The sequence below is a fragment of the Pleurodeles waltl genome, chromosome 5 (assembly GCF_031143425.1).
Source record: "Pleurodeles waltl isolate 20211129_DDA chromosome 5, aPleWal1.hap1.20221129, whole genome shotgun sequence".
NCBI classification, from domain to species: domain Eukaryota; kingdom Metazoa; phylum Chordata; class Amphibia; order Caudata; family Salamandridae; genus Pleurodeles; species Pleurodeles waltl.
Genome location: NC_090444.1, coordinates 1087943484 through 1088015572, shown reverse-complemented (window position 1 = coordinate 1088015572; position 72089 = coordinate 1087943484).

The window sequence follows — 72089 nt, the reverse complement described above, 5'->3', positions numbered from 1 at the left end:
TGTCACTTCATCCTAACACACACCAGAATTTAGATATCTAAAAATGAACTGTACAAACATTTTAAAATAAATAAACATTTAGGACAACACTAATTAAACACTTTCTTTTAGTTCTGAAGTGTGGTGAAAACTACAATTTTAATAGGATCAAACCAATAAAGACATTCAGTGATGAACAAATGACAAATATTTGCTAAAAACCAATTTTCAGACATCGTTTGTATGCTACATAGTTTTATCAGTAAATATTATGTTGTTATTTTATGTTATGTTATATTATGTTAAGGGGATTTATAAAGCGCATAGTTGCCCTAAAAACAGGGCTTCCCAGTGCTAGACCTCGATGATGGATAAGCTGTAACCAATGGTCTAACAGAATAGGACAGGCATTAGGTGCAGAGAAGCATATCTTTAGGGATTTCCAGAAGTGCAGATGATTCTCAATGTTTCTGATAGGAATAGGTAGCTAATTCCACAGAACAGGTGCCTTGACTTGAAAGGAGCAGCCTCCAGCTCTGGCTCTCCTGAAATGCAGGACAGTGGCCAAATGAAGACTGGCTGAGCGAAGAAGGCTGGATAGTTGGTACCATGATAAAAGATTGGACAAAATAGGGACCCTCTGGGAGTACAGAATCTTATGAGTAGCACACAAGTTTTTAAAGTTGATGCACTTTTCCACTGGGAGCCAATGCAGTGTGTAGTGAAGACCAGAGACAGAGCAAAATTTCGGGAGAGAAAAGAGCTCCCTGGCTGACGCATGTTTGACAAGCTGGAGTCTTCTGACTTCTTGATGCCTAGATACAAGATGTTATAATAGCCTAGCCATGACAGAATTACTGCCTGGATGAAAGTTTGTCGAGCGCTAGAGTCAATGAGGCCAAGAATGGGTTTCAGGCTTCTCAAAAACCCAAAACAGGTGCCTGTTACTATTTAGCTTGAACCTTACTAAATTAAATCTGTATGTCTGTGCAAATTTAGTGGTCATTTCAGTGGAAAAATGTTTGTCTGTAAATGTCAGTGTGTTGCCACACCATGTTTTAGTAATATATTTGTGACAGTGAGCGCCTGATTTCAACACCATCTGCGTACTACACCCTTATCACTCCCCTGCTAAATGTATGTGGCTTATTTGTGACACTTCTTTTCTTTTTGTGATGCTTGTATTTTTCAGAATCCCTACGAGTGAAGTGATGTAACATTGATGGCAGGACCCCCAGTTTGAAAATTGTTTCAGCGCCTGCAACTTAATGGTGACCAGGCCCAGTGGAGTAGGATGACTGAAGGGATGCCCACATGGTGTCCCTGGTCCTCACTATATTGGTTTGACTCTGCCTGATTAACAATATTATTAATATGGAGAGAATTATACTCCAGAAATATGGCTGCACCAGATGCCACCTTGATCTAGGCGACTTTTTCTATAGGGCATGGGGCTGCTAAGTTTCACTAGCCATATTCCAGGCAGTGTCTTGGGTAATTGGACGTCTCATGCCTCCCTTTGGCTTGCCATTTGGAGAATCTAGAAGGGATTTATTTCATGCCTCTGATTCAAAGTGTCATTGTCTTACTAAGGGTAGTGCCTGGTAGATCTATTATTAAAGCTCTGCGATATATTGTACATTTTCAATATGTGATGTGTTTTTCCTAATATGCAATGACTACAAATGACAGAAAGACTATCTTCTGTGAGTGGCTTTGATGTATAAGTAGTCAAGTCTCTCATTTCAGTTGAGACCCATATTCATTTTTACACTTTAAATCCTACTTCTCTAAATTAAAAAACTGCTGATAGATAACATCTCATAGAGCGTAGATTATTTTCTTAACATACCAATGCAAAAGAAACAAGGAATTTAGGACATGTTCCTAAATATGTATTCAAATGAGTAATTTCATACCAGGTGTAATCGCATATTTTCCCGTAAAATCAGAAACGATTTACACTTCACCCTACAGGGTGAAATTCAGAATACGTTGCTTCCGATATAGTTACGTACAAAGTGCAGTCATATTTAAGAATTCTATTTGTCATTATTTTAGTGGCACATTTCCTTAATTAAAAATGATTTTGTACGTAGTGATGTAGTGCAAAATGAAGGCGTTGATTACGACAGTTTAAAGGTCATCGGCGTTAGTCATTTGTCTGTTATCAATGTTCCTCTGCTAGCCACCAGCACATCACATCTCTCACACATCTGTTTGATCCACTTTGACAAGTCTCGCAGAGCCACATCAACACATACCTGTGAATCGATACATATTCTATAGTGTGCCACTGCGATGGTGCAGGCGTGACACAAGTATGTATTTTTAAATGCCTAAAGATGTTCATTCCCCTTTAGACCTTGGTTCATATTTTACAACAATCATTTGTCATTAACATTTTGAATCAAGTCAGAGGAGTATTTCAGTCTCAAAATTAGCTATTCTCTATTCGATGTTTTAGTCCTGCTGCCTAAGGAGTGCCTCAGATTGCAGCGAAAAGGAAGAGAAGTGAAACATCAACATAAATTTATGACATTAATCAATATTGTTTCTAATGCTAGAACACAATTCACATCTCATTCTGGCAGTTTCCTCTTCTCATCAACAATTAAAGGAGCTTCCACTCACTATTCCAAAAGCTGAAAGTATTTATAAACATGGCACATTAATTTCTGCTCTTAGACACAAAACAAAAGAAATATAAATACATCATGGCCTCTCTCGAATAATTTGATGTAAAATTAAATATTCTTCTGCATGGCTAATACCACACAAACTCTTTTTGATGTCCATAACAGACTATCAATAACTCCAACAGCGTTACCTAATATATATCCCAAACTCTCAGATGCTTGTTGATTGTGTCACGAACAATCCACAGATATAAAGCACATAGGGGCATACTTACAAGCCCCTTTCGCCACTGGTGTGTCACTTTTTGTTATACACAGGCTTCACATACTTTAGACCCATAACTCCAAGGCCATGGAAAGCCACTTTGCATGGCTTTTCCTGGCCTCATAGATATGGTGTAAGACAATGTAGTGCAAGTTGCTGTGTTGCCTTACACTGTGTCAGGGAAGTGTACCATGGGCATTGCGGTGGGTGTTCCCATGCAACACCTATGGGTTTTGATGCACTTCCAGATTTACAAGAATGTGTAAACCTGGTAATGCATAAAAACTGTTTGTCTCCCCAGGGCAGGCTCAAGAAGGAGCAATATCTTCATTTTGTGTCGCTGTTTCCTCTTTCTATGTGTGCAGCATCATGCAACACACACAGAAAGAGGAAAATGGCTTTCCATATTGTTTATGTGCAGGAAGGTGTACCCTCCTGCACAAAACAATACTTCCAACAATGTAGACACCCTTGCACCATGGTGTAGGGGTGCATTGGTGCTAGGCAGCAATTTGTGTGCCAGCATAAGGAGAAAGGACCGAAATGCACTGTATGTTCTAAATATGATGCATTTCTGCCCTTTCAAAGTGTCGTAGGGTGGCACATCAGAAAGGCTTTCGGCCCTGCCCTACTCCAATTCTAGTAGATATGCCCCTCACTTTTTACATGCCCTTTTGTTCATGATTCTTGGCTCAAAGTTTGGAATTAATTTAATTCAGTCTTTCATTCTAAAAAAACATTTTCTATCCCAAATATTTTCCTAAGACATCTATCTGATGACTAGGAGCAAATTCATGGTAATTTACAAATAGTGGATTTACTATTAACTCTAGCTTTTCAACAAATAACAAAAAGTTAGAAAACTCTGGACAAATTAACTTTTCAAGCTTGGTTGTATGCAGTTTGTTATAATCATAGATTAGACAGAGTTTATTTCAATCCTATAACGCTTACACTAAAGACACATCATATGGTCTCCAATCACTAACTTCTTAGATCAAAGGGGCTAACTTGCAAGCCCATTGTTCTGCTGTAGCATCTCTTTTTTTATGCTACTGTGGCGCAGAACAGTCCCCCATCCCGCGCCATATTTACAGACTGGTGCAATGGGACTATTGTGCCAGTTTGTAAACACTTGTGCCATATTATACCTGCACCAGGTACAATGTATGCAAGGGAGGCATTCCCCCGCTTGGAGGCCCGCAAGAATGACGCAGTGAAATCTACAATACGTTGTCTGTTTTCTTCTAAAAATGTTATTTCTAAGCATTCACATTTTGTACAATGCCATTGATATCTGAAAGTTTCTTGTTACATTGCTTCTGCACTAAAACCTGTTTAAATAAAGCCTTTCTAATAACAGTGTAGATTTCTTGTGTATGCACATCATGGATAAAAAGTTACTAGAACTCAAAAAAATAAATCAAAATGCCTAACAGTCTCTGTCAGGTTTGTTACATGCCCACTACTCCTTGTCTCAAGGTAAATGGAGGATGATGAATGAGTAATAACTTATCTGCCCCTTCCACTTAAGCAGGTATGTTGGTTTGTAACTGAGCTTGCATGAGGGCCAAGAAGGATCTACCCAGTCATGTTCACCAATCTATAAAAATTAAACAATGTGTTCACCAATTACCATACTTCTTGGGCTGTATCCTTAATGTCTCAAGTCATCGGTGCTAAGCACTTTGGCAGAAGTCACAAAAAATTATTTGGATAAGTCATTGACTTGATCTTATTGTCTAAGTCTTATACCAAGAGGCTTATGCCACAACATATATGTATTTAAAAAAATTGACAGTTAGAATAACTTTATAGTTAGGTGTTGGAGACACAAGGTAACATAAGAAACAGTGAAATACACCTGTTATTGTTAATAAGACTTATCTAAAACTTGTGCCCCGATCATGCACTGCTCATGACCTCACATATTACATCAATCATGGCATGTTAAATAGAATCATTGATGACATCACTTATGATCTCATCCCAGTCATAACCTCCAGCCATACCATTTAGCTAATTCACATCAGGACGTGTTCTCAGTGCCTACAATCCACCTAGATCCTGCACCCAACCCTCCGCATGCATCAAACCACCATTTCACATTATCATGAGCTATGCATGATACAAGTCTGACATAGGGTTTAGCCTGTTGCCAGAGTCTACACCCACCCCTCCACAACGAGGTAGCCCCCAGTATGCACAGACTTTGGATATACTCATTGGAGGTTATCTACAAGCCCAAGTGTCACCACAAGCCCTACATACAGCACAAAGTAGGGGTTAGGTGATGGGCTTGTGGCCAAGTCTTGCTCCAACCTCTGCATGGCCACCTAACACTCTACTTCCTCAGCTTTCAGCCCTTCACAACAAAAGTTGAACAAAGAATCTATCATTCAATATAGCCTTAGAACCCGCCGTAGCGGGCTCTACCGGCTATTAAAGGCCCGCTCCCACGTTCGGCTCGGGCATTTAACAAGGGAAAGGGCCTTTAATAGCCGGTAGAGCCCGCTACGGTGGGTTCTAAGGATATTAGAACATTCTGCCACTCAGGGCAGAATGTTCTATTAAAAAAAACAAATTGCTCACGGAGCCCGAGGGGATTAAAATCCCCTCGGGCTCCGTGAGGCTTTGTTCACAGCTGTTGCTGTGAACAAAGCGAACACTGGAATGTTGGCGCTGCGGGCTTTTACCAGCCAGTAAAAGCCCGGAGCACTCCATTGTCTGCAATGGAGCTTGCAACATTCCAATGTTCTAATGATGTTTAGCAGCCATCTCTCCAGAAGTGACCTACCCCTGCTGCACCCACCCTTAAGGTGAATACGAGTAAAAATACAATAACACCCATCAAATTTGTTTCACTTCTAAAATATTCAGGGGCAGATTTAAGGTGCAGCACCACTTTCCTTGCACCACTTAGTGCTCCCCTACTGACACCATGTGTGTGCCGTATTTAAAATACGACACACCATGGTGCAGGGTAGGGGGCAATAGTGTCATTTTGTTTTACACTATTGATGTACTCTGCAGGAGTAGCTCCAAACGTTTGGTACTACTCCTGCAGAGTATGTAGGTGCCCATTATAAATAATGGAAGCCCCCTTTTAATGCCTGCTCTGAGCAGGTGTTAAAAGTGCTGAAAAGAATGGCGCAAGGAAATCTCTTAGATTTAGATTTCCTTGCACCATTTTTTTTGCCCCCCTGACGGGGGAACACCCCCTTGCATAAATGATGTCTGCTGCAGTCATAATGTGGCGCACGGGTTTACAAAGTGGCGGAATGCATACATTGTGCTACTTTGTAAATATGGTGCAGGAAAAATGCCACTTTAGCGCTGCCTTAGTGTAAAAAAAAGTATGCTATGGCAGTGCTAATGTGGCGCTAGAGGCTCTTAAATCTGCCCCTCAGTTTCTTTTGCATCTTTCAAAAGTTTGCAGACAAACTGAGAGACTAACCATCAATTTAGGTTTTTGCCTTACTGCTCGTTCACAAACCCTATTGCGCACTGTCAGAATCACTGGTAAGTTCAACACTGTTGTTGTTGAAATATAATTAATGATGTTATCAGTTGTGCCATTTAACTTATGAGTGAGGTCTTAAGCCATACATGATGGTGTGCGAATTCCAATTTAAATCAAATAGGATTCTTTGTTTCTCGATACAGCAAAAACAGCTGAATGGAATCAAACCAAACTTGACATGTAAACAGAACTTTACACAGGGAAGAGCCTGTGCTTGGTTTGGTGTAAATTAATTGAGTAGTTGTATGAGAAGCAAGGGCCAGATGTACAAAGCATTTTTCAGGCCACAAACAGCCCATTGAGCCATTTGTGAACGGAAAAATGCTTTTTCTAATGTATAAAAGCCAACAAGCAATTCTATAACTTGTTACCAATCGCATTTCGCATTTGTGACTCTGTATTTGGAAGGGGTGTGTTTAGGGTGTCCCTTCCAAATACCGAATCATTATAGTCTGTATTACTGTTTTGCAACTGAATTCTAGTCGCAAAACAGTACTAATTTATCACCAGTTTAAAACTGGTTGTAACCCATTTACAAAAGGGAAGGAGTCCAAAGGGACCCCTTCCCCTTCCCCTTTGAGAATGTAAATAATAAAAATTGTTAAGAACAGGCAATGGTCCCATGGACCACTGCCTACTCTTACAAAATGAAACTGCAATATTCAATTGTTTCTTTTTAAATGCATTCCATTTTCCTTTAAGAAAAACAGGTTGCATTTTTTAAAAGAAAAAAAGTGCCTTTTTAAAAATCAATCACAGACATGGTGGTCTGTTGAGCCCAGCAGGCCACCATCCCTGCACTTCCTAGTGGATCGCAAATTGTAAACTTCCTCATTAATATGCATGTGACCCACAAGGAATCACTAAGGAAACTCAAAGGAGTGTCATACTTTAGGAATACCGATTTCCTAATTGCGATTCAGAGGAAATTGCAATTAGGAAATCAGTATTCCTAATGTTAGTACATATAGCCCTTAGAGTTTAAAAACATTTTAATATGGGTAAGAAGATGTTACATTTAAGAGATATCTGGATCACTAATTTGAGGATTCTTTGGTGATTTGCCAATGCATTTCAAAATTAAAAGCACACCCTTTGATGAAGGAGCTTTTTCTTCCATTGTGGACTGCAGATTCGTGACTCCACCTGCAGATTCATGAATCCATTGTGCTTTGATTGGTTTGTCATCACTGAAACAATCCTGTTGGTGCTGCCATTTTTCAGCACTGTGCACCAAGCACCTTGATGGTAAATAGGAAAAAAAGAATAAAACTTCAGTGTGAAGCTACCCTCATCCCCAAGCCATGTAGGGGAGTGCAAAAGTGCAAATTGGCTATAAAAAATATTTAAACAATTCCTATTATTGCAGGATTCGCAAATCCAATCATGTACTCATATATCAGAGATCCTCCCTGGATCCACAAGACCAAGGCAGGGTTCAGAGTTCACAATTCCTGTAAACAAAAAAACGTGTTCAGTGCTTCTACGCTTGACTAATTGTGAAGCATAGGCAATGGCCACAGGCAGGCTGCTGGAACCAGGGCCTAGCTGCAGTCCAGGCCCTGCTGCCAACCCCTGCTGTGCACAACTGAAGGTTTTGGGCTGCAGGGGTTGGCTGCTTATGACACAATGGGGCCTTCTGTCCAGTCCCTGCAGCATGCAGTCTTAGGTCTTGGGCAGTTCAAGTTGGCCATATGCTACATGTGGACATAGTACATGGCCGTATGTGATCAACACCCACAGTGCATGGCTGAACTCTGGGTGCAGAAGGGGCAGGACTCTTACAGAAGCATATGGGATGGTCTTTGTGGTGTGGGGACATTGTTAGATATACGCCATGCATGTTGCCCTACAACTGTTTTAAGTCTTTGGGGCAGATTTATCAAAAGTGGTGTTGTTACACTTTTCTTGCTCATCTTAGCACCCCCTAATGCCACAATGTGTGTGCTGTATTTAATATATGGAACACCATGGTAGTAGTTAGGGAACTAGCATCAGAATTTTTTATGCTAGTTTGGTGCTTTGCAGGATTGGCATCAAAAATTTCTAACAGCTGCTCTGAGCATGCGTTAAAAATCCTGGAAAAATGATGCAAAGAAATCTGCTAGATTTCTTTGTGTCATTTTTACAGTCCCCCTAACGAGGGAATTCCCCCTTTGCATACATTATGCCTGGAGCAGGCATAATGTAGCGTAAAAGGTTACAAAGTGGCACAATGCATGCATTGCACCACTTTGTAAATATGGCGGGCATTTGTGGACTTCTAATGCCACATTGGTGTAAACAAATGAAGCTAATGTGGCGTTGTAATTGCTCAAGGCCTTCCTAAATCTGGGCCTTTGTATGAGTCAGAATTATGAAATATATACCTATGTGTGAGGGGGGAGATTATGAAATGATTGTGGATTAGGGAAATAAAGTAAAAATAAAAGGGTGTTGTGTTTTATCTGGGCTTACACTGAGATTCTGTGGAACAGGCAGGCCATATAGCAGGTCAAGGAGACCATGCTCTGGTACTCTGATGAACTAAGATCTGAACAAGCTAAGTGCAAGCTAAGTGCAAATGCTTTGAACAGATATGGCTTCAAACTAAATCTTCCTCTGACAGAGAAGTATACAAAGTCTTGCTTGAATGTATGTCGGAACGACGCCTGCCGGAACAACGAGTGCCTGAAAAACGAGGTCGGAACAACAACCTCGTTGTTACCACTAATGCCTTTACCACGAATGCCTTAACAACGATTTTTTATTGTAAAGGCATTCCTGGTAAAGGCATTAGTGATAGGCATCCATTGTTCCTGCATGCGTCCACCCGGCCCTAAACCTTAAACCCCGACCCCTCACCCCGTCCCCTACCATAAAATACCCGACCCCCCACCCCGGCCCTAAAGCTTAAGCCCGACCCCCCACCCCGCCACACAACCTAAAACACCCCGGCCCCAAAACCTAAAACAATCCCCGACCCCCCCACCCCATCCCCAAACCAAAAAATACCCCGACCCCCCACCCCGCCCCAAAATCTAAAACACCCCGATCCCAAACCCTCGCCCCCAAACCTGAAAATACCCGACCGCCGACCCCGCCCCAAAATCTAAAACACCCAACCCCCCACTCCTGCCCCAAAACCTAAAACACCCCGACCCCCCACCCGCCCCAAAACCTAAAACACCCCATCCTCCCACCCCGCCCCATACCAAAAAATACCCCAACCCCCACCCTGACCCAAAATCTAAAACAACCTGACCCCCCACCCCTGCCCCAAACCAAAAAATACCCCGACCCCCCACCCCTTCCCCACTTACCTGAGTCGTCGCCTCGTTGTCCGCGTCGTCCTCCTCAGCCGACTCCCTTATTTGTGCCTTAACCACGCATGTGCGTTGTTCAGCACATGTGTGGTTACGGCACAAAACAACAAAGTCGTGGTTAAGGAAAGCGTTGTTCCGCTTTCGTTAACCAGGACTTCGTTGTTTAGGAGTCGGTGTTGAGGGCATTTCCCGTCTTGCTTTGCAACTATCACAAATTGATTAGAGCATCCCGCAAACATCACATAACAAATGAAATCAAACAGGCAGGAAATTCTGTGAAAAAGCATTTTAAAGCTCTGAATGAATTCACAAAACCTCAAGGGTGTTTTTGCACGCTAATTATGTGATTAATTAGCAGACATTTTCCAAGGAATGATTAACACTGTCTACACAAATGATCCCACCAACTATGGGCACCTGGAGGAGGAGGAAATTGATTTCAATTCCTCCCCCCCAAACGTCTCCCCCCCAGAGAAGTTCGAGCCATGCTACCTTGAGCAGGTACAGCAGATGCTGGGTTGCACCAAATCAGGCTCTTCACTGGACTTCTGCCTGGCCAGCATTACAGCCTGTTTGTCCAACTCCCTTGCACTGTCCATTATGGATCTCTACAACCTCTCTTTGCACTCAGCTAAAATTTTGGTTGACTGGAAGTCTGTTTTGCTGTCTCCATTTCTTAATATACCAAACTCCAATCGGAACTCTTTTCCAACTACTGACCTAGTTTGTTGATTCCTTTGCTAGGAAAGAATCTAAAAAGCCATGTAAATAAATAACTAGCTGCCTTTTTTTGAAGAACATAGGATACTGGACCCCTCTCAATCTGGTTTCAGAGAAATGCACAGCACAGAGACCTCACTTGTGGCAGTCATGGATAACCATCAGACTGCCCTTGGATGCTGGTTCACCTGTTATGCTAGTAGTGCTCGATCTGTCAGCCGCTTTCAATACGGTCTCCCATGCAATTCTACTCTGTAGATTCTTTGATGAAGGTATTTATGGTAGTGCATTACACTGGCTCAGGGACTTTCTTGACAGTAGATCAGACTGTTCCTCTAGGCTCCTTTAAATCACATACAATGCAAATAAACATAGGAGTGCAACAAGGTTCTTCCCTGAGCCCAACACTATTTAATACCTACGTAACTCCTCTTGTGCAAACTGTGAAATCATATGGGTTCAAAATCTTGTTGTATGCAGATGATAGCCAACTTGTTATTTCTTTTGATCAGTACACGGAAAAGGCCCAATTCTGTTTTCCAACCTTATGAGAAAAATTGCTGACTGGATGGTAAGCAATTGTCTTCAATTGAACATCAATAAAACTGAGATTTTGTTGTCTGGAAAGGCTCAGGAGTTTTAATATGCAGACTGGTAGCCCGCTAAATTAGGGTCGGCTTCATCCCCAAAACAGGCAGTAAAGAACTTTGGCATAAATTTGGACTAAACACTATTCATGAAAGATCAGGTCCAATCCACGTGTGGCTCTTGTTTCACCATACTGGGCCTTGTAAGTTAAATCTTTCCTTGGGTCCCGTCTGCCTCAAGGAAAGCCCTAGTCCAGCCATTGATTATGGTTTGACTCAACTATGGGATTGCGCTACTGGTTGCAGTTAGTGACACTCTATTTTATAATCTCCAGGTTGTGCAGATGGCTCAGCTGCTCTGAAACCTCCCTCCACGATCCTCTCCTGGTCCCATCTTGAAATCTTTGCCCTGGCTACCTGTTAGGAAGCGTGCTAAGTTTTAGCTTTGTTGTCTTACTCACAAGACTTTAAACTCCGTGGCACCAGTGAACCTGCACAACAGACTCCACCATTATCACCCCCCAAACAGTTAAGATCCTTCAACAAAGCTTTATTAACGATCCCTTGTGTCAGCACTTAAAGGAACACAAGTAAATCCTTTTCATCTATGGCTCCTTCCCATTGAAATACATTTCTCCTGCAAATCTATTTCTGTACAGATCTAGACAAGTTTAAAAGTCTCTTAAAGACGTGGTTGTTTTGAATGCTCTGCACAGACTCAGAATAATGAAGCATCGAGATACACCTTCGAGTGCAATTCGCGGCTCTATAACAAGTGGTAAAAGCATAACTTAGCATGACATTTGCCACCAGTACCCCAAATAACTTCTTTTCACCTACCTCCTTTTGCTCTGCAAGTATTGCTTATTGTCCCCCACCATGCATTACCTCCACCTCTGAGGGTTTTGTCAGAGTCTGTTAATTCTTGTTATATGGCCTTGTTCTCAATTCCACTTAGGGTGTATGAGGCAGGCCATGTAGCTCCCTGTAATGATGAACAACACATTTTACTGCTAAGTCTGTTTCCTCTTCAGTGAAGTCCTGTTTCTCCTAAATGTTGCTATCTGCAGTCTGGAGACTCAGGGGCATATTTATGAGAACTGACGCAATGGTGCAGTGCGGCACAGTTGTGTCAGAAAGAGCTGCAGTGTGTTGCAGCATTTCCTTGCCCCATGGATATTCCATAATTTTTTCACAGTGCACCATGGTGCAAGATCCGAAGATGCATCAACAATTCCAATGCATCAGTGTGAAGGATGACACAAAGTGTTGTAATGCAACTATTACCTATGTGACGCAAAGATGACTTGTGTGTCGTAAAGCACCTTTACATGCAGAAAATCAGCTCTGTGTCACACAGGAGTGTGTTGCATGGCAGGAAGCTTAAAAAATGCCTTTCAAGGATCAGAACTTCTGAACATCAAAAATAGCAAAACATTTACAGGGCACCATCTACCCACCAGGAAAGCAACAAACCCAACCCCAGCCAAGATGATGAGACAGCAGGCCAGGGGAAGAGGAAGTGCAATTTTAGTGAGGAGGAGAACTAAATACAAATCAGTGAGGTGACAAGAATAAACACCTTCTCTTTGTGACTTCCAAATTGCCATTAGAGAAGAAGGATGCCATTTGGCAACATATACTGTACAAGACAACAGGGTTAGGTGAAACAAAAAGGACAGTACTGGAGTGCAAGACGAAATGGCACGAATACAAGTGCAAGACCAAAGGAACACTGGCCAGGAATCTTAAGGCAGCCATAAGGACCAGAGGAGGACTTGATTTCCAGAAGGAGTTGGACCCATTGGAGGAGCATGTGGTATCACCCATTTCAACCGAGCCAGTGGCGGGTGTAGAAGGACAGGACAATGCTACAGTTGAGGACCAGGAAGAACTACAGGGTAAGTGACAACAAGGGACCATGGGGCATATTAATGAGATTTGAAATGCCACACAATGCAGCAATTCACCTTGCTGCAGTGCATTACTCCAGATTCATTAAGTCACTCAGGACCACCCAAAGTGGCCTTCTGCAGCTTCATAAATCTTTTTTTGGACCTGCGTTGCTCTTGCACCACATTGTGTGGTGCATGAGTGACGCAACTCCGATCATAAATAGCCCCTATATGTTTGATATTGTCATGCAGGGCAGTATAGCAATGAGCTTTTCTGTACTGCTCTGTGTGGTGTGCAAAGGAAAGGGCAGGAATGTCTCACATGTTAACTTATCCATCACATAAGTGTTATTTCATTTCCCATTCACAGTTTATTAAGTCCAGCCCAGGCAGGTTTCTATTGTCCATGTGTGATGTGTTACCCCAGTCCAGATTGTCCTTTGAATCCTGGGGCTTGTAGTGCAATCAATACCATTATTAACCAAGTCTACAAGTCCCACAATACAAAAGGAAAAAAAGGACTGGAGCAGCACATCATGCACTGACCTTGGAAATTTATCAGATATTTCTGTCCCTTCTCAGTTCCCCTTGCACCATGATGCAAGGGTGCTTGTCTTGGGGCTATTGAGCCCAAAGTGTAATGTAATGTAATATAAAGCAAGGTGGCTTGGCAGAGGTTTAACTTGTCACCTGAGAGGGTGTACAGGTGCTGAGTATGTGCATGTCCTGCAGGTAGGATCACTTGAATTAGCCAAGTGTACAGTCACTAGCGCAAATCAATTTTGCATCCAGCAGTACTGATGTGTTGGGTGAGGTTTTTACTGGTGTTGCCTTCCATGTAAGATTCTACCCTGACTCCTGTCTTCTCACAAGGATGCTTAGGGTAGGGGAGACTGCAAGTGATGCAGAGCAAAGGGTTATGATTGTTTGGTAGAAACATAGATGGAGTATGAGCCAGATGAGTCCCTGGTAGTGTACTGCCTTGTAGGTGTTTCTGAACATCTTGAAATGCAATGTGTCTGACTGGGGAGGAATCGTATTTTGATGAGGTGAGGTGTGATGTGTGTGCCCCAAGGTAGGCTGAGTAATAGTCTGGCAGTAGTGTGCTGGTTTGTTTGCCCCTCGTGTAGCAGTGGTTTAGACATGCTGTGGTAAAGGGTACAGTCTTCAGGTGATGAGGCCCTGGCAGATGGTCTCACAGGTGCCAGGAGGAGCCATATGAACAAATGTCTGACCATGCTGAGAATCTGCAAGGAGGCACCGATTATACTGGGATTATGAAGTCACTTGGTGAGATAGGTGTCCAGGATGAAGAACAGGTTTCTGGGATGATTGGAGTTTGAGGGTTTTGGCCTAGTCATGTGGGCAACCAGGGTGAGTTCATGTTGCAGAATATCAGCACCATCATCTTCGGAGGTTGAGTATGAGGCGAGTCATTTGTTTTGCTTTCTTGCAGACTAAGAAGAAATACACTAATATTAAAAATAATTTCTGGTATTCAACCCTCTCAGTCCGAGAAACACATTTATCAAAGCACTCTGCAAGGTTTAAAAACAAAGGTCAATAGTTTACAACCCGGGTGCACATTCGAAGAAAATCACCGCATTGAAATAAAAGTGTACTGCTTTACCTTAAACTGAGAGGAAACTTAAATAAAAGGAATTCCAACAATGCAAAGCTCTTAGTCTGAGTAATACATTTATTAGAGTACTGTTTAAGGTTCGAAAGGAGGAGTTATGTTGGTCAAATGCAGCAACACAAATACACTGAATGATAATGTTCATAAAAGCAAACACTTAAAATACACTACTTTAATAATGGATTATATATCTGCATATACAATGATTATGGCCCTCATTATGAACATGGTGGTCCGTTCCGCTCCGCCGGCGGTGGCGGTAGAAACCGCCAACCAAGGAGCAGTCCGGACCACCAAATAATGATCCAAACGAAACACAGGCATCCCGCGAACCACCAGGAGAGGAGTGCCGCCGACGACGGCAGAGTCCGCCCACAGGCATCAGAAAGGCCCAAGCTGCCCATCAAATTATGAACCACCTTTTCGCCACCAGTTCCGGGGCGAGACCCACCGCCACACAAAGCCAGGTGGAAATGAACCAAATATAAGGAACCATGCACCGGAGTCTCACAGAACGCGCTGCGGCAGCCATGGATAGAGAGCTGCAGATCATATACCTACACGACCAAGACAGCCGACGAAGACGACGACCGTAAGTACCGCAACCTACGACACAAGGGAGGAAAGAGCACAGTTACATACCCACCCACTCCACCCTTCTTGCAACGCCCCCCAACCCTTCAAAGCAGCACAAGTCATACACCCCACAGCAAGAGGTACTTACCCGACACAAGGCTAATCCAACTTGACCATAGTACATACAAATGCCCCACACCCATAAAAAATGACCAAGGTTAACGGCGTGCAGCCCAAACACAGGCCACACAGAAACTTTAATAGGAAGCTCACTGAGCCAAACAGTGCAAACAGGGCCAATGGCCAGTCCGTAGAATCACAATTGTCATGGGCCACAATGGACCTCCCCTGACTCCCACAAGTGCTGGGTACTCTACATAAAGGGGCACATTATGGGCATCCAGGCACCTCACGGAAGGCGGGCAGGGGGTGGTGGGGATTTTCGATGGGGGTGGGCCTCTGACTTTCTTGTGGAGGGTGGAGGGGGGGTGGGCTTCTCCTTTGAAGGGTGTGGGGGCTGTTTGGCTCGGGTGGAGCTGAATGGCCTAGGCTCTGTCCGGGCCTTCCTCTTATCTGGGGAAGGGACACGGGAATGTGAAGGGTGGAAAGGGGTGGGCTGTGATGTGGAAGGAGCAGAAAGGGCAAGGAGGTAGGCATGTTTGGGGGCAAAACGGGGTGGGCAGTAGGTTGGAAGAGGTCAGCACTGGAGAGGAAAGGTTTTTTGGGAGCAATTGGGGTGGGCGTGGATGAGGGCTTGGGAGTGGATGAAGAGGGAGTGGATGTATGGGGTGTAGGGGTGCGTGTAGTGGGTGCAGGTGACTGCTCAGTATGCCGTGGTGTGGTGGTTGTCTGATGGGTGGGGGTTTTGGTGCTTTTGTGTGTCTTGGGAGGTGGGGGGATGGACACAGTGGGAGAAGACAGACAGCTAGTGTGGATGTATGTTGTGTGGGTGTCTGCAAGTCTGGTGAGTGTGATGCATGTGTCAACTCCAGTAGAGGTGGTAAGTGCAGGTGTGGTGTATGGGGTGCATGTATTGTGGTGAGTACAGGAAGAGGAGCAGTAACAGTGAGTGAAGGTGCAGTGCATGAGGGTGTGGATGTAGAGGGGACAGACAGGGAGGCAGAAGAAGTGGGCACACTGGGGTAAGTGGAAGTTGTTGTGTGTGCGGGTGTCTGTTGGCTGTGTGAATGCTTGTGGTGGGGGGTGTGGTGCTTGTGTTTTGAAGTGTGCTTCTTGTGTGTTGATGTGCCTGTCAGCATGTCTGAATGTGTGCTTTGGATGGGTGAAGGGAGTGGGGTGCTGGAAGGGGTAGAGGAGGTTGGAAGGGGGACGAAATGGCCAGGGAAACTGGCTGCCGTCCAAGAAGAGGCCAGAGCCTGAAAATCTCCCTGTAGGGCAGACACAGCACCATGAATGCCATCCAGATAGGCATTGGTCTGCTGCACCTCTGATGCTAGCCCCTGGATGGCATTGACGATGGTTGTCTGCCCTACAGAGATGGTTCTCAGGAGGTCAATAGCCTCCTCTGTGAGGGCAGCAGGGCTGACTGGGGCAGGGGAGGAGGTGCCTGGGGCAAAGGAGACGCCCACCTTTCTGGGTGGGCGGGCATGGGCAACTCGGTGGGGAGCAGAAGTAAGGGCGGTGATGGAATGGGGGTGGAGGAAGATGTAGCGGTAGTGGTATGTGCACTAGGGTCCACTACCGCCGGAGGAACTGCCATCGGAGGAGGTCTCAGATGGTGGTAGCCTCCCCCGTGGAGATCCCCTCGCCCTCCCACCCACTGGTCCCCTGGTAATCCGTTGTGTGTGCCTCGGAGGATCCGTAGGCTGCTGCCTCTCCACGTGCCAGTGCCTCAGCTCCCTCGCCTGATGCTGTACCAAACCAACACAAAAGAACAGGGATGGGGAGAAAAAACAGGAGAGACACTGAATGCAGGTACATAATGGTCAGACATTGTCAGAGTCAACAGATCCACCACTGAACAGCTCCAAGACTCTGATAGATAAATCACAGAGACTGAGAGAGTTCAAGAGGGGAAGAGGGGATTAGGAAGGGAACAGTTGGGAAGGAGACCTGTAGTAAGAAAAAGGTTAGAACACACAATAAGAAAATTATATCTCCTGAAATCAATACTAGACTATGATTCTAAGCCTAGTCATTCTGAAAACATGAACAATCTAAGAGTTAGGTTTAAAATGACTAAGTTTCAAGATGGCCGGATACCTGTAGGGGAATCAAGATGAATTAAATGAAAACTTTCTTATTCAAGTACTTTCCTTTACATGAGAATCAGAAAAACCAGTCATATAAATCCTGTTTTGAGAATGTATACTAGGTCCATACAATATTGAATCTAGTAACTCTGGCCTTCTGTGTACTCTTAAAATGTTTCAACACAAATTGCGCATATTGCACATATTGCAGATATATATATATATATATATATATATATATAGTAAACACCATAAAGGGATTGTGCACCATGAATAACACAATAAGGATTCAGGAAACAAATCACATAACTTGTCAACTCGAATATTACATCATAAATATCTTAGAATAGTGGCATACAATAAACAACATGAATTAAACTCGAGGAGAGAATCGTGCGTCTTGCCGATTCGAGTGTCACCATGTAAAATACCAAGAAATGGTAACACGCAATGAATATCAAAGTCAAATCATCATGAATCGAATTGCGTGTCTTGTCGATTCGTAAACCACGAAGTAAATGTCAAGAAATAACAGCTCACAATAAATAACAAGATCAAAGTACAATGAAACGAATCACACTTCTTTTGCCGATTCTTAAGCCACCATGTAAATGTCAAGAAATGGTAGCGCGCAATAAACAACAAAGTTAAATCCTCATGAAACGAGTTGCGCGTCTTGCCAATTCATAAAACATCATGTAAATGTCAAGAAATAGTAGCGCGCAATGGACAACAATGTTTAAACACCATAAAATGAATCGCACATCTTGCCGATTCTTAAGCCACCATGCCTATGTCAAGAAATGGTAGCACGCAATGAATAACAAAATCAAACCTTTATGAAACAAATCGCGCGTCTTCCCTATTTGTAAACTACCATATAAATGTCAATGTCAAGAAATTGTAGCGCGCAAGTAATCTGTTACTCATTTAAGAATTAAACCAAGAATATGAAAATTCTCAATAACGGTGTTGGGATAGTCCAACCACCGTCTTACCGCCTGGAACAATGATCACCAATGAAGGATGAAGGGCAGAAGACTGGAAGATCCAAATAGGCGGCCGGGACAGGAGCTCAGGAAGAAGCTGCTGCTCTGCACCAGGACCTCTGAATAGTGAGCACTGGGAGTTGGGCTGGCTCTCTTTTATAGAGTCTTGGCCCAGCCCAGAACCACGCCCAGGCATGTTGCAGGGAAAGTCTCTGGAAGGCCCTGGAAAGGGACCACACCCTAACACACTCTGAAAACCTGCAGCAATACATTGCAAAGGAACAGTATTTGTAAGCATAATAAAAATAAGTTTTCAGGATTGAACTCTGCAATGCAGAAGGTTAAACCACAACATGTCAGCACAATGCATAAATTACGTTGTTTTGAGAGTGCTGGGTTTTTGCATTTTTGTCGCCAATAGAGCGCGTACTGCTCTGGTGTTGACAGACATACACCCACCCAGAAAACACACCCAACAGGCAGCACCCCTCACTATGCCCATGGCCATGCCCCTGACTACTGACCAGAATACTGCTCTACACCCATCCCCTGAAATACCTTAGGAGCAGAAGTAGGTGAAATCTGATATGGACACCCCTACACCCTTTGGGGAACATACAGTAGATGGACACCATTCAAATTTCCTGCCTCTAAGCAGCATGAGTCCTATTGCACACCCAGGTATCCTTCCAGACTGAAGTATGGTGAGTGAGTACTCACCCTCTTGTGACTGCTGTGCAGCCTTCAAACGCGTTAGTGCATGGGTTAGTGCATAGGGCTGCTCCCTGTGTGTTGTGTCCGCCATCGGTAGTGGTGTTGCAGCCATTGACCATGTGTCTCTTCTGTCTTTCCCCCCTTCTTGTTTTGTCACCCTGTCCTTGTGTGCATTAGCATAATCTGGCGGAGGAGCAGTGGCACCGGAGCAGGAGGGGGCTGCAACCCACATGGCCCAGGAGGGTGAATTTACGGAGTCTGAAGGCACCAGTGGGACGGAGAGCGAGCTCCACGACGGGGACAGGAGCAGACACCAGCGACTCCTCCTCTGATGGGAGCTCCCTTGTTGTGGCAGGCACCTCTGTGCCTACCTCAAAAACAGGTACAGCCGCCACCCCCCCTACCAGCACCGCCCTCCCAGCAGCCCCTCATCGAGTTCCCCAGGAGGGTGGGCATCTCCTTCGCCCCAGGCACATCAAGTCCTGCCCCAGTCAGTCCTGCTGCCCTCAGTGAGGAGGCTATTGACCTTCTGAGATCCCTCACTGTTGGGCAATCAACCATTTTGAATGCCATCCAGGGTGTCAAGAGGGATTTGCAGCAAGCAAATGCATACCTGGAGGGTATTCATTCTGGCGTGGCAGCCCAACAGAGAGCAGTTCAGGCTCTGCCCTCAGAACTGATGGCAGCCATTGTCCCTGTGTCCAGCCTCCCCCCTCCAACTTCCACTACCCAGACCCAATCCCCTGTACCTCAGCCTATCCCAAGCACACCATCAGACCAGCATGCACACTCATCAACACACAAGAGTGGACATGGCAAACACAAGCACCACACATCGCACAGGCACTCACACAAGCACCATCCCCATGCAGACACACCAACATCCACTGCCTCCACTGTGTCCCCCTCCTCCACGTCCTCCTCTTCCCTACCTGTCTCATCTCCACTCACACCTGCATGCACTACATCATCAGCCACTACCTCCATCACCAGCACGCCCATCACCACACACCGCTCACCTGCACTCACCACCCCACTACCATTCACACGTCCCCTATGTCCTCTCCCCGTGTGTCTGTGAGCCCTCCTCCCAAACTACACAAATGCAGGCACACAACCACCCAACAGCCATCCAGCCCATGCACCTTCACCCAAGTTCAGCAGACATACACCTCTCACAACCACTACCTCTTCCTCCACTCCCAGACCCCCTCCATTTTCCTGTCCCATGGTGTCTAAAAAACTTTTCCTGGCTAAAATTGACCTCTTCCCTACACCTCACCTCACACCCCCTTCCTTCCCCTAGGGCCAGGATGTCCAGGTCCCAGCCCAGCACCTCAGCCACCAAATCCTCCAGCACTGCGGTCTCAGCAAGTCCTGTAACATCGCAGGCGGCACCCATCAGGGCTGCCAGTGGGCCACCTAGCAAGGCCAAGGATCAGACCATTCCGCTACCTGCAAGGGTGAAGAAGGGGCCCACATGCCATAGGGAGAAGCCGCATGAACCACCCAGCAAGGCCTCTTTCAAGTCAAAAGAGGACAGTGCCAAGGGCCCAGCAGCAACATCGAAGGTGGGAAAGGGACACAAGGCTAAGGGGAAGGTAGCACAGGGCACGGAGCCTCCAGCTGAATGACTAGTGTCACCCCTTCTGGCAAACAGAACAGCAACCTGTACAGCGGTGGACACCGCCACCTGCACTGCCACCTGCACCACCACCTGCACGTCTGCTGCCTCAGCAACAGTCCCCACCATCATCCCCAGTGGGCAGCCGTCCGATGCTGCAGAAGACATCCTGGTGTCTCCTTCCACAGGTGCTGACACATGCACCACCTGCACCACCTCTACCACAGACACCGCCGCAACCACCGCCACCAGCCCTGCGACGTGCACAGAAAGTGCCACCACAACCGACATGGCAATCATTCCCAGTGGACAGCCATCCGAGGCTACAGGAGATGCCCTGGACCCTGCACAGCATACATGATGCACCACACCCAGCACTGTTAGTACCAGCAGGTGGCAGGCTAATTCGCAGCAGGTTGGAGTGTGTCTCTGACTCCATGGAGTATCATGCTACCTGTTTCCAGACAATCTCGTGGCACACACACCCAGGTGAGAGAATGGGACATGCCACACTGCATGTGCAGCACTCCGGCCACCATGCCCCCTCCAGAGCCAGTAGAGAGAAGCATCCACTACCCCAGTCCTTGGCAGGATGAAGCACTCTGGGCACTAAGCCCAAAGTGATATTTTTGACTGAAGATACTGCAGTGCTAACTGAACTGTAATGATTGCAGTTGCATTATTTTGACTTTAATAATTAAGAATGGGTCCTGCCATCAAAAAACTGTATACTGTTTCTTTATAGCCACACCAACCAGTGGAGCCTGCTCAAGTTCGACCGCTGCAGGAGGAGATGGGGCAGGGGAGACGCGGCGCAGGGACAGGCGCTGGTAAGTCACATTGCTTGATTGTTGACAATTACTCTTACTCACTAGCTACAAGGGCATTGTTGTGATCCGATTCTTGAACCCCACAAATTACAACTACAGTAGTGGTTGGGTTACTTATGGCCTCTTCTATCTGCCACTCAGCAGAATCACACACATTGTACGCTAAAAATGATGGCTTGATGGAAATGTGAAAAAACTGAAGGCTATAAGAAAGGATGGGTGAAAAGAGTGAAAGGAAAAAGGATGCCTGGGTGAGTATTGGTATTGGATAAATGGATGGATGGGTGAAAGGATGATTGAAAGAAAGGGTGGATATTGTGGGTACTGAATGGATGGATAAAAGATTGTGAATTTGAGTGAAAGACTGGATGAAAGTGTAGCTTAAATCACGGTGTCTATGGATGTATATAAGGGAAGAATGAAAAGACGATTGAATAATTCCTTGAATGAATAAACAGGGGAGCTCTTATTCTGCAGAGAGATCAGTGATGCCCCTCTATTCTTCTATAGCAAAAGCTCTTCCTACCTGTCAAATCCATCTGCCTTACTCTGCAGTAGAGTAAATTGAGTTTCTTTACTTTCCTTACTGCCAAGTGAAGCAATTTGCTTGAATGAAATTGTGATGGTGGGGGAGACCAGTGAGTAAAGTGGAACTAGTAAGTGTCTGATTTGATTTCACATTTAGCATAGGGGATACTCTGTGACAAGCGAGCTAAACATAATCTATATATCTCATTCCTCTTCCTGTCGTGCAGTGCATCATTTCCCACTCTCTGTCTACTTATGGCAGACAGGATAAAATATATTTGCATTTTATGCATGACATGTGTGACATATCTGATTCATCTGCCTCTTTGGAGTCTAAAACTAAACTAAGTGAAAGGCACAATAGATAATTGTCTTCTACAGCTGCCCACGCTACAGACAGTGGCAATGTACTTGAAGTTGAGGCTAGCATGCCTCCAATTATTTGGCACAACATGTACTACCTAGTGCACAATGCCTTACTCATCATAATGAGAGGTAATTATTTTTTGTATTTATTTCTCCTCTAAATGTGTCTGTTTAGTTACTAGAGAAGCCTGTAAAAGACAAAAATGAAATCACTGTTTTTGTTTAATCTAGTCCTATTCTGCCATAATTCTTTATACCAGAAAGCTAGTGCTTCTTATGTGAGACATATGTAGATAAACAAATAAAATATTTGCCTTGTGACTCTTCTAATCATAAATAATCACATCAAATTCCAATGCCCCTAGAGGATCAGAAATGTAGTAATATTGTGCCACCCACTATCTACCATTTGAAGAAGTGTTTGTTCAGAGCATTGTTTACAGTTTGTCTTTTGTTACTCTTATTTTTTGCAATATAGCTATCCCTGCCTGAAGACCACCACCAACCAGGCAGGAGATAGCGGCCCTTCTTTGGCAGCAGAGGCTGGGGAAAATTCAGGCAGAATACCAACCCTTGGTGATTCTGGAGAAGGAAGAGGCTGAAACAACTGTCTTAGACCCAGGACCAGCAGAGCAACATGCCAGCCCCCAGCCTCCCAGCCATTACATCACCAGCGCAGCCACCAGTAGTCAGGTTCCTGACTGCACCTGCTGCTGCACCCTCTTGCTCCACCAGGACATTGCTCTGACACATCCTGCAGCAGATGGACCAGATGGAGAGCTGGCTCGCAAGCCTTGAGCAGCGCTTTGGCCAGCTCTGGACCCATGGTGCCAATGCCCTTTTTAAGCCCTTTTTTTATTTTTTTTGTTTTGGTGGGAGGGATTTGGCTGGACTTTGGACTTTTCATTGGACTTTTTGGGGACAGGTTTATTTGTAAGGGAAGAGCGGCAGGACTGTTGTGGGTGACGAGGGGGCTTCTATTTGTAAATAATAAAGGGGATATTTTTTTACTTAATTTGCATCTCAAATCTTTATTTTGGTGTTTTAGACTTTTAGTTTGCACTGCTGTCTTTCAGTATAGCCTGTTATTTTGAATCTGTTAAAAAAAGTGTACGCCATTTACATAGACCCTTGCTCTATTCCCTTCTGCAACTATTATTAACCACTAGAGGATGATTGTCCTTGCCTATTTTGCCTACAAAACCCAGTACATACAGACAACATCTTCTTTAGAAGGAGTTAAATACTAAGTAAACAATCCATAGTTCTTCTCTTACCTGAATAGATGAAGCAAGGGATGCTTCTTACTGCAGGCTTTTTCCCAAGATGGAATCTTAAGGGAGTGGTAGGCAGGTAGTAGTAGTAGCAGGCTAGAACACTAATAGGGAAGACAGAACTTCACAGAAGGTGCCACTGGTACCCATCCAAACCCCAACTACAGAATTAATCAAAGGGTCATCTATTATTGTCAACTCGATTGAAAGACAACAGGGAGTTAGTGGGTCAGCATTATATTATCATAACTTTAGGAAGACTGAGACCAGATTACCACAATGAAAGTATTTGACACACTGCAAAGAAGACCTCATATGATAAGACACCCTAACAATATCATTATTTTCTGAGCAATGGTGGGGAGCTATAATATAAAACTAAACATAGGAAATTAATACATGGAGTCAGGAGAAATGGACTTAGACACAAGATTATTTGGACCAGGTTAAGCACTTACGGAATACACACACACAAGACACGTGTATTGAAAAAAATAGTAGCTGTATTATAGAGTAAAGAAAGAGGACAAAAGAAAGCAATGTAAGCTTCATGAGGACTCAGGAGTGTACCAGGAAGACTCAGAGGCAGAGAAAGAACATAGGAGAAGTTTCACGTTTGAGCTAGCTGTAGGAGGCTGGCCCTCTATTTAGTGTGCAAAACTAGGCACACTATGCTGGGGGTCCAGGCACCCACACCTTGGTTTCCAGAGGTAAGACCACCTAATGCTCCAATTTTTAAGGTAGCTGGTTGAGCAGTTAGGCTAATCCAGGAGATGTGCTAAGTATTTGCTGTCTCACAGATCCAATCATGTACCACACACACTCAGTGAATAACTCAAGGCCAGAATTTATAAAAATACTTCAGACTTTTATATACATTTTAAGACCAAGATCGTTAAGATGCATTAAGTACTTTTTGAGTTATGATGTTTTAAAGTTTTAATAAAGTTAGTCTTTCTGTGAGTAATACGCACCATAGGAATCAATATACAGTCACTTTTAAAAATGCATTAAAAATCGTACAGTTAGGTTACCAGTCTCTTCTTTTGCAGTATGGTTGCAGAAGTCAGTGGGCACCTTGTGGCAGTTGGAGAGCCTCCCGTGGTTCCTGGTTCCGGCGGGAGCAGTGTTGGAAATGTCTCTCGGCACAGGCACAGGGCCACTTGAGGGGCCACTTCCAAAGGGAGCTAGTTTGCAGATTTAAAGTTGGTACCTGGGGTCCCTTTGGGCTGTTGAGGTTGCAAGGGGTTGGGGACCCAAGGTACTCAGCAATTCCCATGATGCAAGGCTCAGAGCGGCCAGGTGCAGGGTGAGTTGGAGATCCAGCAGCTGTGCGCAATGGAGTCCTTAGGAGCTGGAGATGAGTCTCTTTGAGGGCTGCTGACAGGACAACAGGGGTACTCTGGTTGGAGTTCCAGGGTGTTCCTGAAGTCCCTCAACTGGGGCTTCCTCCTGGTCCTTTTTCAGCTCTGAGGGACCTGGTTTTCTGGTCATTCGATGCCAGCTGCCTCCACTCAGAAGGGAGATCTGGGGTGATTCTTGAAGCCTGGAGGTCCCCTGGGTTTCTTGGGGTTGGCCCAGCTCCTCCCCAGCAGTGATTTTTGGATCCTGGGTGCAGCAAACTCATGTTGACCAGTGTCCAGCACATATATTAAAATGGCTGCTCTGTTCACTCACTATATCCCAGGTTTGGCAAGGACACAGTGAGGGCATATTGCTCATGCAGCTATGCCCTCACATATAATATGGAGCACCCTGCCTTAGGACTGTAAGGCCACCTAGAGGGGTGTCTTACTCATAGTAAAAGCAGTATAAAGTAGACACAGGCAGTGTGCCATGCCAAGTTTGCATTTTAGGTTTGTACCAGGACACTCAGGCTGCTATGGCAGTGCTGGGTACATCAGGATGAATGGCCCTTGAGCGTGGCACAATCAGTGCTGCTGCCCTCAGGGGCTTACTCATAGGTCCCCATGCCCTGTGCACCTAAGTACCTTTTACTAGGAAATTATAGTGGTAGCTGAAGGTATATCAAATTACATGTACAATGTGTTAGGGAAAAAACACTGGCACTGCGAACCTGGTTAGCAGGATCCCAGTGCACTCAAGTCCATGTTGTATTAAAAATTCAGGCAAAAAGTGGGGGGGTTTTGCAACAAGGTGCCAGTCTCTCACACTAGCAATACAGCAAACACATAATCAGCAGCATTTCCAAATCAATGCACCTCTCTCCAGTTCACAGAGCTGAGTGTGTCAAAGGCCTCTTAGTCTTCACCATCATCATGCGTTCTCTTTGAAGTCGAAAACGTCCTTCTTTCCAGCTGCTGAGGTAGTCCCACCATGATTCCTTCCATCTTCCTCCTCCAGATTCGGAGTAACTCCGTCCCAGTCCTAAACCGAGCAAGGTAGACCTGTGAAGTGCACTGCTGTTGAACAACAAATAGGGAAACAGAAATGGAGTATTTTTTTGTGTAGATCTATGTTTGGTAACTAAAGTGGAGGGCTTGTTATGAGGAACCAAAAAAGGAGTAGACCCTGCAGGTAAATTTCACTAATTTTGAAAGGCCAATCACTTTAAGGAAAAAATTATCACCCAGCAGCCCCAAACATTACAAATCATCTGAAGCAAGTTTACAAATTTGTTTAACTTCCTCCTTCACTGTCTGCCGCCACATACATCGTTCATCACTCACAAATTCACAATCAATCAATATATCTCCACTCATTGGTGCAAACGTTACTTAGTTATCTCTTTGAATTCAAGCATGTTGGTTGAATAAAATACCACCTCTTTGATGGTATCCACACATTGGAATTAGGCATTGGCACTGTCAGTCTTATAATCAATGATCTTCTAGGGCAACTCTGCTAGGTGATGTAAAAATAGGAGAGACAACGGCATGTGAGGGAGGCAGGCATCATCTCCAATGTCCTGAAGGTTATGTGAGTGCTTCTTCACTTCACACAAGTCCAACTCCAATCTGGGCCTATATGTGACTATAAAATCAATGGTGGGGCAGCATAAATTGACACTAACATAATGTTGCACTAGCATGTTTTTTCTTTTTTTTTTTTCAAAGAAAGAAAGAAAGAGAAAAAGAAGCTGAAGAATAAATAATTAAAAAGTTCTATTGTGGCACTGGCAAACTCAATCCGGAAAGCAGAGTTCATCCTCAAAGTCTGGTGATTCTCGCAGAAGTTGGTCAGCTACCACTCTTGATTCAGACCAAACATTCTCTTCCTCCTCCTGTGGCGTTTCGGGAATGGTGTAATTAGGTGGTGTAAAATGCTGGTTCATTTTGATCATGGTCAATCTCTCCACATTTGAGGTGAGAGATTCAACTGTTCAGCAGGCATGCTGGCTACAGGACAAACCAGAAATGTTATTGCCAGCGTGCTGAGGTCTGGTCATTGGCGCATCTTCCCATACCAATACACCAATGGGTTGTGATATAAATACACCTCTTTTGGGTCATCTAGATACTCTTGGAACATCCTCTGAATGGTCATTGGTGCTGCCACCTGCTTGACCGCTTTTTCCTTCACCTCTTCACTGAACTTAAGACCTGCCTTTTGCACCCAAGCAAATACAGAGGTTTGGTCTGAGTCTTTTGTTGCAGAAGTCACCAGTTTTCTTGTTGGTGGGGTTGGCGACTATGGATCAAGACTGCCTTCTCCTGAATTTGAAAGTGGCACCCCAGAACTGCGGAGTGGGTTTTTAAGTTCCAGCCATTCTTCTTCCAGTTCTCCTGCTTGGTCAACAATCCACCTCTTGTATTGTGAAACATCCCATTCAGAAAAAGTAATGATAGTGGAAATACTTTTTTGTAGTGTGGATCCAGCAGGCTGGCACAGATGTAATAGCTCAGGCTATTAACCAAGGCATATGCTTCTGAGTTTTCATTCGCACCCTTGTGGTGGTGCAGTCACCATATGCTGTGGTGCCTCCATCTGACTCTGAGTCTTCCTATGCTGTTGTGAGGTCACTGAGGCGGGTGATTCTGGTGCACTGCTGGGGACAGAGCTGCTTTCCATGAAGATGTCACCCTCTTCTTCCTCATCTTCCACCCTGATTTGACCAGTTGTAGCTGATGTTTCCTGTCTATCCTCAGTTTCACCACCATGACCACGTTGAGCCATTTTTAAGGTGTTCCTCCCACTGGATTGCATGATGTTTTTTCATATGGGTCGCCTGGCCTCCAGCACCATAATGTGAACCAGGCTTGCCTTGAAGAATACTTGTATAGTAAATGGAGCATATGGCAATGTTTTCCTCCTGTTTGCTAATCGTAAAAAAGTCCCAAACTTTAGGGGAGTACTTCCTTATTGGGTCACTGTCAATGCCTGAAGAAGAACTGGATGTAGGTGGGTGTGTTGATTACTTCTCTGCAGTGCATACTTCTACTGAGGCATGGGTTGGTGCAGGTCTCTGCTGTGGCCTTACAAATATGGGAGCTGGCGGTATTACCTGTGCCACATTCCTCAGAGCAGGCTAGAGAGTAATGTCAGACTGCTTCGTGCAAGGTTCCACAATGACTGGCTCATCGTCATCATCATCCTCATCGTTATCCCCTTCCATCAGTCTAAGGTTTTCTGGTACTTTTCTTTTCCCTTGCCTCTCCTGGCATCTGCCAGACTCTGCCAGAGTCCACTCCATGTCCCTATCATTGTCATCAGAAGTGGTGCTTGGAGAAGATGGTGGAGTAGTACTCTTCCGTTTTCTTGCTAGAAATATGGAAACCATTGGTTGTAAAAGAAGAGGTTCTTGCTCAGCAGGAAACTTGACCTCCTGTTCTGCTCCAACTTCAGGAAGATCTGGCTGTGGCTGCTGTCCACTTTGCTCTGTTTCCTGAAATGATTGGGTGCTACTTTGCGAAAGGGACAAATCCAATTCAACATCACTTCGTCGCCATGATTGCAGTGGCTTCCTCACTGACAGACATGGTCTTGGATTTGGGTTGGCGCTGTGGATGCAGGAGTGCTGCTTCCAGGTTCTTCCCCGGAGGCCAGTGTGGCAGACACACGTCTCCCGAAAAAGGTTGAGGTTGGCACGCCACTGGTGGAAAGCTGCTTCTATTCGCTGGCCACTTTCTTGGTAGCAACTTTCTTTGGGGCCATCTTAAGCTCTATGTTGGCAGTGGCACAAAGATGCGTACGCGAAAGAGTTTGGTACTGGTGAAACTAAATAACTGTAAGGCCTTCTCTTTGCAGTACTGTATGTGATGTAGGGTCTCTTCTCTTGTTCACCTAAAAACAGTCAAGCAAGAAAAACATATAGTTAGTGAAACATGGCATTGTTGCAGGTTGAAAATAGTACAGAAAAAATGCAATCTTAGTGCAGTTAGTTACTTATGTAATATACCTATTTATTCAAATATTGTAAAGGCAAACCACATCACCACTCCATTAAAAATTACATTTCAAATCAGACAGCTCAATGGGCAGATCTAGCTTGTTGCTTTATCTCCATCTGTTTTAAATGAGACACCTGGGGTAGTCAAAGAGAGGTGCATGGGTAAATGGAATAATCCTTTAAATAACCTATAGCGGTCCAGGAAAAATGAAATAATCATTAACAAAATGGATTATGCTGTTGATTTGTCTGCCGTGCTCCGCAGCCAGGGTGTCCTGGAGGAATTGGAATTATTCCTGAGAAACTGAATGCTGTAGTGCAGCTGTGTGTCTTTTGGTGGATGGGTGGAGGAACGGAATGGATCGGATGGATGTGGGTGGATGGAGCTAGGCAAAATCCAGAATTAAATAAAAATTAAAAAGAAAAAAAATGCCAGCCACATAGTCAGACAACAACAACTAAGAGCAAAGAGGGATGGCAGACAAAGGCCACATGCAAGCCTATAAAAAGGGACACTGGCAGGATGGACAAATGGTTGCCAACCACATGGTCAAACAACAAGGAGCCAGGAGCAAGACGGCATGGCAAAAAAGAACACATACTACCCTATGACAAAGGGAGAGTGTAGTATTGGTATTTATTATTATTTGTATTTGTGTATTGTTTGCATTTGCCTGTGCTTATTGCCTCTTTTCTCTTTTACCTTTTGTTAGTATTTAACTCTGTTAGTTCCATTCCGTTCCTTTAATAGAACTCCTACGTTAAGGTTCTGTATTCTGTTGTGGGGGCAGTTGGAGGCTGACTTTCATCCGTTTCAGTCGCTTCTTTACCTGCCGTGGATCCCTGATTAAACCTCGCACTGAAATCACCTAACACGCTTCGTTTGTGAAGGATTTGTCTTTCGTTACTCTACATATTTTGGTACCAGGAGTGGGGTGGAGAAAACCCAACATCCAAGATAATTTGCGGAGCAGTTCTACAACGGAGTTGGTGCCTGTCCAGGGATTCACCGACCGGCATAGACTTCACCTTCTACCTTTGTGATTGGTAACGTGTGCGTTTTGCGGTTTCTTATGCGCATTATTAAGACTTACTTGTGTGCATTTTAAACGCCCTTTCTGTCACGAGCTTTAACGCCCATGCTCGCGCAGCGCCTGTCTTCAGCATTTGCTGACGTCGTGCCGTCGCGCTGTTTTCCAGGATACTAGCGCGTTCACCCTGCTGACGTCGTGGCATTGTGGTGGTCTCCTAGGATACTGACGTGCCTACACCTAGCGAGGATTTTTTGAAGGAAAAGCGTCCCGTTTATACGGACGCGTCAGTACATTTCTAGGAAGTTTGATTTGCCGAATTACGTACACCACGTGTATATTGGATTTCAGGAGGCCAGAAGATTGGAAGTGTCATTTATTTGATACATGTTCTCATATTTTAACAATATAATCTGAACTCAAGCAAATTTAAAATAAATAAGAAAAAAAAAAAAAAAAAATTTGGCTTTGTCACAACAGTACAAGCATCTTACCTGCATTATTCTGCTGTCTCTTCATGGCATCCAATAATTTGGTAGTACAACCTCCACCATTTTTAACCAAGAGTGGCAAACCGGACACTAAGTGGAGAGAATGGATTAGAATTTTCGAGAATTACTTAGTGGCAATTGATGCCAACGACTTTTCTCCCTCAAGGAAATTAGCTCTACTTTTTAATCACCTTGGTGTGGCTGGTCAACGGGTTTTTGACAATCTACCCATGATCTCTCCACCTGATGAAAGTGGTGGTGATAATACAACATGGAACACTTACATTGAGGCGAAAGAAAGGATTGGGAGGCAGTTCTCGGATGAAAACAATGTACTTTTGGAGAGATTCAATTTTGCAATGTACAAGCAATCTCAAGCAATCTGTGGATGAGACAGTGGACGAGTATGTGGCTAATTTACGTGTGCTAGCTGCCAGATGTGATTTTGGCAATCAAGTAGACTTACACATTAGAGACCAGTTTGTGTTTCATTGTTCTTAAAAAATAATTCAGGAACGGTTGTTAGCTTGTCGTAATCCCTCGTTAGAGGAGACATTAGACATAGCTAAAGCCAATGAGAGATCCATTGTTACTTCCAAATTAGTTTCTGGACATGTTGAAGGCATAATGGTTAACCAACTGACAGCTGATTCTGATATTAATTATATAAAGGAGAGATCTACAAAATTTAGTAAGAATGTACCAATATGTTTCCGTTGTGGGTCACACAACCATTTAAGCAACAATCAGTCGTGTCCAGCATTGGGGAAAAAAATGCTTGAGATGTCAGAAAATTGGCCACTTTCAGGATATCTGTAGGCAACATAACCGTAATTACAAACCTGTTAACTATAATGCCAGAGTTAAAGTCAGTAATGCATATATGCTAAATGTGACCAGGTGGAGGATGGTGGTGTAAATGACTGTACAAATATTTTATCTAATGTTGTACTAACTGTGGATGTTACCACGGTTAGAAGTATTAAGGGGCCCATTTGCCAGGTTGTTATTGATTCTATTGAAATTCCTGCTATGGCTGATTCTGGTTCACCCATCACTATCATTGCAGAAACCACTTACCGCAGACATTGGCCCTTAAATAAAACACTAATTGAGGCAGATATTAGTCCCAAGGCGTTTGGGAACCATGACATTAATCTTCTAGGATATTTTTTTCATCTACATTATTTATCTTGGGTAGGAGCACAGTGACTAAGATTTATGTAGCTGTGGATGGTAGAAATATCGTAGGGTGGAAAGATCTTGCTAAATTAGGCATAACTTTACGTCCTGGATTTGACAATCCTATAGTCTTAGGGGAAATGCCTTTAGAACTATCAGAAATCAGCCTGCCCATTACCAATATTTCGGAATCTTTTACTATGAAATACCCTGACGTATTTGCTGACGTGATTGGGGTAGTAAAAGGTTTCGAACATTGCATTAGGCTTAAGCATGGAGCCATTTCTGTGGCTCATAAAGTAAGACCTGTCCCTATCTCTGTCAGAGGGCAACTCAAAGAACTTTTAGAGAAACTAGTCAAAGATGGCATAATTACCCCTACGGATTCCTCGGAGTGGGTTTCACCCATTGTTATCACTAAAAAAAAAAATGGGGACTTAAGGCTATGTGTGGACTTAAGATCATTAAACAAAAACATAATTGTAGATTGTCATCCTCTACCTCGTATACAAGAGATGATTGCTAGTTTGGGGACCTCTAAATTTTTCTCCACTATTGACTTGCATTCAGCATATCATCAGATTGCTCTTAGTGTAGACTCTCAGGAACTCACTACTTTTGTGACTCCTTTTGGAGATTATAAGTATCTCAGACTTCCTTTTGGATTAGCCTCTGCAGCGAGTGTTTTCCAGAAATTAATGGATTCTTTATTTAGTGATTTTGATAATGTATGTGCCTTTCAGGACGACATTCTAATACACACCAAGAACATAGAGGAACATACTATTATGTTAACAAACAAACTATTACATCCGGTGGTTGATGTTAAGGCGTCGCACATCCGATATAGGTAAGACTGAGTATCAAATACAAAGAAAAATAGTCATGTGGAGGGTGCCGGCCTGGTACGTGAACCCAACCACCACGGGTTTCAGAGTGCACAAAAACACAAGTGGTCCTACAAGGGCCACCTATGTCCTGCGCTGTACTAGACAAAGTGAAAAGGTAGAAAGCGACCAGGGCACTCCAAACTTCATAGAACCGAGATACGTAGAATAACAAAAAGATTTATTGGTAAACCTTCATGATAAAACCTTCCTACAGTAACAAAGTCCATTTATAATCCCGAGACGGATATTAGTAATACGCGAATAGTGCGTATGCAGATAGAGTGTGTCTGTGGTAAGAGGAACACTCTGATTATGGTTTTGGTGAGAGCAGTCAGTGTTTCCCCAGATCCGGGAAAACAGCACAACCGGTACGTGTGCGCGTAGCAGGCAGCGCGTGTTAACGCTGCCGTGTCCTGTATAAATGGACTTTGTTACTGAGATGGAGAACCCTTCGGTCTCCCTGCCTTGAAGAAGTCCATTGAGGACGAAACACGTGTTGGCTGTTACCGAATATACATGTATTGGTCACTTTATATGGACATTAATTGTACTATATGAACAGGCTGTTACCGAATTTTCATGTATTGACCTTAAGTACATGGAAGGTTTTATCATGAAGGTTTACCAATAAATCTTTTTGTTATTCTACGTATCTCGGTTCTATGAAGTTTGGAGTGCCCTGGTCGCTTTATACTATTATGTTAGACAAAGTGTTTACTATACTCAGAGACCATGGGATTACTATTAAAAAGGACAAATGTAAATTTTTGGTCCAGGACGTAGAATATTTAGGCCATTCAATTTCTGCTGATGGTATTAAGCCTAAACGGGGGAACCTAGATGCCATTTTAAATGCACCTTCTCCATCAAATAAAGATGAGCTTCGCTCATTTTTGGGCCTTTGCGAATGCTACTCAAGATTTGTACATGGTTATGCTATGATAGTGCAACCCCTTAGAAACCTCTTAAAAAAAGGTAGCAAGTTTGAATGGAGTGAAGAAGTTATGGAAGCCTTTAATTCTGTGAAGAAACTTGTACTATCTGCTCCGGCATTAAAGCCATTTATATCGTCAGCCAAATCCTTTATAGCTGTGGATGCCAGTATGAAGGGTGTAGGGGCAGTTTTTGGCCAGTGGGTGGATGGTCGTGAACACACTATTGCATTTGCATCTAGATCTCTCTCAGATACTGAAGTCAATTACAGCACCATTGAGAGGGAGGCTCTGGCCTGTGTCTGGGCTGTACATAAGTTCAAGACTTACATTTGGGGTATGGCTTGTACCCTCTACACTGATCACAAGCCACTTGTTTTCCTAATGGGAGGGAATGGGCTAGGTAAAGCCTCTTCAAGGTTAGTAAGACTGTTGTCCAAGTTGCAAGAGTTCAACCTAGATGTAAAATACATTCCTGGTGGGAAAAATGTGAGGGTGGATTGCCTTTCTAGGTTGCCTTTACCTTTGTTTGATACTGAGTATGAGGACACTGAATGTGTCATTGGCGTATTGGAGGTAGCTTCATCCTCTGATGGTCTTTTTTCTGAACATGATTGGAATTCTGTGATGACTAGAGATTCAATTTTGTCTAAAGTGAAATTTCATATTACTCATGGTTGGCCCAAACATCAGAAACTTTGTGGGGAACTCAACACCTATTGTCAATTGGCTGCTGAATTGTCATATGAGAACGGGGTGTGCATGAGAGGCTCTCTGTGCATTCCTCCCTATGATTTAAGACCATTGCTTATAAAGGCTGCTCATGAGGGGCATTTAGGCATTTCAGCCACTTGCAGAAGGTTAAAAGAAAAATACTGGTGGCCATGTATTGACAAACAAGTGTCGGATTTTGTTGATCAGTGCACCTCTTGTGTGGTGTCTGACAAGCACTGGAAATGCCAGACTAAACCCTTGCATAGTATCCCGTTTCCCAATGGTGCTTGGGAGAGTATTGCAGTGGATTTTTCTGGTCCTTTTAACGCTTTACCTAGGAACATGAGATACATGATTGTTGCCATCGATTATTTTTCCAAATGGATATATTATGACTTTGTAGAACATACTGACACAGAATCTGTTATTGCATTCCTGTCATCTATGTTTTATTTAGAAGGTCCACCGTCTAACATTGTCACTGACAATGGGGTGCAATTCATCTCTAGTAAAATAGAAGGTTTCTTAGTTAAACACAACATAAAGCATTCATGCGTAGCTTTATACAGTCCTTCCTCTAATGGATTGGTGGAGAGAGCTAATCGCATTCTTAAAGAGGGGATTCAAACAGCCATCGCCACCAACTGCAATGTTAAAGAATCTTTGAATGAAAAACTGTGGGCATATCTTAATACACCACATTCCACCACAGGTCTCTCACCGTTTGTATTACTTAGAGGGAGGGAATCTAGATCTAAATTAACACCATCATGGATGACCATCCCTCACAAGGAGGTGAAGGTTGATATTAATGAGTTGAAAAAGAGAGTCTCTGAGAAACAACGTATTCAAAAACGTAATTATGATTCTCGTAGAAACGTGTGTGAGATATTAGTTAATGTGAATGATTATGTCCTGATAAAAAAACCTTGCAAAGTGCCCAAAGGAATTTCCAAATATTCTTTACCTGTAAAGGTTTTAAGAGTTTCTAAAACTGCTGTACTTTTAGAGGGGAAGGGGTGGTGGAATAAAAACTCTATTATCCCTATTTCTCCTTTACAAGCTGACATTTTTAAACAAGTCTATGCTGGACGTGAGGAGGAGGCTACGTCTAGCGACATATTTATAGACAGACCTATCAACAAAGAAGACAAGACGAATCCCATGCAAAGTAATTCCAAGGATTAGGTTTTTGTTTCCCGTCCTGATTTATCCTTGTCGGTTGGTCCAGCTGTTGAACCTCTACATACACGCTGCCATAGAATTGTTAAACTTCCGTCTAAATACAGTGATTATTGCTTATATTAGTATATTTATTATTTATTTGCTAATTATTTGTATTCGTGTATTGTTTGCATTTGCCTCTGTTTAGGTATTATTTGTATGTACCTTTGTTTAGCTGCTGTTTACTTTCCATTGTTAATATGTTTTTCTTTTGCATTGTGAAGGAGGAAGATGATGTAGCATTGGTATTTATTATTATTTGTATTCGTGTATTGTTTGCATTTGCCTGTGCTTATTGCCTCTTTTCTCTTTTACCTTTTGTTAGTATTTAACTCTGTTAGATCCATTCCGTTCCTGTAATAGAACTCCTACGTTAAGGTTCTGTATTCTGTTGTGGGGGCAGTTGGAGGCTGACTTTCATCCGTTTCAGTCGCTTCTTTGCCTGCCGTGGATCCCTGATTAAACCTCGCACTGAAATCACCTAACACGCTTCGTTTGTGAAGGATTTGTCTTTCGTTACTCTACAGAGAGACACTGGCTGCATGCACAAAATGGCTGCAGCCACATGATCAAACAACAGCAACAAGGAGCAAGGAGGCTTGGCAAACAAAGAACACATGCAAGCCTATGTCAAAAGGACACTGGCTGCATGCATAAAACGGCTGCCAGCAACATGGTCAAACAACATCCGCCTATGTCATCAAATATTATTACCCACAATATATAAACATTTTGCAAAAAAAATGAAAGGCAAACAATACCCAACATTTCAAATTTTGTCTAATGCCATCCCTGCCCTAAATGAAGTTTTCAAAACATATTCCACTGAAACATTTATTTCATGCACTGATGATTACTAGTACTGGGCCGACTGGCTTAATGGCCCATTGGAAATCGAGGCCACATACTAAAATAATATTGCAAATGTTGCAAGCATGTAGAAAAGGTACAGAGATGTGCAACAATTTTCCTTTACAAAAGATGAAAAATCATTGAAATGCAAAATAAATATTAACTAGGCCCATACTTAAACTCCAGCCCACCAAACAAATTTTAAAATCAAATTTCAAATTAAAGTAAAAAGCAATACTGGTGCATGCCCAAGCAAATAAACACAACATCTTTATACAGTAGTTTTTGAACTTACTTGTGTTATTAAAAAGAAACAAGGTCCTTATCCAAAGGAATATCCAGGAGACAAAAAAGTGGGATCTTCCCACCTTGCAATCTAAGTAAAAAGTGACCAGGACATGGACAGCGCACTGGGAGGAGCATCCTGGACAGGAACAGAAAGTTCGGATCTCTGACACACTTCATTCCTGTTTGAAAAAAACAGGCTTCTCAAACTGAAAAACAAATTGCAGGGTCCATTGGAGAAGAAAATGTAGTCAAAATCTCTTTTTGACTAGATTTAGTGCTTCTGGAGTAGAAAATCCAATTCAGAAGTGACTTTGCGCTCGCGAGCAGCCCTATTTGGGCCACTGGTGTGCCTGGGAGAAACGCAAGAGAACGCAAAGTCTCGCGCTCACTCGCTAGCGGCCAAGGAGTATCGTCGTGCTCAGGAGAGCGCTCCAAAAGCCAATCTTGAGAGCTCAAACAAACTCCGCTCCACGCCGGAATGTGGAATTCAGAAACTATGCGCTACTCCTCATAGCGCAAAGTGCCCAAATTCTGCAAACTTCGCCGGCAGTGCAGAGTTCTATGCCTAAGCAATATTAGACATGGTCCAGATATGTATCCACTTGGTGCTGGTCTAGTATTATGCAAGGGGAGGAGGGCAAAGTTGGTCACAAACATACATGAGTGGTGATAAGGTAAGCAAGTACAGCTAGTGTGATTCTGCACTGCATGACTCATCTGGAGTTACACAAGTCAACACAAATTACAGACTTGACTTACTTTTTGCCAGGTAGCCACTCCATAGATGGAGTGTGGGCGACTCACTCCTAGAAGAATTTTACCTCAGGCAAGTACATTGAAATCTGACACTAAGGGACATATTTACAAGCCCTTTCTCCTTCTTGTGCCACATTATCGTCACTTTTTTAACTCTAATGTAGTGTTAAGGAGGCATTTTTGTTGCTCCATATTTACAAAGTGGTACAATACAAGAAGTGTGCTACTTTGTAACCCCATTCGCCACATTATGCCTACACCAGGCACAATGAATGCAAGAGGGGTGTTCCCCACTTAGGAGGCCAAGAGAAATGGCGCAGTGAAATCTACAAGAGCTTACTGCATCATTTTTATCATAATTTTTAAAGCCTGCCTTAGGCAGGCGATAAAGTGATGCTCCCATTGTATTCAATGGGCCTCCCTTGACTTTGGTGGATTAGCGCCTAGGGGTTGACTGTAGTTTGCTGCTATGGGGGACTACACTTCCCAGCATTCTTGTGTTCCACGAGTTGGCCTGAGTATCGTTCTTACCCATTTATTATTGAGATAATTATCAACAGAGAAATGTGGAAATGAGATCGAAAATACACATATGTGTTCCAAGATGGCCATCGGGACTGTTATAGATATAAATAACGAGCTAAAGTTGGCCATTCATTTTTTTAACTCGTGATGTGAATGTGGGTACATTACATCATGTAAAGTATCACCTTTACTTTGCAAATACATAAAGCATTTTAATATAAGTACTCATATCATAAAAATATATACATATACAATCCAAGATAAGCACCCTAACTGTTATAGATACAAAAAGCCAGTTAAAGATGGCCGCCCGTTTTTTTAAATCATAGGTTGAATATGCACACAAGAAGATGACATTGCTTTTACGCTGTGCATACTAGAACATCATATTTAATACTGAGATAATTACTGATAGAGAACGCCACCAAAAAATACAAAATACGAGCTAAAGATGGCTGTTCGTTTTTTTGAACTTTTGGTGTAATTGTGTATATAAGAATATCACATCACTTTTACTTTGTGAATGCATATGCTTCTGAGTTTTCATTCGCACCCTTGTGGTGGTGCAGTCACCATATGCCGTGGTGCCTCCATCTGACTCTGAGTCTTCCTATGCTGTTGTGAGGTCACTGATGCGGGTGATTCTGGTGCACTGCTGGGGACAGAGCTGCTTTCCATGAAGATGTCACCCTCTTCTTCCTCATCTTCCACGCTGATTTGACCTGTTGTAGCTGATGTTTCCTGTCTGTCCTCAGTTTCACCACCATGACCACGTTGAGCCATTTTTTAAGGTGCTCCTCCCACTGGATTGCATGATGTTTTTTCATATGGGTCGCCTGGCCTCCGGCACCATAATGTGAACCAGGCTTGCCTTGAAGAATGGCCGCCAAAAAATACAAAATACGAGCTAAAGATGGCTGTTAGTTTTTTTGAACTTTTGGTGTAATTGTGTATATAAGAATATCACATCACTTTTACTTTGTGAATGCATATGGTATTCTAAAATAAGCGCTCATTATGTACAAAAACATGCGTATGACCTATGATAAGCACCCTAACTGTTATAGATACAAATAGCTAGTCAAAGTTGGCCACCTGCTTTCTGAATTCATAGTGTGATTGTAAACAGAAGAACATGACATTGTTCTAACGGTGTGAATATACATAGGCCCTCATTACAACAAAGACTGCCAGGGCTGTTCTGATGATTGCACTGCCAACAGGCTGGCAGTGCAATCCTGCTAATTACGACCATGGCGGAATCGCCAATATGGAACACATATGAGTGCTGAGTCAAATGAAAATAATTGTTCTTACCTGTGCCTGTGCTATAAAGAGTGTTTCTTCTCCCCGCTGCGTCGATTGACTGTAGTTTACTGCTATGGGGGACTACACTTCCCAGCATTCTCGAGTCTCAGGAGGTGGCCCAAGCATCGCTCTCACTTGTGCCTGTGCTTGGCACTATAAAGCATGTCTCTTCTTCCCCCTGCGTGGGTTGACTGTACTCTGCTGTTATGGGGGACTACACTTCCCAGCATTCTAAGGTCCCAGGAGGCAGCCCGAGCATCACTCTTACCTGTGCCTGTGCTTTGCACTACAAAGCGCTTCTCTTCTCCACCACTGTGCGGGATGTTCACATGCCTCACCCGGGTGAAGCCCAGGCCAAGGGCAGGCCTGTCCTGAGCCACTCAGCAACAGAAGGTGTCAGGGCAGGGCCACCCCTCTTGGTCTTTTGTTTTTTTCATTTATCGCAAGCTGAGATTCAGGTTTCACTTTGTGGGGGTGAGCAAGATGAGGTGGTGTAAATTTATCTGGAAGAGTGCTGACGTGGAGTGTGAGATTGATGGCGGGGAAGAGAAAACAATCAGTGCTGGAAGTGAAGGGTAAATAACAGGGGCGCTTGTGTACTTCTTCATTAAATTATATTACAGGAGCTATGGGAGCTATTGAGAAGCAAATCACCACTGTTGCGGAATCTTGATCTACCCGTAAGGAGGAAGCATTAGGCACCTCGAACTGTGAACATATAATTTCTACAGTAGATATAGCAGATGGGGTAGCACAGACTGCATGTAAAAGGCTCACAATGCTTCTAATGCAATCGATAAACTAGAACCCAAGCCCCGCTAAAATGTATTAGGATGCCAGGACCCCCACTTAAGTGCCAAATAACTGAGACAGGTTGTTCAAGACTGTGAACGTAGACCACAAAATGCCCAATAAAATGGGCATGGAAAAGCCTGCCATAAGGAAAAGTATGGTCAAGGTTACATCTGAGGAGTTTAAGAAGTTGTCAAATATTGAGCAATCCCTGAAAAGTTTTGTTACATTTTCACTGACTTCTTTATCCAATAGAGTAATTCAGGTGGAGTGTACGGTCTCCCACAATTAGCCCTAGCATCAGGAGCAGTTAAACCCCCCCCAAGGTATTTACTCCAAACCAGAGCGTGGATAATAATACAGCCGCTGGGGCTATGCAGACTGTGGGGGGGTGCAGTGAATCAGACAGTTGGAGTGGGATTGCCCAGCAACCAGATCGTGGGTGGTCACTCTGTTCTGATGGTACAAAATTAATACAGGTGGATTAACCAAGGAACACAGCCCTGTAGCATCAGTACAGGAGCCTAGAAACAATAAGGTCATAGCTGACAAGACAAGAAAAGTTTTAACATCCCTGATATACCTCCTGCTGCATCACCTTATATGGTAGTGTTGGTTAATGCACCAACCCTCCCTTTAGCGGTGGGGGCTAAGAAAACATGGATATTGTTGAGGAATATAGCCATACATTGGCTAGGGGAGAAATCTGGGCTTTCACATGAACTGTTTGAGGATAATAAAATGGTTAGGAAAGTGAAATGGGTGGGGAGGGGAAAGAAAAAGCTACAAAGAGATTGTGTGGTCATGTCCTTTTAAACTCCCCACCTCGTAGAAACTATATTTAATAGAGTGGGTTTGTAGGAGGTGATGCCAAATTGTATATCGGTACTGCCCCTTGATTATTTTTATCAATCTAATGGTGTGCAGAAAGCGCCTAAATGGTCCTCCAGCCTGGGTGTAAGTTTTCCCTGTTCATTACTAGCAATCACTTTTCAAATCTTGAAGGCTTAGAAGGAGTAGATTGACTTGATATTATTGCAAATGAGATTTGTTCCCCGTCAGCTCCATTTACGTACACATTTAATGGACAAGGGAACAACTTGGTGATAGATTATATATTGGTAACAAACAGACATGCCACATGGGTTGGACATTTTATTACCCACACTATTGCATGTAGTGACCATTACTGTCACGATTCACCCTGGGCTTACAGTCGAGGTTGGAGAGAGGTGGTGAGCGGCCCCAGTTCCTGCAAGTCCTGCTCTGGTCGAGGTAGGGGCGACCCCTTCCGGTAGCCACGGTGCTGTTTGACAATAGTAAGCCACTACAGTCCGTGCCCTCCAGAAGGAGTCCCAGAGGAAAAACCCCAAAAGGGTAAAAAACCTCCAACAGGAACTCCCTGAAACAGAAGGAGGACACAAGGACGTTAGGACTTAAGATTCTGGAGTTCAGGAATTCTGGAGACGGAAGACAGATCAAGAACAACTGGCGCCACAAGAGGAAACCAGCCGGATCGTGACTACCACCACAGGAGTGTTGCAACGCAATGAGAAGAAGATAGATTCCCTTTATATACCCCTGAACAGGAAGTTGAAAACAGGAAGTAGTAAAACCACCATCTTGGTTTGGGAAAAAGATCAGAACTAGAATAGAAAACATGCTCTTAAGAAAAGGGAAAAATGCATGCAGGGAAAAGAGGAAGTGAACAGCATGCTGGGAAAGGGAAAAGCATGCATCAAAATAAGCCATGTGCAAGCATACGGCTTTTGGCCGTGTAAAAGGTAAGTGGTGGCAAGGAAGGTTCCTCGGGGAATCCCTGATGTGTGTTAGTTAATAAAATGTGCTGCGCGCTAAACGCAGCAAGGATCGAGACCCGACTCGGGGTCTTCTATCCTGCCGCGCCTGCCCTGGAACAGGCGGGCGGAGAAATGGGGCGCGGCGTGTGCCGCGACCCTGAATCTGAGCCGCGGCTTTCCGAGCCGCAGCTTTCCCCGCGGTCTGTCCGCGGGCTGCCGCGTTCCCTGTATGTTGTGCCGCAGCGGCCCCAGGACGCTGCCGCGGCGCAACAATTACCCTTTTAGTATTGAATTGAATTTACTGTCCAAGGATTGGTCAGCTCAGGTACTACACTCAAACTATTGCACAGTGGGTGATATGGGCATTGCAAGGCATAACAGATATTCCTTGCAATGGTAACAATTGATTCTCAAGAGTTTAAAAAAAAGCTGATTTGTGGTATTAAACAGGCCTTTGAGAAATGTTTAGATATGGGCACTCGTCCTGAGGATATTATAGAGGTTTTTCAGAGCATTGCTAGGGGCAATAGGGATGGATTGCTGGTTCCCAGCAGGGGCAATAATAACAAGAAAAAGGGGTGGTTTGATGGGTCCTATACTAAGACCCATAGTATGCTGAAAACAGCCTTACACAAAAGCCCATGCTGCATTCATGGAATCCTGGCTGCAAGGAAAAACTATAATCCCATCTTAATCCAGAGGGAAAAAGTGCAGAAAGAATAATTGTGGAATAAACTGCTAGAAATCAGCCTCAGTAAAGATTCTGCTTCTTTTTGGTGTGTAACTAATTCTCCCTATCTTAGGTCAGATGATGGACCACGCCTGGAAATTGCAATTAGTGAGACAGATTGGATCTCGTATTGTTCAGTCATCTATTCAAGTCCTTCTGATAGGTTAAGTTTAGCAGATGACAAAGCCCTTGGTAGTTGTTCTCTTGCCCCTGTTAACTTTCCAATTAATCTTCTATTTACCTTGGAAGAAGTAATTACTGCTGTAAATGCAAGTAACGGTGTTAGGGTGCCGGGGCCAGATTTTATCCCTCGAGACTTATTTAAAGCCAACACCAGCCTTTGGGGACATGCTGTAAAGTTGTTTTTTTGGGGGTCTTGGATGGAATCTCTCATTGTGCTAATATTTAAAAAGGGGACATGCATAGTCCAACCTGTTACCAGCCAATCTCTTTATTAGACTCTATGATGAAAGTGGCTGGTTCTCTTGTCCTGGAAAGATTACAGGATTGGGCTCAGGAGAAGATCGTTTTATCTGATCTACAGTATGGGTTTTGTGTGGGAGTGGGGACTGTTGATCAGGGCCTCAATTTAAAGATGCTGATCGAGAATTACTGTATTATCAGGCATGTGATGAATTCTGTATTGCTGGCCAGCATCATCTCAGGCCCTGAGACTTCATGACAGTTGGCCAGGCAGTGTACCTGTGGATTCACTCTGGGTTCAAGGGATGCATGTGCAGTCCTAATAACCCAGCTAGAGGAACAGCAGACAGCACAGCAGGAATCAAGAATTGAATACTCAGAAAACAGTTTAAAGATGTAAGATGTAAGACATGTAAAGATTTTTCTTTGGCCTTTGCCCCACTCTTTTTGAATCCCTAATCAGTCCAATGTCTCTCTTCCTGTGGTGTTGACACCCCTTACCTGTGATGTATGGCAAATGGAATCCACACTTAGGAAAACACAGAGACAGGCTGGCACATTACTCTAGCAAATATCCCATTCAACTTGCTGCTTTGCTGGACTGTCTAACTCTATCTGGTGTAATTCCAATAATCCTCACAGTTTGACAAGTCAGTCATGTCTTACGCACAAAAGAAGCTAAAGTCCTTCATGTAATAAAGTAGAGCACCCACTTTGGCACTCAGGTGTATATGTATGACCCCAGTAGTGTGGCACTTGCACCATGCAATGTGGTACATAAGCAATGCAAATCATAAACGAGATTTATGAAGTCACACAATGCCACCTTGTGTACCCCTGAATGGCTTCATAAATCTCAAGTAAGCAATGCAGCGCAAACCGCTGCTTTGCCTTACTCAGCACTAGGGATACGTTCCATGAGCATTGCATGGGTATTCCCACGCAACTCCCATGGTGTTTGACACTTAGCCAGATAACCAGAACTAGTAAACCTGGGAATGAACAAAAAAGATACAACATCCTAGGAGAGCAGGAACTTGGAATAATGGGGCATATTTACATGCCCTACCGTTGTCTTGCACTGCCCTAGCATATTATTTTTTTACTTTAAGGCAGCGTTGAGGAGGACATTCCCCTGTGGCATATTTACAAAGTGGCACAATGCATGCATGCTTTGTAACCCCTTGTGCCACGTTATGTCTGCACCAGGCATAATTTATGCAACCCCCTTGCAGGGAGGCCCAAAAAAATGGCACAGTGAAATATACTAGATTTCACTGCGCCATTTTTCCATACTTTTTAATGCCTGCCCAAGGCAGGTGTTAAAGTGATGCTCATGTATTGGTCTATGGGCCTCCCTGTGTTTTCCTGCACTAATGCCAAAATCTTTGGCGCTAAAATATGTTGGCATGTTGTGCAAACGACTGCTATGGTGCACCGTATTGTAAAGTCAGTGCAACCATGATCCTGTTAGGGGGCGCAGGTGGATGCAAGAAAGGTGCCGCATCGGACCGGTGTGTCACTTTCTTGTAAATATGCACCAATATCTGTATTATTCCTCGAAACTTCCTCTTTCATTGTGTGCTGCATTCTGCAGCATACATAGATGGGGGAATATGCCTCTCAGGGTAGATTTTGTGCAGGAAGGTCACCCTTCATGCACAAAAACAATTGTGCATGCAAAACAGGCATCCCGGTACCATTGTGCAGGGGGGCCTGCTTTGGAGCTAGGGAGCCAAAATGACACCAGCAAAGGTTCAAAGACAGAGGTGTGCTGTATGCTTTGAAAGACAGCACATTCCTGCTCTTTCCCTGTCACACATTGCAGCTCAGTAGGTGACTAGCTGCGCTGCCATGCATGACAAGTCACACAAATATACTCCAGGGTGTACAACCACAGGACATTGAGTGCCCACTACTGTGATCCATATGAATCATGCTAGCACCAGCATACTAACATATAGTGCACACAGTCTGCACACACTGATTATTTCTACACTCCCTTTCAACAGTACTAGAGTGTGGCATTGAACATACACTACCAGTACACACACATTAACTATGTGCACACTGTTTCACATTTCAAACTATGGTGGTCATTATGAACATGCTGGTCTTCCGACCACCAGGGTCAATGTGGCAGCATCACCGCCAGCCTGTGCCACATTATGAGGGTGGCGGGTTGGCCGCTGTCAACCCACCACATCTCTACCCATACCACAATGGTGGTATGAATCGTCGGGCCGGAGATGTTCATCTCCGACCAGGCAGTCCACAGAGAACTGCCGGTGGAATTAGGGGCCGACCCACCACCATGGTTTCCACGGCGGTAACATTGCCAAGAAAACCATAGTGGTGGGTCTACCGGTGACAGGGAATTCCCCCCAGCAAGCACCAGACCCCCCTAGAGTCACAGCACCCCCCACCCACCATCCCCCTTACTCACATAGTGCCCCCCTACTCACATATCACCCACCCTACTCACATAGCACCCCTCTCGCCGCATACATTCACACCGACTCCCACATGCACCACGCATACACCCACTCACCTACACTTCCAGACATGCATCCACTCACACTCATCCATACATGCATCCACTCATCCATGCATGCATTCACTCAAACGCATCCATCCACTCATTCACTTACACATACTCACACGCATTCAGGCACGCATATACACAAACATCCAAACACGCATCCTCACAAGCATACACACTGACACACAGACACGCACTCACTTCAAAATTCATGCATGCCTTCACTCACACGCATACAACCACGCATTCACTACAACACTCACAGTTGCATTCACACACGCAGACACACATGCATACACACACGCAGACACCACACACTCAGAAACACAGACACAACACCCCCACCCTCCCCTGTCAGACGCCCAACTTACCTTATTCAGCGAGGAGGTCTTCCGGGAGGTAACGGGAAGGTGGGGTGCCACTGCCGGCAACGCCCCACTAGCAGGACACCTCCAGGCCGTATTAGTGGTCTTAATACTGCTGGAGGCATCCTTCCAGCGGGGCGGTCAGGTGGTAGCAATACCAGTACACCACCACCCGCTAGCATGGCTACTGCCGGATACCCACCCAAAGTGTGGCAGAAATCCAGCAATACCCATTATATGGCGGGCGGAAGACCGCCAGCACTCGCAGTCTTCTGGCACCCGTGGCTTTGGTGGTCTCGCTCAGAAACTGCCAAAGTCATTATGAGGACCAATGTGTTGTGTATGCCTTGCAGAGGCACATGCATTCTGCACATGCTTTTATCATTCTCACATTTCCTGAACGGCCTGGTTTTGAGCAGGGGTGAGTGTTACACACAACAACTGAACTGTTGAAGAGGTGAGTGAGCCAGTAGGCCTCACTGCAGTGAACCATGGTTAAATGGTCAGATTCACTATTACTGTTCACTACACAGCATGGTGCCACCCCCTACTTTAGCTCAGTCTTACTTCTGGCAAAGGAAGTTGCTTACATCTCCTATGAGAGCAGGTGTTTGTGTGCCACTCCTGTTGCAAGCTGACTGCTATCCACGACACAGGCCTATGTGATGGCACACAGGCATATTAAATGTTTCCACTTGTGATTATACAAATAGTACTGAGCCATAAGACTATGGAGTTGGGAGATAAGGAGAGGGTAGACTACTCTTACCGTGCAGGGGAAAAATCATACAGTACACCTCAATTGCACCATGTCAAATTACATTGTGTATGCACACATCCATTTGTGCTTACATTTTTAAATGGACACTTAACACATTGACCTTCTCTGTCTTTCTGATGTTATGTGATGGTTGGCAAGCATCTCCCTTGTCTTACTTCTCTGGATGCCATACATTACTACTTCCTCAGTTTATTATGCTGTTACAAGCCTTTGAGCCTCCTTCCATTGGTGTACAAAGCATGGTAAAATGTATTTTGTCCACTGTGGTCAGATGCAGGATTTACATCAATATACCCAGTAAAGGTGCTAGATGTGTGCTGGTTTGTGGATCCCCACACATGTACGATTACACTCTTTACAAATTATATTTTCATATATACACCTTAGACTAGGCCTTTGGCCATGACAGATAACTCACTTGATCTGTGATGGTTTCTGCTGCATCATATGTACCAGCAAAATGCTGTCATTCAGTATGATATTCTATATGTGAAACCCACATCAATTTTAAGATTGCCTCTGGGACTGACTTCTTAGGATATTTTGCTTCAGGTGCTGACTTATGAGGAGATTTGTGACCCATCATACTCTCAGTGCCACATTTACTTAAAACACTCTGATGCATCATAACACAGCAAGACAATTGACCTGTTGCATTGATTTGTTCTGAGTTGGAGTGATGCCCCTATGTTTAACAACAGCTAAAAAATACATATTATATATATTGAGGCCCATATCTCGTAGACAACTTGTTAGTGACTATATATATATATATATATATATATATATATATATATATATATATATATACATTGACATTCACACAAACACCACACACTGAATGAGATAAAAAATATTTATTATATGAGAAGTTGATATAGTTTCTATCATTACTGATGTAATTTCCATTTTGCTGTGCAAAAATGTTTCCACAATTTGGTCATGTCTCTGCAGACCTGCCATTTTGTGGACAATCTCACCATCGGGGTCTTCGGCCTCTTCATGCTCATGTGGGAGTTCCCCCTCATAGTCTAATGGGACAATGGTTTTTACACATATATTGTTCAGTATTACACAAACTAATGTTATTTTGCACACCTTGGCATGTGAATAGAGTAGTCTACAACCTGACTCATTCGACTACTTTGTAGGTTTTGGTCAGAGTTGCGCTGTACTTCTTCTGTCCATCTGTCTGTGGATTAGTGAATGGAGTCATCAGCTATGGCTGCAAACCATATCCTTGGTAACCTGAAAATAGACACTATCACAAGTCAATGATTGCATTCTTTGTGCATTTACCATTACTACCTATGTATCATTGTATGCAGGCTTTATGAAAAACATTTAATTTTAATTGACCCTGCTATGTTTTAGTTGCTGTTGTATATTGCTTTACCCACGCTTAGTGCTAAATGTTTGAATATTTTTATTAATTGTACAGCATGTATGAGATCCACACATAAACATGAAAGTTAACATGTTTAGATCAACGATTGACAAAATAAGCAAGTTTGTCTATTTGAATCTGTTCATTGTAAATCGGGGTCTATGTGTGTTCAATGGCTCCAACTTTAGATGAGAGTCTCTCACAGGCATATTGAGAAATGTGAGTTGGAATAGTGATAATAAGTTTGACACTCACAAATCAATTTTCAACTATGTTGCGTGTGGTTGACTACATGGTATACCATGGCCTTGCATAGTTTGTTATGAATTTGCATGTGCATTTGCATATCAACTGTTTCCCCTTGTTTGACATCTGACATGGATATTTCATTTTGTTAATATACATCCTTCAGGTATTGTTTCCAGAATGGCAATTTTTCAGGATGAACTTAGATTAACACGTAGGAATAAAACTGTGGCTTTTTTCTTTATTAAACCTAATTATGTTTGAAAGACTGACTTGGTCCAACAAGCCTATACAGTAAAAGTTCTGTCAGAAAATATATGTTTGTGAAATTTCAATGTCGTCTAATCTGTACTCACAGGCCTTGATTCTTAGACCATTTCTTGATCAGAAGTATGTAGCTATGTTTGTGATATTTACACTGTGATACATTTTATTTATTACTATGTGACCTAGGTTTGTTCATAGTGTGTGTCTTCTGTATTGGCCTATGTAAGCAGTGTGTGACAATTACTTTGATAAAGTGAGTGAGAAATTTAGGCAACTTGCAGCATGTACGCAGTCATACATTACTTTAAGGAAGGATGTCAATGTGACTTATTATGAATGCTTATTATAAGACTTTAAGGGGGTCATTACAACATTGGCGGTAAAAGCCTCTTACCGCCGTGCAGAAGACCGACAACACACCGCCGCAGCACACAATACCATCACCCACATAACTTCCACGCACCTCACACAAAACACCACTAAATATCACCCCACTTATCACTACACACACCACTCCACACATCACCCACACCACCCCATGGCACGGCAAAGACACCCCAGGTTCTCTGAGGAGGAGCTCAGGGTCATGGTGGAGGAAATCGTCCGGGTAGAGCCACAGCTATTCGGATCACGGGTGCAGCACACCTCCATAGCTAGGAAGATGGAGCTATGGCGCAGAATAGTGGACAGGGTTAACGCAGTAGGACAGCACCCAAGAAATAGGGATGACATCAGGAAGAGGTGGAACGATCTACGGGGGAAGGTGCGTTCCGTGGTCTCAAGACACCAACTTGCGGTTCAGCGGACTGGCGGCGGACCCCCACCTCCTCCCCCACAACTAACAACATGGGAGGAGCAAGTCTTGGTGATTCTGCTCCTGAGGGACTCGCAGGAGTAGATGGAGGAATGGACTCTGGTAAGTCAAATCTTTACTATTACATCCCCCACCCTACTTGCATGCTATCACATACCCCTACCCTCACCCTCACCTCCATCACTCCAACTCCTCACAAATGTCCCAACATCACAAACCACACATCCTAACACCAAGCCCTGCATGCAACAACAAAGCATGGACACCCATCACCAAAGCATGGCCACTGCACATACCCATACACCCCCCTAAACCACCATCACACAAGGACCCACACAGGAATGCAAGCACTGGGGTACACGGTCACCCACCCATAGCACACCATGGCACACACAGATGTAATAAACATCCTTTTATACCCCTGCAGTACCCCTACCCAACGTCACCGGACAGGAGGGTCCACACATGTCCACACCACCAACAGAAGAGGCCCACAGTTATGACAGCAGCTCTGTCCAACTGGATCTAGATGACCAGCCCGGCCCATCGGGGACCTCGGGACAGTCGGTTCCCCTGACACAGTCACAGGCCACCACAGAGCTTCCCCCCTCTGGAAACATCAGCACAGCACCCACCCAGCGGGCCCATACCTCTGTCCCCAGGACACGTCAATCAGCAGTGTCCACCACTACAGGGAACCCAGGCTAACCCACCACCCCAACAACAGGGACCTGGGGGAAGTGGCAGTGGGAACACGGTCCAGGGGAAGGAGGCCCAGGAACACAGGGGAACTGGGAGGGCTGCTGTGCGACAGGGGGAGACAGGCCAAGGGGACCCACTCTCCACGAGGCCCTCTCCAACATTCCCAGGAGACGATGGCAACTGTACTGGCCAAGTTTCAGGAGACCCAGCGCCTGCAGGAGGAACAGTATTTGAGGTTCAGGGAGGAACTCAGATCCATCAATTCCACCCTGGGCACCATCATAGGGGTGCTGAAGGAGGTCCTCAACACCAGGAGGGACACTGTGGCACAAGGGGCCCCTGACACTAGCCTGGACGATGAACTGCCCACCACCTCCGCCGGCGCTAGTGGACAGGAGACACCGCCACAGGACCACCACACCAGCACCCCACCCCCTGCAGAGGGAGAACCACCCCGCAAATGGTCCCTGAGATCCAGGACAAAGACAGAGAACGTTGCCAAGACTCCCGCCAAGAAATGAGACCACCCTGAATGTCATCCTTATGTCCCACTTTGTCACCCTGTCCATCCTCAAACTGCCCCAGCTCCACTTCCTATGCCCATTTGGGTAATGCACCTGTGAGACTAATAGACTGGACTCTGCCATGGGCATTCCTCCACCATCACCCCTCATCATTTTACAACCCCCTCCACTATTTAGCACTTAAATAAACACACTTAAAGCACAAAACAATCTGGAGTCTGTCTGTGATTTCGAAATAGTGTATTAGCAATTACAGTGGCAAAATGCTCTTTCAATTGTAATGTCAACATACCTATGTCACACAGCTCTAGTCCATGAGGAAACAAAGCAGATGTCACACAGTGGGACCTCTATCTGTGAAATCGTAAGGGAAAGTGACAACTCAGTGACCGTACACTGGGTGAAAACGACAAACAGTAGAGAGGTAGTAGTGTTAAAGTACATGTAGTAGGCAGGTTTGTATTCTTACCTGTGTCTCACTGGAAATGTTGCAGGATAACAGAGTTCCTGTTGTCGATGTCCTCTTCTTCTGCTTCCTCGTCTTCACTGTCCACAGGCTCCACAGCTTCCACAACACCTCCATCTGGACCATCCTCCTGCAGAAAAGGCACCTGTCGTCACAAAGCTAAGTTGTGAAGCATACAGCAGGGCACGATGATCTGGCACACCTTCTTTGGTGAGTAGAATAGGGATCCACCTGTCATATGGAGGCACCTGAACCTGGCCTTCAGGAGGCCGAAGGTCCGCTCTATAATCCGCCGAGTTTGCCCATGGGCCTCATTGTAGCGTTCCTCTGGCCTTGTCCTGGGATTCCTCACTGGGGTCAGTGGCCATGACAGGTTGGGGTAACCAGAGTCACCTGCAAATGGCGATGGCAACTGTTAGACACACACTAACCTGTAGGGATATCCCCAGACCCAGACAACCATTCCCACTGACTTGCTTCCTGGTGCTCACCTAATAGCCACACACAGTGCATCTGGAGTTGACCCATCACATAAGGGATGCTGCTATTCCGCAGGATGTAAGCGTCATGCACTGAGCCAGGGAATTTGCCATTCATATGGGAGATGTACTGGTCTGCCAAACACACCATCTGCACAGTCATGGAATGATAACTCTTCCGGTTCCTGTAAACCTGTTCACTCCTGCAATCAATGGCACCTATGATGTTGGGGATATGTCCCAGGGCATAGAAGTCACCTTTCACTGTAGGCAAATCCTCCACCTGAGGGAAAACGATGTAGCTCTGCATGTGTTTCAGCAGGGCAGACAACACTCTGGACAACACGTTGGAAAACATAAGCTGGGACATCCCTGATGCTATGGCCACTGTTGTTTGAAATGGCCCACTTGCAAGGAAATGGAGTACTGACAGAACCTGCACTAGAGGGAGGATTCCTGTGGGATGGCGGATAGCTGACATCAGGTCTGGCTTCAGCTGGGCACACAGTTCCAGGATTGTGGCACGATCAAGCCTGTAGGTGATGATCACATGTCTTTCCTGCATTGTCGACAGGTCCACCAGCGGTCTGTACACCGGAGGATGCCGCCATCTCCTCACATGTGCCAGTGGACGGTGCCTATGAAGGACAACAGCGAGCACAGAGTCAACCAACTCAGAGGTACGTATTCTGAAATTTGGTCTGTATGAGTGTTAAGGCAAGGCCTAGGTATGTGTGACGCAGTGAAAAATGAAGCCATGTGGGCCCCTGAAATGGCGGCTGCCTGACCTGTAAAGTGGGACAATGGGATGTGAGGTAACTGAGCTGGCGTTGTACACCGTCGCAGCAGGCGGTCGAAGACCGCAGCGCAATTCTGCATTGGTTAACAGTGGACCCTATGGGTCCCAGGAGCCAATGACGATATACGCCGGCGGTGACGGTACACACCGCCGCAGACGTGACAGCCATTTTCTATCTGTTCAATCACTCGATACCTGATCTTCAACAGGAGAAGACCTACACTGCAAGTGCTGCTGTGATCTCGGTTTGGAAGAGACAATGGCTTGTGCGTCTGGGGAAAGGGCCCCTGCCTTCACATTGGAGGAGTTGGAGAAACTCGTGGATGGGGTCCTCCCCCAGTACACGCTACTCTACGGTCCTCCAGACAAACAGGTAAGTACACTGGGAGCATGCTGTATGGGCTATGCCTGTGTGGAGTGGGGTGGATGAAAGATGGGGGGGGGAGATCGAGGCGTGCATGAAATGACGGTGAGTGCATGTGCCACATGGCAAGGGTAGGGATGGGGGACAATGACTTTGACGGTGCAAACGGTTATAGCTTCTCCCTGTACTATTCCTGTAGGTCAGCACCCACCAGAAGAAGGATATTTGGAGTGCCATCGCCAAGGAAGTCCGGACCCTGGGGGTCTACCACAGACGGAGCACCCACTGCCGTAAAAGATGGGAGGACATTCGCCGCTGGTGCAAGAAGACAGCGGAGGGCCAGCTGGGGATGGCCTCCCAACGTGGGAGGGGAGCCCGTCGCACCATGACCCCCCTGATGTTCAGGATCCTGGTGGTGGCATACCTGGAGTTGGATGGGCGCTTGAGGGCATCACAGCAGCCACAAGGGGGTGAGTACACTCTCATTCAGCTGATTTTGTGCACAGTGGAGGTGTCTGTGTGGGGGAGGTGGGCTGTGGATTTCCCTAGGCCAGGAGGAGTGTGCTAGTTAGGTCCCCTTGTTCCTGCAGACCCTGTGGCACCCCACCCCACCTGTGTACAGTGCCAACTACAGCTAGTCAGGCTCCTGTGACATCCATGTGTGCAGATGTCGGCATTAGCCTTGTAGGCCATGTCCCAGGGATTGAACAGTGGACCCCAAGTGCACGGCGTAGTGCAGGGGGCTTCTGTGTCTGTCGTGTCCGCCAACGGTAATGCATGCACTCAACATGTCTTTCTTCTTTCTTCCCCCCCCTTTTTGTGGTCTCCCTGTTCTTGTGTGCATTAGCATCATCAGGCGGAGGAGCAGTGGCACCGGAGCAGGAGGGAGCTGCATCCCACATCGCCCTGGAGGGTGAGACTATGGACTCGGAATTCACCAGTGGGACAGAGGGCGAGGGGAGCTCCACGGCAGGGACAGGAGCTGACACCAGTGATACGGACTCATCCTCTGATGGGAGCTCCCTTGTGGTGGCGGCCACATCTGTGCCCCCCGCATCTACAGGTACAGCCGCCACCCCCCCACCAGCACCGCCCTCCCAGCAGCCCCTCAGCCTTTGCCCCGTGCCCGCTCACCCAGGAGGGTGGGCATCACCTTCACCCTAGGCACCTCAGGCCCTGCCCCAGTCACCCCTGCTGCCCTCAGTGAGGAGGCCATTGACCTCCTCAGGTCCCTCACTGTTTGGCAGTCTACCTTTTTGAATGCCATCCAGGGTGTAGAAAGGCAGTTGCAACAAACAAATGCATTCCTGGAGGGCATTCATTCTGGTCAGGCGGCCCTTCAGCGAGCTTTTCAGACTCTGGCCTCAGCACTGATGGCAGCTATTGTCCCTTTCTCTAGCCTCTCCCCCTCCAACTTCCTCCACACAGACCCAATCCCCTGTCCCTCAGCCTGTCCCAAGCACACCTTCAGACCAGCATGCACACATGTCAAAACACAAGGGAAGCTCTGGCAAACATAAGCACCACACATCCCACAGGCACTCACGCAAGCATCACACACATGCAGACACACCAACATCCACTGCCTCCACTGTGTCCCCCTCCTCCTCGTCTCCCTCCTCCCTCCCAGTCTCGTCTACACTCACACCTGCATGCACTACATCTACCTCCACTACTTCCATCACCAGCACACCCACCACCACACCCCACTCACATGCAGTCACCACCCCCACTACCATTCACACATCCCCTGTGTCCTCTCCCAGTGTGTCTGTGACGCTACCTGCCAAGATACACAAACGCAGCCACACACCCACCCAACAGCCATCCACTTCCAAACCCCATCCAGCTACCCATCCCAGTGTTCCCAAGAAACTTTTCCTGTCCACCCTTGACCTCTTTCCCTCACCTCCCCCATCCCGTCAGTCTCCTAGGGCCCGACTCTCCAAGTCCCAACCTAGCACCTCAGCCACAACATCTCCGGGAACCAGTGGTTCCTGTAGTCACCGGAATCTGGAGTGCACCGGGCAGCAGGGCACCCAGTGTGGCACGGAGCCACAGCATGGACAGTTCCCAACCTGTCAAGCATCAAAAGTTGGCCAGTGCCCGGGGGGAGAGGTGGAAGACTCCAGCCACCAAAGCCGCTCCCAGGGGTACAGGTGGGAGTGTGGAGTCAGCTGCGACACCTTCCAAGGTGGGGAAGGGGCAGAAGAAACTCAGCAAGTCTGGGAAGAGCAGCACGGCGGAGAAGACCGCCATCATCCCCGCTGCCCAGGAGGCCACCGCCGGCACCAGCCCTGCTGCTGCCCAGGACAGGACCACCAGCACCAGCCCTGCTGCCCAGGACAGGACCGCCAGCACCAGCACTGCTGGCCAGGACAACCAGCACCAGCCCAGCTGCCCAGGACAGGACCGCCAGCACCAGCCCTGCAGCCCAGGACAGGACATCCTGCACCTGCCCTGATGCCCAGGACAGGACCGCCAGCACCAGCCCGGCTGGGCCATAAAGGACCGCCAGCACCAGCCCCGCTGGGCCAGACAGGACAGCCAGCAGCTGAGTCACTGCCAAGGACCCCGCCGCCACAAGCACCGTTGAACAGGACACTGCCGTCACAAGCACCTCTGAACAGGACACCGCCGCCACAAGCACCGCTGCCAATGACACCGCCGCCACAAGCACTGCTGAACAGGTCACTGCTGCCACAAGCACCGCTGCCAAGGACACCGCCGACACAAGCACCGCTGAACAGGACACCGCCGCCACAAGCACCGCTGAACAGGACACTGCCGCCACAAGCACCGCTGGGCCATGAGTGCCAAGGGCACTGACGCTACTGAGTCCGTCACGAGCAGGATGAAGCACTCTGGGCACAAGGCCCCCTCCAGAACAAGTGGAGATTAACATCCACTACCTCAGTCCTTGGCAGGATGAAGCACTCTGGGCACAAGTCCCCCTCCAGAACCAGTGGAGATTAACATCCACTACCTCAGTCCTTGGCAGGATGAAGCACTCTGGGCACAAAGCTCCCTCCAGAACCAGTGGAGATTAACATCCACTACCTCAGTCCTTGGCAGGATGAAGCACTCTGGGCACAGGGCCCCCTCCAGAACCAGTGGAGATTGACATCCACTACCTCAGTCCTTGGCAGGATGAAGCACTCTGGGCACAATGCCCCCTCCAGAACCAGTGGAGATTAACATCCACTACCTCAGTCCTTGGCAGGATGAAGCACTCTGGGCACCAGGCCCCCTCCAGAACCAGTGGAGACTGCTATCCACTTGAGAGACTGTGGCTTTGCACTCCCCAGGATGGAACAGTGGGCAACCCACCCACTGTAGAGACTTGAGAGACTGTGGCTTTGCACTCCCCATGATGGAACAGTGGGCAACCCACCCACTGTAGAGACTTGAGAGACTGTGGCTTTGCACTCCCAGGATGGAACAGTGGGCAACCCACCCACTATAGAGACTTGAGAAACTGTGGCTTTGCACTCCCCAGGATGGAACAGTGGGCATGTGGCCCCCTCGTCGATTTGGCGTTGTGCACTCAACCAGCTGAGGTGCCCCCCCCTTTCCCTTCCCTCTGAGGTGCCTGTTTTATTGCTATCTGATGCCCCTGCAGTGTTCTCTCCGTCATGTTCGGGGATTGAGTGTGGGCCTCGCCCATGCCGTGTGGGCCCAGTGTTCCACGGACTTCAATGGAGCACTACCTGGACTACTATTCGTGTATATATATTTTTTGCGTACTGGATTTTAATATATTACAATGGTTACACTCATTTCCTTTTGTCTTTGCATTCTTCCGTGGGGCTTGGGGGGTTTAACTGTAATGTATCATGCTGTATTAGTGTGTGTGTTGTAGTGGGTGAGGGTGGGGGTGGGGGTGTTGCGTGTGTGTGTCCCTGTTTTTTCCCTCCCCCCTCCCCTGTGTCGTAGGTGCAGTACTCACTGTGGTCTTCGCCGCCGGTGTTCGTGCTCCTGGTAGAGGAGCAAGAAGAGAAGGGCTGCCAGGATCTGAAGTTCCGGTTCCACAGCGTCCTGATTCCTCATTGGGTGTGGAGAGGTGAGTGTTTTCCCTTCGAAGTCCTGTTTCCGCCGTGTTTTTGTTTGCGGTGAATCCGCCCCGGAAAAGGTGGCGGATTGGTAGGTTGTGATACTGTGGGCGGTACATTGTCCTCCGCCTGTCTATTGGCGTTGACCGCGATGCTGTTTGTTTGTACCGCCGTGTCGGTCGGAGTGTTAAAGTGTCTGTCTATGTTGACGGTTTCCGCCACAGTCGTAATTCAATTTTTTTTCCGCCGGCCTGTGCTTTAACACCGATCGCCAGGGTTGTAATGACCCCCTAAATGTTTTAGTGGCTAGTGTCTACCTGCCATTTGCTCTATTAGTATGACTCATGTACATAGAGTACATATTTGTTGCTTTATTTGATCCAAAATTGGCAGGGCATGATAGTCATTGCTATTTGATGGCCCCTTCACATCTGTGGTCCTAATAAATTAATCAGCAGCATACATAGGTGGTCATTACAACCTCGGCGGTCTTTTTTCAAGACTGCTGAGGGACCGCCGTGCGGAAGACTGCCAGTAGTGGTGGTTTGCCGCTCGTCGTATTATGACTGTTGGCTGCTCTCCGTCCTTTTTAGGACGGAGAGCCGCCAACAGCCATACTGGCGGGCGACGGGGAAGTGGAGGTTGCTCCACCTCCAGCGCCACGTCAACAGAACACCGCCCAGCGAATCACGTCCTGTGATTCGGCGCGGCGGTGTTCTGTTGGCAGTGTGGTGTCGGCGGAGTAGCCCCCATGGCTCCCGTCCCCTCCCAGAGGATCGACGGAACAGGTAAGTCGATCGTCCGTTAGGGGAGGGGGGTGAGGGGGTGTTGTGTGTTGTGTGGGTGCATGGGGGTGTGCGTGTGTGTATGTAGAGGGGGTGTATGAGTGCGTGTATGCTTGCGGGGGTGTTGCGTGTTGTGGGAATGAGTGCGTGTATGTCTGTATGTCTGTCTGTATGGATGAGTGCGTGTATGTTTGTATATGGGTGTGCGTGTCTGACTGAGTGTGTGGATGTAGGCATGTATGTCGGTGTGTGTGCGTGTGTGTGTTGGTGGTGCCTGCGTGCGTGTCGTGTGTGTGTGTGAGTGCTGTGATGTTGGGGGTCGTGGATGGGGAGTGGTGCCCTGCCACCTTTGGGGGGTGGCAGGGGTGGTGGGGGGTGTAGGGGAGGGAGTCGGGGTGGGGGGTGGGGGAGACCCCTATCAGTGCCAGGGAAGGAATTCCCTGGCACTGATAGTGCTTACCGCCATGGATTTCATGGCGGTTCCTACCGCAGGAAATCCACGGCGGTAAGCTGGGTCAAAATACCGGCGGCGGTATTGTGACGGCTGCCGGGCTGGACACCCAGGTCTCCAGCCCGGCGGGCGGAAAGGAGAAGCGTCGGATGACCATGGCGGTAACCGCCATGGTCATAATACAAAAAAAAAGACCGCCAGCCTGTTGGCGGTCTTACCGCCGCTTCTCCGCCTTCCGCCAGGCTCATGATGACCCCCATACTGCCATGTGGGAAGAAGATACTTTGGATGTAAGATTTTGCATGCAACATTTTAAAAACAAGACATTCAACATACATTCCCACCTTGATACACCATTGTACATGTTATTATTGGACTAATTGATGCTGATGCACACAACACATCCACATATGAGAACGAAGTCACATCACCACTATTAGATTCCTCTACTGTGAACTTTCCATCAACCCCGGTACAAAGGTGCTTGGTCGGGAAGGCTCTGAGACTTAGGCCTGAGGTTAATGACTGACAGGTCACAGGTGGGTGGTGTGTAGCTGGCAGACAAATGGGCAAACAGGACATTTAGATCAAATCCCTGTAGGAAAGTAGCCTCTTTCTAGCATGGTTACCCCCACTTTTGGCCTGTTTGTGAGGGTGTGTCAGTGTGTGCGTACTGTTTCACTGGGATCCTGCTAGCCAGGACCCCAGTATTCATAGATAAAAACCTATATGTCAGTGTGTTTTGCCTGTCTCACTGGGATCCTGCTAGCCAGGACCCCAGTGCTCATAGTTTGTGGCCTAATGTGTATGCATGTGTAGTGCCTAACTGTGAAACTGAGGCTCTGCTAATCAGAACCTCTCTCTGCTTTTAAATTTGCCATTGTAGGCCAGTGACTAAATTTACCAATTTCAATTGGTATACAGGACACCCTTATAAGTTCCTAGTATATGGTACCTAGGTACCCAGGGCATTGGGGTTTCCGGAGATCCATATGGGCTGCAGCAATTCTTTTGTCACCCATCGGGAGCTCAGATAAACTCTTACACAGGACTGCCATTGCAGCCTGCGTGAAATAGTGCACACACGATTTCACAGTCATTTTCACTGTACTTAAGTAACTTATAAGTCACCTATATGTCTAACCCTCACTTGCTGAAGGTTAGGTGCAAAGTTACTAAGTGTGAGGGCACCCTTGCACTAGCAAAGGTGCCCCCACATAGTTCAGGGCCATTTACCCGGACTTTGTGACTGTGAGGACACCATTACAAGCGTGCACTACATATAGGTCAATACCTATATGTAGCTTCACAATAGTAACTCCGAATACGTCCATGTAACATGTCTAAGATCATGGAATTGTCCCCCCTATTCCAAATCTGGTATTGGGGAGCCAATTCCATGCATTCTGGGGGCTCCACCATGGACCCCCAGTACTGCCAAACCAGCTCTCTGAGGCTTACACTGCAGCTCCAGCTGCTGCTACCTCACAGACAGGGTTCTGTCCTCCTGGGGTCTGGGCAGCCCAGTCCCAGGAAGGCAGAACAAAGCATTTCCTCTGAGAGCAGGGTGTTACACCCTCTCCCTTTGGAAATAGGTGTTACAGGCTGGGGAGGGGAAGCCTCCCCAGCCTCTGGAAATGCGTTGAAGGGCACAGATGGTGCCCTCCTTGCATAAACCAGTCCACATCGGTTCAGGGACCCCTTCTCCCCTGCTCTGGTTGGAAACTGGACAAAGGAAAGGGGAGTGACCACTCCCCTGTCCATCACCACCCCAGGGGTGGTGCCCAGAGCTCCTCCAGTGTGTCCCAGAATTCAGCCATCTTGCTTTGCAAGATGTGGGGGCACTCTGGAGGACTCTGAATGGCCAGTGCAGCACGTGATGTCAGAGACCCCTCCTGATAGGTCCATACCTGATAAGGTAGCCAATCCCCTTCTCAGGGCTATTTAGGGTCTCTCCTGTGGGTTCTCTTCAGATTCTGCTTGCAAGTTTCCTTCAGGAATCCTCTGCAACAACTTCAGAATCCTCTGACCTCGGATCAACCTCAGCCTGCTCCAAAAAACGCTGTAACTGCAACAAGAGACACTATTCTCCAGCAACCTCAGCTCCAAGTCAGCAACTGCAACGGTTTCCATGGTGTGCATGCTCTGGGGCCACCCTGTCTTCATCCGGCACCAGAAGAACCGAAGAAATCTCCAGTGGAGTGAAAGAACCACATCCATGCTTCAAGCAGGCACCTTCCAAGGTGACAATTGGTACCCTGGGACTCCTCTCTTGGCAACGAGCATGCTCCTAAGGACACAGTGGGTGGACATCATTGATATAGACTGTCCTGAGGTCCTGCTGACACAATTTGGAGGAGGTAAAACCTTGCCTTCCCCGAGAACAATGGGACCCCTGTGTTTTGTGTTTTCTTCGCCTCCTGAGGCCTCTGTGCACTCTTTGCAAAATTCCTTTGTGCACAGCCTAACCAGGTCCCCAGCACTCCACCCTGCAAGGCTCAACTGGCTGAGTTGTTCTCCGGCGGCGTGAGACCTTCTTTTGTTGTGCTGCATCAACCGCATTTTGCACCTCCTTTGAACCCAGATCCTGTGGTTCTGGGGATGCTGGCTGGCATCCTGAGGGCTCTCTAAAGTGCAGAGAGCCCCCTCTTCCTCCTCACACAGAGTTGAAGCTCCCAGGTCCCTCCTGGGTCCATCCAGCGCCATTTTGATGAAAAATTCACTTTTTCTGTAGCCAAGGCTTGTTGGCACCTTCCTACACAAAATCTTGTCTGCAACAATCTTCACACCGTGGGACATCTTTTGCATTATGCAGGATCCCACTTGCATCTTCCTAGGGTGCATTTCTGCAGTCTTTTACTAACTTGGGGCTTCTCTTTTGCACCCTCTTCTGGGTTGGCAGGGGCTCCTGTCCTTCCTGGAACTTCTTTCGACTTCTGGATTTGGTCCATTTCTTTTGCAGATCTGCAGGTCCAGGAATCTAGCAGTTGTTGTTTGCAGACTTGGTTGACTGCTGCAAAATCCCAAAAACAAGGTGTAGTGTGTCCTAAGGAAACTTGCAGTACTTTACTCCTGCTTTTCTGGGCTCTGGGGTGGAGTAATTTACTTACCTTTATTGTATTCTTACTCTCCCAGAGATTCCACACACACTACCCTTGTCTAGGGGGGAATTTGTGATTCACATTCCACTTTTTTAGTATATGGTCTGTGTTGCCCCAGACCTATTTTCTCCCATTGCATTCTATAGGATTTCCTACTGTTTGCGTTGTTCTATGACTATTTACTTGTCTAATTTTGGTGTTTAGTGTATACATTGTGTATAATACTTACCTCCAGAAGGAGTATTGTCTCTAAGATGTTTGTGGTACTGTGTCACCCAAATAAATACCTTTATTTTTTGTAACACTGAGTGTTGTCTTTACTTGTTTATAAGTACTGTGTAACTTTAAGTGGTATTGCATGAGGTTTGCATGTGTCCTAGTTCAGCCTAAGCGGCTCTGCTATTAGCCTAACTGCTGGAACACTACTACATTCACTAACAAGGGATATCTGGACCTGGTGTAAGGTGTAAGTAACCAAGGTACCAACTACAAGCCAAACCCACTACAATCTCACAGATAGATGCAGTGACACCACAATGGGCCCCGGAGATTGGACCCAGTAAAACACAAATGGCCAAAGGGGTACATGCATTCCCAAAAATACCATAAAGTTAGATGCCACATGTAGTTAGGAACCCTTAGCCAATCAGAAAACAGCATGCACGGCAACATGCAGCAACCATGCGCTTCTCAGGCCAGACATCTGGACACGTACTGGCTGGCCCATATTGTGTCCACGCAAGGTCAAGGCCCACCTACATTTGTTGTCAGGACCTTATTTATGACACCATGACAACTGTTCACATTCTTCACTTCAAAAGGAATGTTGCAAATGTTTTGTTATACCCATAGAAATGTATATAACACCATGCAGAAGCCATGTTCTTTGAGACAGTCCTCAGACCCTGATTCTGTAATGGTTCTCCCAGCCATAATGTTAAATTAAATGAACTGCTCCTATTTTGCCAGATGCCTCTTGTCTTTTTAAGGTAAATTCACACTTGGGCAACACACACTGACATTGCATTCATTTTAGAAATGGTTTCTTATTTTTTTGTTGCTTTAGTGCAATTGTAGGGAACATGGTTAGTCATTTGTCAGTGCAATTACACTACTTGTGATCCTGCCTGCTCAGACAGTATGACAGGTCACAACACATAGCTCTACGGACCATATTTACAAGACTGTGGCAAATCAGCTTTGACACACCCCTTTTCTTGCACCCCTCTAACAACACCATGGTGCGTTGTATTCACAATACTGCACACCATGGCGCACATTAGGACAATAGTGTCAAAGATTTTTGACACTATTTTGGTAATTTGCAGGATTAGCACCACAAATTGTGGTGCTATTCCTACAAAGTAAATGGAGGCCCATTAAAAGTAATTGGCACAGAATTTTTACACCTGCCTTAGACAGGAGTTAAACATGACAATGAGAATGGTGCAGTGAAATGTTGTAAATTTAGCTGCGCCAATTTTAAGGACCTCCCTACGTGGGGCCCCACCTTGAATACATTATAACTGGTACAGTCATAATGTGGTGCATGGGGTTACGAAGTGGCACAATGCATGCATTGCACCACTATGTAAATATGGTGAGGAAGAATGGCCTCCTTAATGCAACATTAGCGTAAAAAAATGACACTAGTGTGGCGCTAAGAGGCGCTAGGGCCTTGTAAATCTAGCCCCATGTATTTTTTAAACCTTCAAAATCTGAATCTGTGAGGTAATCACACATTGGGACATTATTGGCTAGATAGTTGAGTTACATACTCCCAGTAGGTGCACATCACACATGATTGAAGCACAAACACAGAAGGCCCGATTCAAACAGGTAAAGTTTGACTAAAAGTCTAAGGGGCAGATTTATGAAAAGTGACCCTGCACCTAGGGCAGTGCCACGTTTCTTACGCCCCTTAGTGCCCCCCCCCCCCCCTAATGTCATCATGTCTGTGCTGTATTTAGAATACTGTGCACCATGGCATTAGTTAGGAGACCAGTGTCAGAATTTTTTACTCTAGTTGGCACTTTGCAGGATTAGTGCAAAAAATGTTGACGCTAATCCTGCAAAGCATCCACAGGCCCATTGTAACCAATAACACCCTCCCTTTAATGTCTGCTCTGAGCAGGTGTTAAAAGTAGCCGCAAAAAGTGACACAGTGGAATCTCTCAGATTTGACATGGCATATTTGCGGTCCCCCTAATGGGGGAACGCCCCTTTGCATAGATTATGCCTGGCACCAGCATAATGAAGCGCAAAAGGTTACAAAGTGGCACAATGCATGCATTTAGCCACTTTGTAAATATGGCACAGAGTTTTTGGCCTTCTAACACCACATTACTGTCAAAACATGACACTAATGTGGCATTGGAATAGGGCTAGAGGCTCTTAAATATTCCCCTAAGTTTAGACCTAAAGTCTATCTTAGAATAAAAGTTTATGTTTGCTACTTTTCAGTATTAACAAAGGTAAGTTACTTCTGGTGACTTTACTACCAGCAATTTTAAAATGTGTAACTTTACTAGTAGTATCTTTACTACTAGTAAGTTTACTATTATATTTCTGGGTCCTGTATAGGTGTGCAGTGGCTGCAGGAGGCATAAATTGCATGAGTGCAATAGATTGCACCAGGCACATGGGAGAATCATGCAATACTGAACAACCCTTGCTTGGCCTCCAAATGTTGTTGATACGTTTTCGGGAAGATTAGCTAATGTGGGATCATTTTAATCATGGCATTCAACACAGATGGAAGAAAGGTGGCGAATGCCCCTGCCATATGCCTATGAATTTTTTAGTTGTAGTTTTCAGAGGCCAAGATATATAGCAAACACATCAATTTGGTTTGTGATTGAATGGTATGAGTCCTTGTGGTTGCTGTCTGGATATTTGGTCCTGTCTTCTCCAGCAATTACATGATGTACTCCCTCTTCAACCAGTAAAACTGTATCAATGAGGGATATGCATTGGCAGACAATACGTTCATTCCTCCTTTTTTGTCTACCTGGTGGTTGTTGTGTTTTCCTACCTACTACGGCTCGCAGTAGGATGACCTCCATAGTTTAGCTGAGCTTGCCAAAGTGTTTTGTGATGTTGATGTTTTTATACCACAGTCAATTATTTATTTCCTATGCCTGGGTTGACAATGCGCAGCAATTCTGGTGCATTTCTAGCTTTGCATTGCCCTTCCACATGATGCATGATGCAGTGCTACAAATATAAATACCACTAGATTACATTTGCGTCAGATTTAATGGGGGAATGCCTATATTGCAGTTATTAAATAGTCCATGACACAGCTGCTTACAGCACTACTATTGCCCAATGCAAAGCTTAAGAAAGACACATTTTTGGAGATGTGTCATATATTAAATTTGACTTACTATTTGTGCCACACTTACACCACACTACTTGATGCAAGGCCAGGCAAGCCTCTTATAACTATGCCCCTAAGCGTTATATTTACTAAGTTTTTGCGCTCTGCTTGCATCACATAAATGACGCAAATTGACACAAAATCTTTTTTTACATATTTACTTTCCAAAGCAAAACTTGTTTTGCTCTGGAGAGTACTCTAAAATTAATGAAAAGCAACGCAAAGCACTGCTTTGCATTGCTTTGCGCCAAAAGGACTTGCATGGGTGGTGCAGGGGTGTTCGCATGCAACCACCCATACTTTCTGACGTTAAACCCTATCTACTAACGTTTGTTAAAATTAACAACACTGAAAAACAGGCATGAAAATGTTTGAATTTCTCCTTTCTTTTCCAGCTATGCATGTGTGCTGCAGTGTGCAGCACACATACAACGTATGAAAAGTTTTAAGGTGTATCTATGCACAGTATTTTGTACTGGAAGTGTACCTCACACACACACCCTAGCTCTATGGTGCTAAGGTGTGCGCGTGGCCCTTCGCAGCTAAAATCAGCACCGGCGCAAGGGATATGGGAGGAGAGGAGAGAGACATATTTCTGTAAATATGGCTCTCTCCTGTTCCCTCCTTCTCACACTGCTTAACACAGATCTTTTGGCTGCTGTGCTGCTCTGCATGGGACTCTGGTAAATCTGGGCCTAAATGTGATTCCTGTTGTCCACAGGGTCATCCACTCAAAGGAGAAGAGTCAGAGTGTAGAGTGTGGCAGTATTTTTGCATTTTGAATGTTAGATGTGTGTGATTTGGGTCAGGTGTGTAATATTTCCCTCTGCCTTCCATTTGGATTGTCTGCTCCAGCGGTGAAAATCATCACCCCTGTGGTGGAGTTCTCTACAAACATACATAGCAGAAGTAAATCATAAAGTTAGTCATTTCAGACATAGGAGGATCTACCCCCTTAAGTAAAAGGCTGGTGACTCGTAAGGTAGAGATCTCAACCAAAAATTGATGAATCCCATCTTTGCAGAGATTTCCATCAAGGTGTTTAGGTGTATGCAGAAATCTTCATGTGTGTATGTTTCTGCACAAAAAGGTTGCTCTGTGAACCCTTACTAGAGCTGTACTTAACTGACACTCTTACTTTACTTTACTCTGCAAACTGTAAGCCCTTCCTCTTTCTGTTGTCTCTCTCAGTTGGCTGTTGACTCAAATACCCTTGTATGTAAAAGGAACTGCAAGCCATTCTTTATGATCCTTTATTTTCCTTCACATGCCTCTGATTTGTTGCTCAAAACAGATTTCCTACAAGATACGTTAGGGAATATGGGAGCAGGCTTGATGAAATATATATATATATATATTTTTTGCAATATTTTATTATCATTTTATTTTCATACATTTATAATATAATTTTAACTTGTACATTAGACAGCATCAATCATTTCCAACGGACGTTGTATTGTTCCAAACCGTGGACAGTGTCTGCACGAGCGTATTCATAGTCTATGTAACTTCTTAACAGACATTCTCTAGAACTATTTACATGATGGTGGTTAACTTGAGTTGAATGTTCATAGTGGGGTGGAAAAAAGACTAGTCATCTGGGGTTGCAGTTCTCTTGCAAAGATTAAACTCTAATTGTCTACTCGGGGTTATCTCGTCAGGTGGATGGGTGCACGGTGTGGCTCTTGATCAATCTTGTACAGTGTCTATTACCCCCAGGTGGGTGCTGCCCTCCTCGGCTACATTACTCTTGGTGCGAGGTCCCTCGTACTTCCCCTCTAAGCAATGGTGTGTGTTTAGGTGTTCTTGTCAGCTTTATTATTCCTAGCAGGATGGTGTCCCGGCTAATCTCTGTGTATTTCCTCGTCACTATCTCGAGATTCCCATCTTTCTATTATTCCCTCCCACAAGGGGGCGATGGGTTTCTGGCCCAGTCCACTCATTTCTTCGCGCTCCAGGACCTGGAGTTCTGCTCTGGCCCATTTTGTGACTTCACGACGCCACACCTTCAGTGGGGGGAAACCAGGAGCCTTCCAGTTTAGTGTTATTTGCCTCCTATAGAGTGCTAGCACCAGATCTAGAAACCAGGTAGTTACTGTACCCATCGCCAGTCCTGAGCGAAGTCCCAGCAGGCACAACGATGGGGTCTGTGCCAGTTTGACACCCAGTGGTTTCTCAAGTTCGCCCAAAATCTCCTCCCAGGACCGCCGGACGCCCGGACAGTGCCACAGCATATGGTCCAAGTCTGCATCCAGCTCGTTACATCTGGGACATGATCTGGAGTCGCCCCCATAGATGATGTTTAGTCTATGCTGCGTGAGATACGTTCTGTGCAAATAGTTAAATTGTATGTATCTCAAACGTGTGTTCCTAGATACTGTCCTAGGGTATGCCATGGCTTTCTTCCACTCTGCCTCTGTAAGGGTACTATCTAGTGTCTTTTCCCATCTCTCACGTAGCGTTTGGAGGGGTGTCAGAGTGCTCTCATTTTGGGCCCTGTACAGCTTAGCGACCAGATGGGTATCCTCGCCCATGGTCAGAAGGATATGCAGAATATTATGTGTCTCTGGTTCTGCGTTAATCGTTCCCCAGTGTATTTTAATATGATGAGTCAGGTGCAGGTAAGTTAAGAACTGCCCAGTCGGTACTTTATTCCTTTCAACTAAGTCCGTGAATGATCTTAATACTCCTCCCTGAAAGAAATCTCAGAGAGTCCTAACCCCTTTACCCGTCCAGGTCCCTAGGCCACTGCTGGTCTTTGACCCGTCTGATGGGTTAGACACCAGCCACTCTAATGGAAGAGCCGGGGAATATGCTGTCCCTATTCCCACTCTACGTGAGCAAAGCTTCCAACATTCTAACGCAGTTTTCAGTAATGTACTCTCTACCTTGCGTTTTCCTACCCGGGCAAGCATGAGTGCAAGCATCCAGTTTCTGCCTCTCCCCCGCTAGCAGTGAATCCCTCCATGCAGCCTCCCCCGCAAGCCATCTAGCCACCCACTGCAACTGACAGGCCAAGTAATAGGATTCGAAATCTGGTACACTGAGGCCCCCCATGATCGCTGGCCTGCAGAGGACAGGTAGCGAGGCACGTCTGCGGCCTCCGTCCCATATAAGATCTCTGAGTAGGGTATTTAACTCGTTGAACCAAGTTGAGGGAACCACTACTGGTAAGTTAGTAAAGAAATAAAGGAGGCGTGGGAGCATTATCATCTTCGACAGGGATATCCTAGCCGAAATGGTCAGTTTCAGGGATCTCCAAAATCCCACTGAAGAGCGGAGCGCTCGGAGTGCCTTACATATATTACCCTCGCGTAAGTCTCTTAGGTCATGGAACACCTGAATGCCCAGATATTTAAAGGAGTGTGAAGCCCACACAACATCCAGAGGGCATGTCGATGGGCGCGCTCCGCCCGCTTCCAGTGGGAAAACAAAGGTCTTACTTCTATTTAATCGGAGCCCCGAAAGGGTTCCGAAATTGTCCAACGCCTCTAATGCCCAGGGCAGGCCTGTCTCGCCCTCCCTCAAATATATTAGGACGTCATCTGCGTAGAGCGAGATGATATTTTCAGTCTGTCCTAGCACTATCCCTCTGCCCAATCCGGCGGAACAGAACCGGGCGGCCAGGGGCTCTATAGCCAGGGCAAATAATAGAGGGGACAAAGGACATCCCTGTCTAGTGCCCCTGTAAACTGGGTATGCCTCTGAGATCGACTTTCCGGTCTTCACTCTCGCAAGGGGGGATGCATATAACAGATCCACCCAGCGTACCCAGTTTGTTCCCAGCCCCATTCGGAGCATCACTGTCCGTAGAAAATCCCATCTTAGGGAGTCGAACAGGGGGGTGACCCACTCACCGACGGGGAATGGGTGCATTCATTCTCCCGTCGGGCCCAGTTTGTCAGATCTGCGGCCACCGGACCGCCTTTAGTTGGGGCCAGGTGATTCCTGTAGTAGGAGGGGGAATCCAGGGGAGCAACAGGATCCTAAGAAAATATACGTTTTGTGCTAGGATCCACAAGATTGGTTCCAGTTGGTGTGCTCAGCAGGTAGGGTTCATATTAGGATATGGATTGCGGGTATTCTCTACATTAGTTTCTGGCAACTAGATTCACCACAGTCCTCCTCGTGGACTTGCCCCTCCTAGCATCCGTGGGCCCTCAGTGTTTCCGACACCAACCGAATCATCCGCATCCCCACTGTGGTCCAAGAGCGTCTGGCGACCAACTCCCATCCGAGTCCCGCAAACTGGTCCTCCCTCGATCGCCCTGGCCCAGTTCGTCCTGCTCGTTACCTTAGTGTATTTTAGAGCTGGAGCGATCTCTTTTTCCGATGCCGAGATGGTGTAGTCTTCCCTCCAGGATGTTGTCTATCCCCTCGGATAAGTTTGCGCCGTGTCCTTCCTTCAGGCAGGGGAACAGCCCTCCAGCCTCCGACTGTCAGGACCACCACCGGCCGGTCTCAGATTCGGAGGGGTGGGCCCTCAAGGCCCAGGCCACCTGAGCCCTCCCGCGTCGGGTCCGCGTCGGAGCCCTTACGCAGCGTCCTCCAGTACTCCTCCTCCTCCTGCGGCCCTCATATTAGACCCCACCGGGGCCTTCCCGGCAGGCCTCCTTTCGGAGGTCACGGCAGCCGGGTCGTCGCTCCCCCGGTAGCAACCAGGGGAGCTCCACGTCTCCGCAGCAGCAGGCAGCACGTAACCTCAGCCTCGCCCGGAGTCACTCACTGGCGCCCGGCTCTCCTCACCTCTGCCCAACGCTGCTTGCGTATCGTAACTCTGGTTCGTCCTAGCCCAGGTCCTCGCACGCGCCGGGTCTCGGGTGCCTGGATTCGTCCTTGCCGCTTCTCTTTTCGATCCGGTGATCTCAGCGGCAAACCCAGCTCCACAGCTTCAAGATCGCACCCCCGGCTCCTGGGAGGATGTCGATTTTCGCAGGATTAATTAAGGCCTCGACGGAGCTCTAAAACTAAGCGTCCGCCATGTTGGCCCAAACAGCCACACCCCCATGAAATTGTTTTTATTTTAGTGGTGTCATAGGCATTATTGCAGCAATTTAAATCGGCCATCTAAACAGGACTAGCATATCAAATTATAGCATGACTACTGAGGCTCCTGTGCTCTGGTGCCTCCGAACATGATACTATAATATAACATGTTGATATGCATATATATCTGGTCTTATATCAGAATGACATTCAGAAAGATTGTTTCATGTGAGCATCACGTTCAAAGCATTGTTTACAAAAATATAAGCAATTTAGAGTTGATTTTCTATTATTACGTTCAAGAGGGGTGATCCATTTAGGAACAATATTTAAGGCATAAATTTATGCCACAGGTTATACTCAAATTGATACTTTGATGACATCAACATACTGTTAGACCTGTCATCCTCGGTGTTGTTTTCCCCTAATTTTTTGCCTTCAGACCTTCTGTTTTGCTGACTCTGTTTTTGCTAGCCTTAGGATTCTGCACACTTTACCACTGCTAACCAGTGCTAAAGCATTTGTGCTCTTTCTCTAAATCATGGTAAGATTGGCTTATCCCCAATTGGCATATTTAATTTACCTATAAGTCCCTAGTAGATTGTACTATGTGTGCCAAGGGCCTGCAAATTAAGGGGCAGATTTATGGAAAGTGGCAATGCACTGAGTGCAGTGCCACTTTTCCTGAGCCCCTTAGCATCCTCCTACTGCAACCATGTGTGCGCCCATTTAAAATATGGCACACCATGGTACAGGGTAGGGAGCAAAAGCATAATTTCTGATGATGCTATTGATGTACTCTGGAGGAGTAGTGCCAAAATATTGGCGCTACTCCTTCAGAGTACATAGAACACCTGCTCTTGAGCAGGTGTTAAAAGTGCTGTAAAAAATGGTGCAAGGAAATCTTATAGATTTCCTTACACCATTTTTCTGGCTCCCCTAACGGGGGAACGCCCCATTTACATTCATTATGCCTGGCACATGCATGATGTAGCGCAAAGGGTTACAGAGGGGCACAATCCATGCATTGCGCCACTCTGTAAATAAAGCGCAGGGATTTCGACCTCATTGAGCCACATTAACATAAAATTTAAGCGCAAGGTGGTACTAGGGAATTATAAATATGTCCCTAAATACTACTAGTGGGATTATGTCACCCACTTAAGCAGCCCTCTTGACATGTCTCAGACCTGCCATTGCAGAGCCTGTGTGTGTAGTTTTAAACTGCCATGTCGACCTGGAAAAATAATCCTTCTACCAGGCCTAACCTTCCTTTTAATACATAAAAGTCACCCCTAAAGTAGGCCATAGACAGCCCCAAGGGCAAGGTGGAGTGTATTTAAAATCTGTGTACTTTTAAATTTGTCATGTTCTAGACGTAAAAAACTCAAAAATTAATTTTCCACTACTGCACTTAAGACATTGTTAGGAAAATCAAGGTATATACTCAACACATACACAATCAAAGCACACAAAGGCTTTATAGATGCTAGCATTTCTGCTGAAAAGGGAAATACGAGGGCTCAGATGCCATACTGAGGAAGTAATGGTAATGTTCTTTATACTGGCATCCTTACCTCTAACTGCAGCGAATGAGGTAAGGACAGAGGATATGCTCAATTATGTACGATTACCCAGGATGACACAGGAACACAGGAAATCTTTGGATTTCCTGCTAAACTCAGCACATTTTCAAGCAAAATGCTGAAGGTGTTTCAGAAGGGACACACAACAAGCTGTTTGCTGTCCTCTCTGAGGGAAGTGCCAACAATAATGATTCAAACCAGAGCAATACCGAAAAGTATGGGCTTCCTACAGGCCACTGTCCATACTTAACATGGGTGTAAAAGTGCTGAGCAGAGTTTTGGTTTACAAATTGTCATAGTTAGTGGAATCCTTAAAACATTCAGACCTAAGTGGCTTTTGCTGAATATGGACAGACTTACACAAAGTGCAAAAGGAAAGGAAGACCCATAGACAAAAGCAATCTTAGACGTATAAAATGTATTTTATACTTTTAAATGGTCCTATATGCTGCATGTGTTAAAGGACATTGGCGGTCATTCTGACCGCGGCGGGCGGCGGTCGCCGCCCGCCATGCGGTTACCGCCGAATGACCGCCCCGCGGTCAAAAGACCGCGGCGGCCATTCCAACTTTCCCGCTGGGCCGGCGGGCGACCGCCAAAAGGCCGCCCGCCGGCCCAGCGGGAAAGCCCCTGCAACGAGGAAGCCGGCTCCGAATGGAGCCGGTGGAGTTGCAGGGGTGCGACGGGTGCAGTGCCACCCGTCGCGATTTTCACTGTCTGCAAAGCAGACAGTGAAAATCTGTATGGGGCCCTGTTAGGGGGCCCCTGCACTGCCCATGCCAGTGGCATGGGCAGTGCAGGGGCCCCCAGGAGCCCCACGACACCCGTTCCCGCCATCCTGGTTCTGGCGGTGAAAACCGCCAGAAACAGGCTGGCGGGAAGGGGGTCTGAATCCCCATGGCGGCGCTGCAAGCAGCGCCGCCATGGAGGATTCCCTGGGCCAGGGGAAAACCCGCGGGAAACCGGCGGTTCCCCTTTTCTGACCGCGGCTTTACCGTCGCGGTCAGAATAGCCCAGGAAGCACCACCAGCCTGTTGGCGGTGCTTCCCCTGCGGAA